Source organism: Pantherophis guttatus, chromosome 14 (assembly GCF_059756535.1).
Source record: "Pantherophis guttatus breed Tessera chromosome 14, ASM5975653v1, whole genome shotgun sequence".
Lineage (NCBI taxonomy): Eukaryota > Metazoa > Chordata > Lepidosauria > Squamata > Colubridae > Pantherophis > Pantherophis guttatus.
This window is the reverse complement of record NC_142076.1, coordinates 12637075-12709163: the sequence shown is the minus strand read 5'-3', so window position 1 is coordinate 12709163 and position 72089 is coordinate 12637075. Positions and strand designations below refer to the sequence as shown.

The 72089-nt window shown below is 42.4% G+C and overlaps 1 protein-coding gene across 6 annotated transcripts; it reads right to left on the bottom strand.

Annotated features, from left to right (window-relative positions):
- Positions 1-14784: 14784 nt before the first annotated feature.
- TBC1D24 (TBC1 domain family member 24) lies at positions 14785-42868 on the bottom strand. Of its 6 annotated transcripts, none has more exons than XM_034430296.3 (8): positions 42716-42868; positions 33594-34635; positions 31405-31422; positions 28741-28899; positions 21012-21075; positions 19097-19192; positions 18770-19004; positions 14785-16775 (listed from the first exon to the last, which is right to left on the bottom strand). In XM_034430296.3, exons 2-8 carry the CDS (start codon positions 34556-34558, stop codon positions 16621-16623), a joined length of 1692 nt encoding a protein of 563 aa, XP_034286187.1. In that variant the 5' UTR covers positions 34559-34635; positions 42716-42868; the 3' UTR covers positions 14785-16620. The 6 variants fall into 6 exon arrangements, with proteins under 6 accessions (XP_034286187.1, XP_087734499.1, XP_060548923.1 ...); XM_087878373.1 differs by having other exon boundaries at positions 31405-31419; XM_060692940.2 differs by lacking the exon at positions 42716-42868 and adding an exon at positions 42628-42670.
- Positions 42869-72089: the final 29221 nt, after the last annotated feature.

Sequence of the window (72089 nt, the reverse complement as noted above, 5' to 3'; positions counted from 1 at the left end):
ATCGGAAGTTCAGAAAGGCCGGAAATGGACCCATTTCTGGCCTCTGGAGCCTGGGGAGGCTGTTTTCGCCCTCCCGAAGGCTTGAGGACAGCCTCCGGAGCCCAGGGAGGGCAAAAACAACCCCCCCTTCGTGGTGCAGCAGGCCGACTAGGCCACGCCCATCATGGCCACGCCCACCCAGCAATCAGGCAGAGAACCCCTTGCTAAAATTTTTGAAGCCCACCCCTGAACTCTCTCCCTAGAATCCTAACAAAGGTTTTACAACAGACATAGAAATAATGGAATTCAGCCTCAGTGGGGTAGGAACAGGGGTGGGTTCTAAATTTTTTTACTACCGGTTCTGTGGGCGTGGCTTATTTTGTGGGTGTGGCTTGGAGGTCATGTGACTAGGTGGGCGTGGCTAGCTGGTCAGAGTCATTTCTGGAAGGTCCTCGCACTTACGACCAGTCCTCGCACTTACGGCCCGACTCATTTGTTTGCTTTTAACACTGATCAGCTGAAGCTCTGCGGCAAGAGTTTAAACAGTTTTTTTCCCTCTAGTCATCAGCTGGGACTCAGGAGGCAGCAATAGATTGGGGGTGGGACCAAATAAAAGGTAAGAATAACGTGGGTGGGGGGGTGAGAGGGCGGGGAGGGGGAGAACCGGTTCGGTGACCTCATATCGTCACCGCTACCGGCTCGGCCGAACCGGACCGAACCGGGAGGAATCCACCACTGGGTAGGAGGTACCTGAATATGTCTCTTTTCTAGACTTTGGCTGCGGATAGCTTTAGAATAGCCATAAGCTGTCAGTCGTTGCCATGGTTATTTGCTGATGTGAATCCAGCAGGCAATCTTCCGAATCTCTCAGAGGTGAATGTCTACCTGTTGATTATTTAACTGCTTAAAGGTGGCAAATACATTTAAACAAAAATAAAATAAAATAAAATAAAATCAGGCGCGATTCATTTAACAATCATCTTGCTTAGCAACAGAAATTCTGGTTCCCATTGTGGTCATACGTTGAGGACTATCTGGCTCCTCTTTGACGTCAAATTCAAAAGACGATGGTGGCCTGGTTTAAAATCGAAGTAGTAGTATAACCCAGGAACACTCTCGGATATTTACGACTCTTCTAAATCACATCAGATTTACTTTTTTCCGCACTAAGAACGACACTCGTCCATCCTCAACTCAAAGATTTAACCGCAAAAAACACTATAGATCCGTGATGGCGAAACTATGCCACGCGTGCCAGAGATGGCACGCAGAGCTCTCTCTGTGGGTACGTGTGCCGTCACCAGCTGTTCTTTTGGTTTCTGGCGTGCACAGGCCATTTTTCGGGCCGCTTTTCTGGCTGTTTTTCGGGCCGTTTTCGGGCTGAAAACGGCCTGAAAAATGGTGTGAAAACAGCCCCCAAAATGGCCAAATAACAGGGATGCGTGCCCCGGCCAGCTGGTCTTCGGATTTCTGATGCTCCAGTGCCCACAAAGACCAGATGGTCAGTGTGCATGTGCGTCCTAGAAATCCAAAGACCAGCTGGCTGGCGCACGCATGCGCACCAGCCAGCTGGTTTCCGGGTTTCCGGGTTTCTGGGTTTCCTCTGCTCCGGCGTCAGGGGTGAAATGCTCCCGGTTTGGACTGGATCGCCCGATCTGGTAGCAATGGCGGCGGGTGGTTCGGAGAACCGGTAGCAAAAATCCCTGCAGCCCCCACCCCCCCACATGCCCAACTGAGCTGCACGATCATCAGAGGCTTTTTTTTTTTAACTTTTAAAAGCATTTTTTCTACAACCTCTTCCAATGAAAAAATGCTTTTACAAGTAAAAAAAAAAAAGCCTCTGATGATCGCGCGGCTCAGCTTGGATCATCCGAGGCTTTTCAAAGCATTTTTTTTTTCTGCAACCTCTTGGCCAAAGAGGTGGTTGAAAAAATGCTTTGAAAAGTCTCGGACGATCCCAGTTGAGTTGCCTGATCGGCAGAGACTTTTCAAAAGCATTAGAAAAAAATGCTTTGAAAAGTTAAAAAAAAAAAAAAAGTTGGCCACGCCCACCCAGTCACATTACTCCCCACCACCACCAAGCCACGCCCAGAGAACCGGTAGTAACAAATTTTACATTTCACCCTTGTTCGGCGTGCATGCATGAATGCGCATTCTGGTTTGGGCACTCGGTGCCGAAAAGGTTTGCCATCATTGCTATAGATCAGCCAAGATTCTGCTGAAAGTCTGTTGGTCCGTACAAGTCTCGAAGAGGAAACGCTGGGTGAAAATTTCGACACAGAATCACGCTAAGGAAACCGAAAGGCAGAAGCTTCTTGCATTATGTAGGGTTTATGGTTACATTTTTCTGGTCTTCAAAAAAAGGCAGTTTGAAAGCTCCTGAGATTGCTCCCACCAAAGCCTACGATGTGGAAAGCCGTTAAGCCGAGTTTGCCGTACAGATAGTCCTCGAATGATGACCCCTAGTTGAACCTCACGTTTCGGTTGATGGGCGAGACAGTTGTTAAGTGAGTTTTGCCTCATTTTACGACTTTTCTTGCCACCGTTGTTAAGTGAATCATTGCAGTGAAGGTGAAGCTGGTTTCCCCGTTGACTTTGTCGGAAGGCCGCAAAAGGTGATCACGTGACTCCAGGACACTGCGACCGTCATAAATATGAGTCGCTTGCCAAGCATCCAGATTTTGATCATGGAGATGCTCCAATGGTCGTAAGTGTAAAAAACGGTCATAAGTCACTTCTTTCCAGTGCCGTTGCAACTTTGAATGGTCACTAAATGAACTGTTGTAAAAGTCAAGGACTACTTCTGCATTCTGCCCTTCCTACCTGCCTTCTTTTTGCAACATTCAAGGAGAAATTGGTTTCCCGCTAAGATCAGGATCCATTTATAATAGAATAAAAGAGTTGGAAGGGACCTTGGAGGTCTTCTAGTCCAACCCCCTGGTTAGGCAGCAAACCATGATAGAATGGTCAATCCGGGGTTCCCTCTCCTAATTCCACAGCTTTAAAAGGAAGCTTTGATTTAAATTAATAAAATAATAGAGTTGGAAGGGACCCTGGAGGTCTTCTAGTCCAACCCCCTGCTTAGGCAGGAAACCCTACACTTCAGACCAATGGTTATCCAATATCTTCTTAAAAACTTCCAATGTTGGAGCATTCACAACTTCTGGTGGCAGGTTGTTCCACTGATTAATTGTTCTAACTGTCAGGAAATTTCTCCTTAGGACCTATTTAATTTATATATGTCACCCATCTCACTATTACAGCGACTTTGAGTGGCTTCCAATATAATAAAAGGGTAAGCAATGCTATAGTAGTGTGAATAAGCTTTGGAAACGGCAAATAGAGCTGCATATTCCTTTCCTGCCAGTGTAAAAAACCGTGCATCATTCTTTCACCTGCCTTCCCCTCCGTCAGAGCCGACCTAGTCAAAATCACATGAAGAAGACTTGGATAGCCAGAAATGGCTCATCCTTGGTTACTAATTTCTAGAGGAGGAAGATTGAAGTTAATGATTTTTCTACACTAGGCTAACTATTTTTCAGTCCAATGTACCTTCACCTGGTTACAGGTAGTCCTTGAGTGATGACCACAATTGAGCCCAAAATTTCTGTTGCTAAGCGAGACAGTTGTTGTGAGTTTTGCCCCGTTTTATGACCTTTCTCATGATAGTTGTTCAGTGAATCACTGCAGTGAATAAGTTAGTAATACGGTTGTTAAATGAATCTGGCTTTGGGAGATGACCAGGCTGAGCCTGAGGAAGGGGTCAAATGAGTCATAAGTCACGAATCCTGTGTGCCCGCAAGAGATGTTAGTCCAGCCTACCTTGAATGCCTTTCTTATCTCCCGCTCATTTCCCTTGACCGCTAGTGGGTCAGATTCTTGTGGACAGCTCAAGCGCCCAATAAATCTTTATCCTCATTTGAATTGCCTGAATCTCCTGATTTCCACCCCCCCCCCCCCGAGTCTTGACACTGGCTTCCCCATTGATTTTGCTTGTCAGAAGGTCGCAAAAGGTGATCTCATGAGCTCAGGACACTGCAACCGTCATAAATAGGAGTCAGTTGTCCAGCATCTGAATTTTGATCACGTGACCGTGGGGATGCTGTGACGGATGTGTGAAAAATGGTCATAAACAGGGGTGCTATTCAGCAGGTTCTGGAGAACCTGTAGCGGAAATTTTGAGTAGTTTGGAGAACCGGCAAATACCACCTCTGGTTGGCCACAGAGTGGGGAGGGAATGGGGCTTTTGCAGTATCCTTCCCCTGGAATGGGGTAGGAATGGAGATTTTGCAGTATCCTTCCCCTGGAGTGGGGAGGGAATGGGGATTTTTCAGTATCCTTCCCTTGAAGTGGGGTGAGAATGGAGATTTTGCAGTATCATTCCCCCAGGAGTGGGGAGGGAATGGTGATTTTGCAGTATCCTTCCCCCAGGAGTGGGGAAGGAATGGAGATTTTGCAGTATCCTTCCCCCAGGAGTGGGGAGGGAATGGAGATTTTGCAGTATCCTTCCCCTGGAGTGAGGAGGGAATGGGGATTTTGCAGTATCCTTCCCCTGGAGTGGGGTGGGGATGGAGATTTTGCAGTATCCTTCCCCTGGAGTGAGGAGGAAATGGGGATTTTGCAGTATCCTTCCCCTGGAGTGGGGTGGGGATGGAGATTTTGCAGTATCCTTCCCCTGGAGCGAGGAGGAAATGGCGATTTTGCAGTATCCTTCCCCCAGGAGTGGGGAGGGAATGGAGATTTTGCAGTATCCTTCCCCTGGAGTGAGGAGGAAATGGGGATTTTGCAGTATCCTTTCCCTGGAGTGGGGTGGGGATGGAGATTTTGCAGTATCCTTCCCCTGGAGTGAGGAGGAAATGGGGATTTTGCAGTATCCTTCCCCTGGAGTGGGGTGGGGATGGAGATTTTGCAGTATCCTTCCCCTGGAGCGAGGAGGAAATGGCGATTTTGCAGTATCCTTCCCCCAGGAGTGGGGAGGGAATGGAGATTTTGCAGTATCCTTCCCCTGGAGTGAGGAGGAAATGGGGATTTTGCAGTATCCTTTCCCTGGAGTGGGGTGGGGATGGAGATTTTGCAGTATCCTTCCTTTGCCACGCCCACCAGGCCATGCCCACCAAGTCACACCACACCCACAGAACCGGTAGTAAAAAAAAATAGAATTCCACCCCTGGTCATAAGTCACTTTTTTCAGCTCCGTTGTAACTTCGAATGGTCACTAAACGAACTGTTGTTAAGTCGAGGATTACCTGGCTGGGCCTTTCACATGCTACATTTTAACTCCCATATTTTCTATGGGTTTGTTTTTGACTCACAAATATTCAACACTGCATGAACTGCTGAGTTTGGAGCGAGAATGCTTCATGGGTGCCTCAAGAGTTCTGTTCTTAATTTCGCATTCATCTCGAATTTGTGGACATTGTCTTCTTGCCCATAGACATTTGATTGAAGTGTCTGGAAAGAAACGAAAAGTAAAATCATCACATTAAATCCGATCCTGATGAAGTTTTCTTGGCAACAATTCAGAAGTGATTTTTTAAAAATTCCATGCTTCTGGAACGGTTGTTTAAACATCCGGCTGGAATTTTCATGCCGGTTTGTAGATGCATTTGAAAGTTTCATACAGAAGCAAATTCTTATTGAGGTCTTCAGGAGGAGAAATCAAATAAATATGGATTTTTTTTAAAAAAAGGCTGTCTCTTGATGGTGTCGGGATCAGGCCTGGGGTTGTTTTGGGTTCCTCTTCATTTGTGGACATGGAAAGCAAATACCCACCCATTGCAAGTAATTTCTGGTTGAATCTGGCTTTGACATATCAGCTGTGGTACATCATGCTCTCCTATTCTGTTTGCTTGGACGAATTTGCTGAGTGGCTTTACTGATAACAGTTTGGCCTTAATCTTGAAATGCATCCGGAAAAGAAACTGTTGAAGATGTTGGCAAAATAGTTTGCAGCCAACGTATTTTGTTGGAAAACTAAACTGGTTAGAGGCTCTTGTCAACTAGCTTTTTAAAATTAGTTCCCACTGTGCTTGTATCGTACTTTATTAAATAATTCAGTTTATTGAGTTGCCCATGCAGTATACAACTCATAGTGACATAATTGCAGTAGAAGCCATAATTACAGGTAGTCCTCAATGTATGACCACAGGTAATCTATTCAGTTTATTACAGTCATAGGCCAAAGACCAGAACAAATAAAAACACCCAGTAAACATACAATTAAAAATTATAGGATAAAATAATTGCGCCCAAAATTTCCATTGCTAAGCAAGACCATCGTTAAGTGAGTTTTGCCCTATTTTATGACCTTTCTCAGTTGAATGAGTGCAGTTGTTAAATTAGTAACACAGTCGTGAAGTAAATCCAGCTTCCCATTTGCTGGTCAAAAGGTCGCAAGAGGTGATCATGTGTTTTTGGGACCCTGCAATCGTCATAAATATAAACCAGTTGCCAAGCATCTGAATCTTGATCATGGGGATGCTGCAATGGTTATTAAGTGTGAAAAACAGCCATAAGTCACTTTTTTCATTGCCGTTGTAACTTTGAACAGTCCCTAAATGAATGGTTGCATGTCAAGGACTATCGATTGTGGAATTCAAATTTTTTTACTACCAGTTCTGTGGGCGTGGCTTGGTGGGCATGGCAGGGGAAGGATACTGCAAAATCCCCATTCCCTCCCCACTCCTGGGGGAAGGATATTGCAAAATCTCCATTCCCACCCCACTCTGGGGCCAGCCAGAGGTGGTATTTGCCGGTTCTCTGAACCAGTCAAAATTTCCGCTACCGGTTCTCCGAACTACTCATAATTTCCGCTACCGGTTCTCTGGAACCTGTCAGCACCTGTTGAATAGCACTTCTGTACCGGTATTAATATTTTGGTGATTGTCTCATTAGTTGAAATCCTGATGGACAATACCTGTTGTGTTGCTGTCCGTGGAGGACAAGATATCCTCTCCTGAAAATGTGATATTCAGCTGAGCTGAATTCATGTTGGGAGTTTTGGGTAAACACAGCTAAGGGGACAATGTCCCCCATGCAGTGGTGGGTTTCACTTACCTTTGCTACCAGTTTGCACGCGCACCACTTCTGCGCATGCTCAGAGCATATTTGATGACATCCGGGTGGGTTGATGGAGCCTCCATAGACTGTGAAGGGCTCAGCCATCAGGCCAACATAAGGGTGCAGTAGGGACTGTGACACTCCAGTTTTTCCACAGAACTTTTTGCTGAACTGCGTGGCATCTAATGCCCAAGATAGCTACCTTGCTCTGTCTTATGAGACCCCACCCATATTGCCCAGTTTGCTACTGTTGTGTGTTATATTTGCGCATGCTATATCGTGTGTCTCTAGCAATAAAGAGATGTAGTGTGGAAACCACCCACCCAATCTAAATAAACCTAAAACTCCACAAATTATGGGTTCTCCATCACTGGAGGTCTTTGAGAAGAGACCGGACAACCATTTGTCTGAAATGGTATAGGGCCGTGATGGCGAACCTATGACACGCGTGCCACAGATGGCATGTGTAGCCATCTCTGCGGGCACGTGAGCTGTTGCCCTTGGTCAGCTCCACTACGCATGTGAATGCGCCGGCCAGCTGATTTTCAGCTGGCCCCGCCTACACCGCCCGTTCCTTCCCAGGAGTCTCCACGCAGCCCGTTTTAGATGCCAGGTAAGTCCAGGGCTCGCACAGAGGCTCCGAGAGGGTGATAAACGGGTCTCTCGGAAGTCCAGAAATGAGGCATTTCCAGCCTCCAGAGGCTTCAGGGAGGCCTGCTAGGCCCAAAACAGGGCGCCTGTGCATGTGTGTGTGGAGGAAGCGTGGAGGGAGCGTGCATGCATACGCACGGGGACGGGGCAGTGGGGGGGTGTCACGCGCGCATGCGCAGTGAGGGCGGGGTGCATGGGGGCATTGCATTATGGGTGTGGGAACACGCACGCACACTATTGTGCGCACACACGAGCTTTCGGCACCCGAGGAAAAGAATATTAGCCATCACTGGTATAGGGTCTGCTGCTTGATCAGGAGATCAGACTAGAAGACCTCCAAGGTCTTAGCCGGCCTGGCCTAACTTTCCCTTTATATTGCTTTTTGATTTTATTTTAAACTGGGATGTCTTGAATTATCTAGGACCAGAGTGTTTAGTATATTTTAATTGGTTTTTTATTAACGTTTGTATTACATGTATTTTTATCGTTCGCTGTTCACCGCCCTGAGTCCCTTAGGAATAGGGCGGTATATAAATTTAATAAATAAATAATAAATTTAATAAATAAGGTCCCTTCCAAGTTTGGTATTCTGTTATTTTTCTTGTTTCCTTTTAGCAGCAGAGCTTCTCCAAGGACCCAACCTTCTCAGAATCTTTCCTTACAAGTAGCCTCTACCGTCTCTAGTCATTCCATGATTCATCACGTGAGGAGTTTCCACAGAGTCTTTTTCCTGCTTGTGGTTTTCACTTCCCCATTTTTTTTTTCTTCTTTGCCTTTCTGGCAGGGTGTTTCCAAGATAAGTCTGTGGCAATCAAGGGCACAACCTCCACCCATTTTGCTAAGGAAGAAGGCTTTACATGACTTCTTAAAAGCATGCCATTCGAACCCCAAAGCAAGAAGTGTGAGAGCCTAAATTCCTTTATCTGCTATACCCTGTTTCTCCCAAAATAAGACATCCCCTGATAATAAGCCCAATCGGGCTTTTGAGCACATGGCAATAGGGCCAAGCGCTTATTTCAGGGTTCAAAAAAAAAAATATACGACAGGGTCTTATTTTTGGGGAAACACGGTAGATCAATAGATCGATAGGATCGATAATTATAGATGATAAAGAGATAAATGATAGATATATAGACAGACAGACAGACAGGCATATTCAGGTGTGGGCAGCAGGGGGTTTGCAGGGGTTCGGGAGAACCTTTAGCTAAGATTCTGTGCAGTTTGGAGAACCCCCAAATCCCACTCCTGGCTGGCCCTGCTCACCCCACCCCTCCCCTCCCCTCCCCTCCCCTCCCAGGAGTCCCCACGCGGCCAGTTTTGGATGCAGGTAAGTGCAGGGCGCACTCAGAGGCTCGGGGAGGGCGAAAAACAGGCCTACTAGAAGTTCGGGAAAGGCCTCCAGAGCCTGGGGAGGCCATTTTTGCCCTCCCGGAGGCTCGAGGAAAACCTCTGGAGCCTGGAGAGGGCAAAAACACCCTGCCCCCGCCGTGGTGCAGGAGGTTGACTAGGCTATGCCCACCACGGCCACGCCCACCCAGAAACCAGGCAGAGAACCTCTTGCTAAAATTTTTGAAGCCCACCCCTGGGTATATTAGACAGGTATATTAGATAGATGGATGGAGAGAGAGAGAGAGAGAGAGGGAGGGAGGGAGGGAGGGAGGGAGGGAGAGAGAGAGAGAGAGAGAGAGAGATGGAGATGGAGATGGAGATAGAAACAGACAGACAAACAGGTACAGATTTGAGACCAATACTTCCATTTCTATTAATATTCCATTCTTTAAGGTGACAACATATGGAGTGTTTTTCTAAATAAAATGAACAGATTCCAATAAAGGCTCAGAAATCTTTGTAACTAGGAGCAACTTAACTATACCTTTTCTGGTTTTCCATCTATCCAAGTCTTCGGAGTGATGTGCCCTCAAGTTCTCATATCTTTCGCCTTCATTAGAGTAAGCATGCTTAAAAATAAGCACAAAGGTGATGATTAAGGATCTCCATTAATATCAATTTCAATTACAAATATTTTTCCATGAGTCATGTGAATAGTCAAGCTTCTGCATATGCTTAAACCACTGGGGGGTTTTCCCCCCTCAAACACAGAAGCAAAATAAGACAGGTGAGTACATCTTTATTTTTGAAATTGGACCAGAAATCAATATTGTCTAGATAGAAAAATCCCTTTTCATAAACACACTGCAAGTTATAAGGCTTTATATGGAAACCATGCGTTGAAAACAACAGAATAACAGAGTTGGAACGGAGCTTGGAGGTCTTCTAATCCAACCCCCTGCTCAAGGCAGGAGTCCCATACCATTCTGGACTATTCCACCTTTTCTTAACAACTTTCAGTGATGGAAAACCCAAACTTCTGGAGGCAAGATGTTGCATTGATTAATTGTTCTCACCGTCAGGAAATTTCTCCTTAATTCTAGGTTGGATCTTTGCAGAGATACATTTTTGAAGAATGCTTAGAGATCTACACCTGAGAAGTGTAGCAACATTATATTATAATATTATATTATATTATACTAGCTGAATACCTGTGCTCCGCTACGAAACTATGTGATCAGGCTTGATAACTCAACACTTACAGCTTAAAAATTAATGAGTAGTTACGATCGGCCTCTTCTCTTCCCTTCTCTCCCTCAGCCTTGCCGCACAGAAGCCTATCCTATCCTATCCTATCCCCTTCTCTCCCTCAGGCTTGCCCCACAGAAGCCTCCCCTATCCTATCCCCTGGTTGCTGCTGTGAAAGTAAAACTGAAAGTGAAACTCCTCTCCTCTGCTTGTGTTTTGCATTTGGAACAGATTTCTTTTCAGGTGGGGAGGGGGAGCAGATCTCCTTAGCATCAGCACGTGTTAATCATAATATAGGAAATACTAATGCTCTGATGGTCATTTTGAAAAATCCCTTCTTAGTGAGCACCTAGAAGCCAAGAGGAACATACGTGGCGAATTTCAAGTTTGTAGGCTTTACGGTTCTGGAGATTTTGTGATTATGGCGTGAGTGGTTTTTGCTTTTATATATATAGAATATTATGTTGTATTGTATTGTATTGTATTGTTTATATTTATATACCGCCCTTCTCCTGAAGGACTCGGTGCGGTGAACAGCCAACAGATAAAACAAAGAAATACAAAATTTAAAAACAGTATTAAAATCCAATTAAATTAATTTGGCCCACAATTAAAAACACCCCTGTATTAAGACCCATAATTAAACAATTTAAAAATTAAAACAATGTTATGTTATGTTATGTTATGTTATGTTATGTTATGTTATGTTATGTTATGTTATGTTATGTTATGTTATTTATGGTATGGTATGGTATGGTATGGTATATATTACACATACTCTAAAATTTAGAATGATGGGATTTTAAAGATCATCCAGCCCCATCTCGGCAAGGTATAGGAGAACCACATCAACCATCCTGAAGATGGTTCTACCTTTTTGCCAACTCTTTAGAGGAATTGCCGTTTTTTTAAAACTAGGGGCAATACAAAAGGCTTCTCCAATGTTGTTATTAGAATTATTTATTAGAATAACAATGTTTTTATTAGAATACTGCATTCAGTTTTGGTCACCACATTACAGGAAAGATGTTGAGACTTTGGAAAAAGTGCAAAGAAGAGCAACTAAGATGATTAAAGGGCCGGAGACAAAACATACGAAGAACAGTTGAAGGATTTGGATTTGGCTAGTCTACAGAAAAGGAGGAGGGGTGGATGGGCAGGGGACGGACATGATAGGAATATTCCAGTATTTGAGATGTTGCCCCCAAGAAGAGGGGGTCAACTTATTTTCCAAAGCACCAGAAAGCAAGACAAGAAACAATAGATGGAAACTAATCAAGGAGAAAAGCAACCTCTAATTAAGGAGAAACTTCCTAACAGTGAGGACAATTAACCAGTGGAACAGAAGTTGCCTCCAGAAGTTGTGGGTGCTTCATCCCTGGAGGTTTTTAAGAAGAGACTGGTCAGTTACTTGTCTGGAATGGTATGGGGTCTCCTGTTTGAGCAGGGGGTTGGACTAGAAGACCTCCAAGGTCCCTTCTAGCTCTATTCTGAATTAAGCTTGTATTATCACCAGTCCTGTGATGCGTTTGGCAAGTAATTGGTTCTACCGCTCAGCTAGACTGTATATGAAGTGACCACTGACATCTAGAGGACTAAGTGGGCAATGACTGTCATTCCTGTTTAAAGACATGTCCGAACGTATTGTACACTTAAAAACCATCAATTTAACCCTCCCATAATTGCAACATATGAAACGGCATTGATTGCTAGAGATCCTAGGAATCGAAGCCCTAATATGTGAAGGGTATCAGTTTTGGAAAATATTATTGACCATGCAATAATATTTTAGCAATGCAGGAAAAATGCCCCCAACTATATTTCCAAGAAAACAAGTTTGGATTTTTCACGTACAGGTAGTCCTCGACTTACCACCTTTTATTTAGTAACCCGTTCAAAGTTACAATGGCGCTGAAAGAAGGGACTTACGACTGGTCCTCACCCTTAAAACTCCCGTGGCATCTCCATAGTCACGTGTTCAAAATTTGGGAGCTTGGCAACCGGAATGCATCTGCAAAGGGTGCAGAATTCCGAGGTCATCGGATTGCTGTTTGCCACCCTTCCCAGCTGGCTTCTGAAAAGCAAAGTCCACGGGAGCATCTGGATTTGTTTAACAAGCACGTGATTCACGTAACTGCAGTGATTTGTTTAACAGCCGTAGCCCAAAAAGAAATGTCGTAAGTTGGGCATGACTCCCTTAACCAGGGGTGAAATCCAGCAGGTTCTGGAGAACCGGTAGTGGAAATTTTGAGCAGTTCGGAGAACTGGTAGCAGAAATTTTGAATAGTTCGGAGAACTGGCAAATACCACCTCTGGCTGGCCCCAGAGTGGGGGTGGGAATGGAGATTTTGCAGTATCCTTCCCCTGGAGTGGGAATGGAGATTTTGTAGTATCCTTCCCCTGCCACACCCACCAAGTCATGCCCACAGAACCAGTAATAAAAGAAATTTGGATTTCACCACTGCTCTTAACCATCACCTTACTTGGTTGCAGAAATTCTGGTCTCAGTTGTGGATGGGCTACCTGTGATCAAATGTGATTTGAAAGAAACTTTACGGTGACTTTTCCCTTAGGGCCGTGAGGGCGAACCTACAGCACACGTGCTGGAAGTGGCACACAGAGCCATCTCTCTGGGCACGCCAGACGTCACCCGTTGCTCTTCCTGGTCTTCACATACGTGGGAGCGCTGGAAAATGGTGCAGCATGCGCACGCTGGAAACCAGAAGCTCAGCTCCATGCTGAGGTGCTCCCCTGTGCACAAACGTGTGTTCCCGCTTTGGCACTTGGTGCCGAAAAGGTTGGCCAACATGCCTTAGGGTTTATCTGAATAGCAACCAATGAAAGATGCTTAAGAATCAAGCCATGAGTGAACAGGTAAAGGAAACAATGATATTATGGGCAAAGAACTTTGGATATACTATAGATTCAGATGAATGGCAAAATCTTTGGGAAAGAAATTGATAGTTGACAATGGCAACTGCATATAAGGAAAATTTATATAAAATGTTCTATAGGTGGCATTTACCACCGGCAAGATTAGCAAAGATGTTCAAAAATATGTCTGCCAAAGGTTGGAAATGTAACCCAGACACCGGGAACATGTTATCATATGTGGTGGACATGTGTAAAAGCAAAGAAATATTGGACAAAAATACATACATGGTTGGAGAAAATATTAAAACAACACATAAATTATAAGCCAGAAATATTCTTGCTAGGCAGAATACCTGAAAAGTATGTTAAAGGGAATCTATATCTAATATTACATGCCTTGACAGCAGCAACAATTGTTTATGCACAGTTCTGGAAAAACGAGGAAACGCCCACAGATGATGTAATTTAAAAAAAATTTAGATTGTGCAGAAATGGACAGATTGACACAAAAAATAAAAGAAAAAGAAGACACGGAATATTTTCGAATATGGGACTTGTTTTATAAATGGTTAGACAGTAGAGGTCGAAATTAAGAGTGGGAAGAGTAGTGCTGTTTAAAAATAAATTGATCCAGACAATATGCTGTTCACTAAACACTTATGTATGTAATGTGAAAATATATAAATAAAACTGTTAAAAGAAACAACTATCACCTTACATAGTCATGGAAATTCTGGTCTCAATTGTGGACAGGCTACCTGTGATCAAATATGATTTGAAAGAAACTTTGCAATGACCTTTCCCTTAGGGTTTATCTGAACAGCCTTGGTAGTACAGTGGTCTAAAGCACCCTGTTATTAAGACCAGCTGCCTGCAATTACTGCAGGTTCGAATCTCGCCAGGCTCAAGGTTGACTCAGCCTTCCGTCCTTTCTAAGGTAGGTAAATTGAGGACCCAGTTGTGGGGGCAATAAGCTGACTTTGTATAAATATACAAAAGGATGAAGGCTATTGCTTAGTGCATTGTAAGCCGCCCTGAGTCTCCGAAGAAGGGCGGCATATAAATCATAATAATAATAAAAAAAAACAGCAACCAATGAAATGCCCCAATTAAATCATGAGCCTCGAGCCAAGCTTCAAAAGAAATCCAGTTATTTATTAGGAGCTTCATGTTGGCACATTCCAAGTGAAGTCAACTCTGACCCCACTTAATTTACGTCCCGGCTCTGACCCTGTTTCCCCCTCCCCCCAAGGTGTGTCATCAGTCACATTCTCCAACGAAACAATTTCGAGGGTTGTAGAGATCACTCCCCTCAGGCCACTGTGGGTAACCGGGGAGATGGCCTTGACAGAGAGATGGCTGGAATGTACTTTTGTTTTGACTGAAGTGCTCCCTCGCTGCAGCTGCAAGGTTAGTTTTCCCATCCCCTTGCTTATGGCAACTCAGGAGCAGGCCAGGGATGCTTTGCGAGTTGACAAGATGGTTAAGAATCAAGCCATGAAGTTATGGGAGATCCCCCCCTCCTTGCCCAAATCTCAGGATCTCAGCACCCTTAGGGAACAACCTTGTTTCCCTAAGGAGCAACCTTAGATGCAGAAAAAACTCAACAGCAGGCCCCAAGAATTATGAAGCTGCTTTGAAAAATGAAGTCATATTCAGTTTATTTTATTTTATTTTACAATAAAATGAATTGGATTTCTGGACAGTCACAGAGTCACACACTTTATACAGACCTAGGCCAGGATAACTGGACGAAGAGGAGATATAAATTAGGAAGTGGGGAAAGGTATGGGGGGGGGGGCAAAATGTCACAAATGTCTCTGGAGGGGAAAAAAAAAAGAACCCCACCATCGGAAGTAAAACCTGCACATTCACACAAATTCAGTATACCCATCTTGAAAATCAAGATGCACAGCACCAAAACGAAGATATAGAGAGAGGCCATCATGTTACTGAAAAAAATTGCAGGCCTGGAGAACTCAACCAGTCCTAATTAATGGAGAAATTAGAGAAATGGCTGGTTTATATACCAATCAACCGTTTCAGATCAGATGGCTAATACTGCTTTGGAAATACTGTTTCTCTAAGCACAAATGCAGAGGGATAGTCTAGAGAAGGACCAAGTCATTGCTCTGGATCAAGGCTGGTGGGGATATTTCTGTGCACAATGTATATTGCATTGGACTTCAGTGGCATGAAGCTATCACCTAAAATAAGTATATTACTGATATGCGGTACCAGGAATGTAAACAGAAAAATATGAGGAGGGCTGGGGAGGTCCCTTAACGTCTACAGATCAGTGCATCACTGCAGAATGAAAATTAAGACTCCTGAAAGGTATTTTCCCCACATATTGGAATTACCAGTAAAGTTAACAGTCGGGACAGCAACAACAGACTCACATTTACACACACAAAAAGCAAGGGTTAAATAGATTTAAAAGAAGTAAGTGCCTGATAATAATCCGTTGGACCTGAAGGTGGTTTGTGTGCTATGCAATAAAATCTCTCCGTCTACTGTAGCTCTGTGAGGATCAGGGAATTCCTAGAAGGGTGTAATACACAGAGGGTGAGAATGAGGGAAAAAAACTGAAAGAAATCAGCATCATAATCCATTGATTATATACAGTCCACTTTGGATGGAAGCTCATATTTATAAGAAACGAGACTTTCTGGTTGAATCAATGCAGTGGTGAAATCCTCCGTGGTTTGCCACTAGTTCGCTGCCTGTGCATGCACGGTGTGTGCCAAATGCGCGCTCTGCGTGCACGCGCAGTGCACGCCGAATGCATGCTGCGCGCGGAAAAAGGAGGCTTAAGAAGGTAAGTAGAACAGTGAGGGGGGGGGAAACAGCTGTGCCACGCGATTTAGATTTGCTAGAAAGCAGGATTTCCTGCTTTCTAGCGAATATAAATCGCGTGGCACAGCTGATCGTCGGAAATTCTGGCTCGCCTGAATAGGTAGCTTTTTTTTTTACTACTGGTTCGCCTGAACTGGTAGCTTTTTTTAACTACTGTTTGCCCGAACCGGTGCGAACCGAACCGGTTTCGCCTGAACCGGTGCGAACCAGTAGCATTTCACCCCTGAATCAGTGGCTCATCCACATCTCTCAAGATCTGAAAAAAAAACACAATACACATTGAATTGTGATGTCAATGCTGATAGAGTTATGGATCAACTGAGGGGGGGATGTTAAAATCCCTCCTTCCCACCAAAAATATCAGGGTGTGCGTCGAACTCAACACAGCAGAAAGAGGCTAATCACTTAGACTACACGGAATCACGTACAAAAACACGGTGACTAAACAACTAGGCCCCAGATTTAGCCGAGATCTTCCAATTTTTAGCTTTTGACAAAATACAAAGAAGCTTAATTATTGAGGGGCTTCAAAGGATAGCTTGGTTCCTGGGAAATGGAAATGGGCACAGAAACTTGAGAAATACTTCATGGGCTAGTCGATGTTGAAGGAGGGCAACCTTCTCAGCTGTTCATAGTGTCCTTGAACCCCCAAACTTCCATGATAGCTATTTGGAAATTTTCGGAGCACAATGGTTGATTGTTGAAAGTGTTGCAATGACCTGTCCTTCCGTGATTCAAGTCTGCGTCAAGATAGAGGGCTTGGCCATCGCCACCACCTGCAAACAAGAGAGTTGTTGTTGTCATTTTGTCAGAATGTCTACATCTTGGTGCTATCTCACAATACGGTTGTTGTATTACAGATAGTCTGTTCTGACCTAGGCTTCCCCAAACCCCGAAGAAGACTCCTTGTCCCGACAAAAACCCCTTTTTATTAAGTTACTGTGAATTCTTCTCATTCATATCCAGCAAAGTTTTTCAAGGGAGAATTTACAGTCACAGACCTTATCTGGCTTGGGGAGCTGCCAGGCCCATATCTTCAAAATTGCAAACTTTTGCTCCTCTTTTATTCCCTCTGGGAGGGGCCCTTCATTGTCCCCCTGTGGCCTTACTCCCAAATCGACCCTTGTTCTTTAGCTGTTCCCTTCGTCTGGCAACTCTGCGCATACGCACACTGGGAACAGGCTCCAGCTGTTCATCTGCCTGACTGATGTCCGACTCCGAAGGCAGCTGACAATTGTCAGACGGCCCTGGCCCCCTCTCTGCCTCCGACGCAGAGCCCTCATCAGAGCCTTCCCCAGACTCCAGGATTGGCCCATGTTCCTCCCCAACCTCCTCACTGTCTGAATCTGCTGCCAGCTCTTCTGGCACGCCACAACATAGTCCTTGACTTATGTCTGTAACAGAACCGGAATTTTGGTCATAAATCATGACAGACACAAGTTGAGGCAGCCACATGATTGTTCCCGATTTTACGATATTTTTTGCACCACTCATTAAGCAAATGCCATGGCCACGAAGCGGAGACAGCGGTCGTTAAGCAAACTGTGTAGTTATTAAACCAATTCCTGTATTCCTGTGGGATTTTTTTATTTTTTATTTTTTGCTAGAAACTGTCTGAAGAGTTAGAAATCTGAAAAATCTTGTACATTGCAGTCACATGACTGCAGAACGCTGGAATCAGCTGCAAAGCTTTCGCCGGCTGCCAAGCACGCTAAATGCAGTCATATGATCGTGGTGTATATGTGCATGTACCATTGTTGGAACTCTGGAATCAGGTTGTTAAGTAGCTTTTTTTTTGGGGGGGGGTTCATTGTAACTTTGAACAGTTTTTAAGTGACTGGTCATTAAGCAAGGACAACCTGTACTTTTGTAGACAGAAGAGAAACACTCATGCTTTCAATATATTTCCCAATACCTGCCTCTAGTTCCTTTAACCAGGCTGCTTTGGAATTAAAAGATTGTGACTGTCCCAAGCAATAAAGGAGAATATTTGTAGCTCGGGGTTGAAATGAAGGGTTCTTGGTGAACTCTGATGATGTTACCTAATTGGGTCATGAAATGTCTGCAAGAAAACCACCAAGTTCAGAGGGCACCAAGGACGCCACAGTCTTCCTCGTACTCCTCCACTCGACAAACCCCTCTCCCTTCTAGCACTGATGATGTTACCCAATTGGGTCATGAAACGTTTCTGCTTCTGGTATTGTACATTTACTTCATGTGTTATATTATATATAAAGAGAAGTTATTGAATCCTGCTGAATCAGTTACTTGTGGGTGCTTTCTGGATGTGATTGCTGCTGCAAACTCTGACACGTCCTTGCAGCAAACAGCAAACAGCCAGGTCAGCTTCAGCACGTTATTGCAGCCTGATTCAGCATGAGCGGCTGATTGGCGGGTGGATCAGCCTCCCGGAATATCCCCCAATCAGCTGTTGGATTGCCAAAAACCATCACTGCCTCCGTGCCTCACGTTTTTGGCCTCGTGGGCGGGGCTACATTCAATGTATAAGACACAACCAAATTTTCACCCTCTTTTGGGGGGGGGGGAAAGTGTGTTTTATACTCCGAAAAATACGGTAGTCACCGCAGCATTTTGCATATTCATTTCCACCCTGACCCACATTCCCAGATAATTTTGTCTGTTCGCAAATGAACAGTGTTAAAGCAGCCACACCGCAAGCGCTAACGGAGAGCACAGAACGTAAGACTCATTTCTCTCTAGAAAATACAATCAGCCGTTTTGAGAGGAAGCTGGAAAAATGGAAACCTACCTATGATGATGCATTCAGTGCTACCGGCCATAAACATGGACGCTGCTTTGGAAGGCAGGTTGAAATGCCGGGCCGATAGGAAAGGGGAAAGGCGACTGGAAGGATCCAGGGGCAGATTGGTTGAGGAAGGGGAGTCAGAAACGACCGAAGAATTGTTTTCTTGTACAGAGCCGGTCATGGCGAGTTCTGGGTGTTTGATTATAACCCACTCGTATCGTTCCACTTCGGGCACCAGCTGGAAAAGGGCAGGAGATTAAATGAAAAAAAGCAAGTGTGAAGGCTGAAGGCTTGAAGTCATCTGGAAGAAAGTCACAATGGTTTTCTTACCCTGAATACAAAACATTCTCCTGTCCCAAAGTAACTTAGCTTGCCTCCTCCTCGTTTGCGTTCATGCCAGTCGGTCGACAAATAAGCTCCACAGACCTAAGGGGGGGCACAGTAAACAAGACACTGTTTTAGGAATCGGATATGCACCTCCATAGCTGTCTGGTTTGGTTCTGCAACCCACCAAGACAGACACAGACTTCAGAGGATAATTAGAACTGCGGAAAAAACAATGGCTACCAACCTGCCTTCCATTGAGGACCTGTATACTGCACGAGTCAAAAAGAGGGCTGGGAAAATATCTACAGATCCCTTGCATCCTGGACACAAACTGTTTCAACTCCTACCCTCAAAACGACGCTATAGGGCACTGCACACCAGAACAACTAGACCCAAGGACAGTTTTTTCCCGAATGCCGTCACTCTGCTAAACAAATAATTCCCTCAACACTGTCAAACTATTCACTAAGTTTGCACTACTATTAAACTTCTCATCGTTCCTATCACCCATCTCCTCCCACTTATGACTGCAGGACTGTAACTTCGTTGCTTGTATCCTTACGATTTATATTGATGGTTTCCTAGTATGATTTGATTGCTTATTTGTACCCTATAAATATCATTAAGTGTTGTATCTTGATTCTTGACAAATGTATCTTGTCTTTTTATGTACACTGAGAGCGTATGCACCAAAGACAAATTCCTCATGTGTCCAATCACACTTGGCCAATAAAGAATTCTAATCTAATCTTGAGAAAGTCAATATGGTTGTGGTGGAATATAGTCTAGATTCCCATTAGGGAGGGGCTGCTTTCCAGAGAGCAAAGAGTCAGCGGAGCTTGGAATGTCTGGTAGGCAGGAAGGATACCCCCCCACGCCACCCCAGCAGTTCACAAAGTAGAGCTACAGTGATACAGATAATTGCTTTAGTCTGGCAAGAGTCTGTCTAGGTGAAGAATACAGGAAACTACTTTTAAGCAGGGGTGAAATCCAGCAGGTTCTGACAGGTTCTGGAGAACCATTAGCGGAAATTTTGAGCAGTTTAGAGAACCAGCAAATACCACCTCTGGCTGGCCCCAGAGTGGGGTGGGAATGAAGATTTTGCAATATCCTTCTCCCAGGAGTGGGGAGGGAATGGGGATTTTGCAGTATCCTTCCCCTGGAGTGGGGAAGGAATGGAGATTTTGCAGTATCCTTCCCCTGCCATGCCTACCAAGCCACACCTACAGTAAAAAAATTTGGATTTTACCACTGCTTTTAAGTAATGCCGTATGTCGTTCTTGGACCTGACGATAACTGTTGTGTCAGTTGTCATCTCAACCCTGGCAGATTAAAAGCCAAGTGTGTTAAACCTCTGAGTGTGCCTCCAATGAATCTTGGGTGGTAAATGCAACAAACAGGAGCATCTAGGGGACTTTCGTTGAAAAGAAAGTGTCACTGCATTTTTGTATTTACCAGCTGAGTTCATATTTCTGGACTGTCAGACTTTCCGTAGCTTGCCAAAATTTCTTATCAGTAACTGATACTACGCATGTCCGCATTCTTTCACTTGCTTCTTCACTTTTCTTTGTTCTCTTGCCAAGAGAAGTCCGGCTGCTGAGAAGTAGCCGATAGGAACTTTGCAAAAATGTAACAATTAAATATTTAGATAGTTAGATGTTTTATTTTCTTTACAATAAATATGAGTTTATTAGAAGATGTATTCCGGTTTTATTTTTCAAAGTATACACAAGGAAAATGCCACGATCCAGGCAATTACCCCAGGAAGGTAACGGGGCTAATTGCCTCTGACAGAAAGCAACAATGGAAATTTCTGCTTTTAGTTAGGGGAAGAAAATCTTAAGACGTTGCTTTACTCAAGCTAATAAAATTCACCAAGGGAGCCTCTAACCAGGCTGTTCTTCATCCTCTCACTTACCTCTTGCATAGTTGTTTTAATCAAAAGGAGAGTCGGTTCATGTCCCTCACAATGTGGGTAAAACCTAATGTACAAACATAGGTATAAAAAGATTTCTTTATGAAACCTCAATTCAACTTCTACTGAAGCATTAATTTATCTTCTACTAATTGAATACATTCCCCTAGGATCTGGCAGAGTCACAGACATGTAGTATATTTATGAAGCAGGGATATTACGTATGGTGAAGATGCTAGCCTTCCACTTGGGAGTTGAGAGTTCAATCCTAGGTAGCGGCAGATGTTTTTCTCCTAGGGCGCAAAGAAAAAAAAATATCTGCTGCGAACTCCACATAGGCGTTAGGAAGGGCATCCGGCCAGTAAATGCTCAGCTCCATCCAGTCGCCCTGATTCTACCCCAAATTAAGGGATTTCAGGGTCGTAAAAGGAAATTATATATAACTATTTATTTATTGATAGACAGACAGACAGACAGACAGACAGTCAGACAGACAGACAGGATAAAAATATCATCAATGCAGTGCAACATCGTTTAAACCTTCCGATAAATTTAATCCAATAGGAATTAAAAAGCTCCATCCATCAAAACGAGCATTGTACTTGATGTGAGGGCAAATAAACAATTAATCGAGTTACAGTAATTGTACACCCATCGTATAGGCATCACAAAAAGAATGCAGGTTTAAACTTTATAGCCTTTAATTTTATAGTCTTTATTTTGCTTAATTTTATAGCCTTTAAAGGCATGAAAGAAGTGATAAGAGTTTTGACAACTCTCATCTTATTCTCAATCAAACTTCACAAGCTACCCTGTTTTCCCCAAAATAAGACATCCCCTGACAAGAAGCCCAAAAGGAGCCCTTATTTTAGCATGCGCTAAAATAAGCCTCCCCCCCTGAAAATAAGCCCTCCCCGAAAATATTTAAAAGCAGAGCTGGAAATCAGGTAAGACGGCAAGAGGAACCCCGTCTTGCTCCACGCGCCCCAAAATAATAAGACCTCCCTGAAAATAAGGCCAAGCGCTTATTTCAGGGTTCAAAGACATATAAGACAGTCTTATTTTCGGGGAAACATGGTAGTAGATTCAAAGAGAGACAGAAACTGGCCCAAGACACATGGTGAGTTTCAGAGTTGGGAAGAGGTTTGAATCAGGCTCTCCACACTCCTCACCCAACTTTTTAAAAATCATCCTGTTGGCAAGTGGGTAGGACCAAGTTGGGGACTGATTGTCCCAGAGAAAATACACCTGGTTGCTAAAGGTTTACACTGACTTGATGGCGCACCATCAATGCAGGGACAACATCGATAACTTTTTCCTACTACAAATCCTTTTTAAAAATAAATAAATAATGGAGCTAATTCAGAGGTGTAATGCTCCCGGTTCGGACCGGATCGCCCGATCTGGTAGCGATGGAGGCGGGTGGTTCAGAGAACCGGTAGCAAAAATCCCTGCCCCCCCCGCCCCCCAGGCCCAGCTGAGCCGCACAATCATCAGAGGCTTTTTTTAAAAAAAAATTTAAAAGCATTTTTTCTACAACCTCTTTGGCCGAAAAAATGCTTTTAAAAGTAAAAAAAAAAAAGCCTCAGATGATCATGCGCTCAGCTGGGATTGTCAAATGCTTTTAAAAGCCTCTGATGATCCCAGCTGAGTTGCCTGATGGGCAGAGGCTTTTTTTCTTTTAAATGCCTCTGTTGCAATATTTTCAGGATCAGACTCAATAAAGATAATAGAAGTTAGAGCTTTAAATATATTTCTTTTTAATTATGATAGGCATTCTATATTCACTGAATATTCAAGGTAGAAGCAGCAAGAATGGTGAGGGTGGCTCCTTATATATACAAGGGGTGGAGCTAGGAATGGGAGTGGTAGGTTATGAATACATTAAAGTCCAAAGAATAAGTTAACCTCTGATGTTCCATATATACATTATTTACACATTGGAGAATAAGGCATTTACATCTGACAAATCCCCCTCTAAATGCCGGTTCGTTACACAACACCAATTACATTCTGATTCAGGACAATACAATACATATAATTTAGAAGTTAAATATTTGTGTTGCTTAGAAGGTAAGGGTTTTGTTAATATGTCAGCTAATTGTTCAGAAGTATCGCAATGTATTGCTTTAATGAATCCGTCTTGAGACAGTTGTCTCACATGCTTAAACTTTATATCAATATGCCTGGACCTTTGTCCAATTGCATCGGATCTGGATATTTCAATGGCCGCTTTATTGTCTTCATGCATAATAAATGGTAAAGTGGGTTTCTTCCAAACATCAGTGATCAGATCATTGAACCATACAAGGTTATTTGCAGCCTTGGACAAACAAACATATTCCGCTTCTGTAGTAGAAGTGGCTACTAGTTCTTGTTTACCAGTATACCAGTAAACTGGACAATCATTCAATAGGAAAACATAACCAGAAGTACTCTTTCTGCATGATGTATCACCAGCCCAATCTGCATCAGCATAACAAGTAATTTTTGGTTCTCTGTCATTATTGGGTTCCAACATTAAACAAAAATCTAATGTACCCTTCAGATATCTTAGAATTCTTTTGACAGCTTCCCAATGATACAAGGTTGGTTTACTAACATATCTTGACAGTAGATTGAGAGGTAATGCAATATCTGGCCTAGTCCAATTAGATATATAAAGGAGTGAACCTATAACTGATCTGTAAAATGTGTTGTCTTTAAACTCAGGGGAAGATTCATCAGTGTTTCTAAGAAAATCAGTTTGCATAGGGGTGTCACAGGTTTTGGCATTATTTAAGTTACATTTGTTTAGGAGTTCGATGATTTTATCTTTCTGTGTAAGTTTGAATCCCCTTTTAGTTTTGTTAATTTGCACACCAAGGTATTTATTCACTTTACCCAGAGATTTCAGTGAGAAGTGTTCATTTAACTTATTTACAAAGATTTCCCTGCTCTCTTTATGCTTTCCAATGTATAAAATATCGTCCACGTAAATTAATACAAATTCAATATGATCATTACTCTTTTTTACAAAGAAACAGTTATCAGCAGTGGTGGCGTTGAAATCCATGGTCTTAAGTACTTTTACCAAGCAATCGTACCATCTTTTGCCGGATTGCTTTAATCCGTACAGACTCTTATTTAATAACCAAATTTCGTTCTTATTAGTGTATTGACTGTGTGGTGCTCTTACATATATTTCCTTATCTAATTTTGCATGTAAGTATGCGGTCTGTATGTCATATTGGAATACGTCCAGATTGAGTGCAGATGCTACTACAAGGGCTGTTTTGACACTCTCTGTTCTCACTGTGGGTGAATATGTATCAGTATAGTCTTCTGGGTATTTTTGTGCATAGCCTTGTGCAACTAGTCTAGCCTTGTATAAGGTATTGCCTCCTTCTAAGTTCTTAATTTTATAAATCCACCTGGTACCTATAATTGTTTTATCCTTAGGTGCGATCGCAGGTGTGAATACATTTAATCCTTGTAAACTTTCCATCTCTTTTTCCATAGCTAGTTCCCATTTTTCTCTTTCTTCATGTGGAAGTTTCAATACTTCTTCATATGTATTAGGTGTTATTTGTTCTCCATTCATATGCATTATGTAATCTTTGTATTTATTTGGTATTTGGTTTCTATTGTTTCTAATAGTTCTTTCAGGCTTGCTATGGTTATCATGCAAATATCTAGCTTCCTTTTTTGTTAATGTATCTGTCTTTATTTTATGCTGACTATTAGTCCAAGTTTTGGTTTTGTTCTTACTTTTGTTAATATTTTGATTTTCTGTTGTTCCTTCCTCGTAAGATATCGTATCTTTACATTTATTAGGAAATATTTCATTAAGGTGCAATTTTGACCAATTGGCCTGTTCATGGAACACAGCCGTTCTGGATACTATAAATTTGTTATTACTATCAATAAATCTGTACCCTTTGGTTCCAGTTTCGTATCCCATGAATCTTAATCTCCTGGATACCTTTTCTCCCTTTCTCCTCAATTGTTTAGGTATGTGTACGTCTGCAGTGACCCCAAATATGTGCATGTGTGATAATTTGGGTTTTCTATTGTACATCACCTCATATGGTGTCTTATTCACAATACTGGACCAGGTTCTATTTTGAGTGTAATTTGAATAATGTAATGCCTCTGACCAAAATTGTTTGCCTAAACCAGCATCCTCTAATGTGCACCTAATCATGGTTTGTAGTGTGGAATTTTTCCTCTCTGCAACTCCATTTTGAAATGCAGAAAAAGGATTGGACGTGAAATGTAACATTCCTCTATCCTTTAACCATTGGGAGAATTCTTTAGACATGAACTCACATCCCCTATCTGTCATAATTTGCTTTATTCTGATATTATGTTGTGTTTCTATACGTTTGTAGAATTCCTTAAATTTCTGAAATGTTTCATCCTTGTGCTTTAATGTGTAAACAAAACCATATCGGCTGTAGTCATCCACTATTGTTAGGAAGTAACGTTTTCTATAGGTAATTGAGGGACTTAATGGACCAACTAAGTCCATATGTACCAAATCAAAAATATTGTTAGTTGATCTGTTAGATTTTTTTGGTCTGGGACTGGTTTTTAGTTTGGTGGATTTACATACTGAGCATTCCAAATAATTTTCACAATTTTTTATTTTGACACCTTCTGCGTGTTCAGTCATTTTTTGTACTACAGGAAAGCTTGCATGTCCTAACTTCCTGTGTAAGATGTGAGCACACTCATCATGAATTGGTTTACCTATTTTTGGTTTCTTTTCCTTGTATGTATTTTTGTGATCATGAGTTATTCTACACTCATCATTGTCACTGTTACTGACATTTTCATCATCTGCTTCAATACAATCTTCCATATTTGAATCAATGTTATGTAAACATCTTTCTTTAGTTATCAGATAGGGTAGACCTCCTTTTATCATTACAGTACCTACATTTGTTTTGTTCTTTTCTATAGTTGCTTTCCCCTTTGAGAAAACTATATTGATATCAGATTCTCTGCTTAATTTTATGGCACTTAGTATGTTGTGAGGTATTTCTGGGATTAATAATACCCCCTCTATTTTCCCTAGACCAGGCAAGGTCACATTTCCTTTGCCTAGTACTTGAACCTTTTCTTGGTTAGCTACCTTTATCACAAACTTATCTTCTATAAATGAAGATAATATACTTTTGTTGTTGGTGGTGTGATTTGTTGCACCAGAATCAATAAGCCAATTGTTATTCTCATCCTGCTGTGTTCTGGTGCTGTCTTGTTTATTTAGCCCATTCAGTGACCCAGATTTCCTCTCTATTGAGTTTTCTCTACCCCCTCTACCTTCTTTGTAATTTGGTGGACTTCTATATTTGTGTCTATCTGTGGAAGATTGTCTGTAATTATATTTGCTCCTATATTCTGGCCTATGTCTCTCTCTTGAGACTTTGGGGCAGTCTCTTCTACTATGTTCCCTGGATCCACAATTGTAGCATCTAAAGGCCTCATTATGTTTATCTTGAAAGACTACTTTCCTAAAAGGTTTGTGGTCTGTTTGGTTACTGGATCGATTTTTTCTTGAATTGTCTTCTGCTATCAATTTGTTAGATAGACTTTCTATGGATAAATATCCCAAATTAATGGTATCTAAGTGTGACATAAAGCTATCCCATGATGGATCAAGTGAATTGATAATAACACTTTTCATTGTTTGATCTGAAATCACTTCCCCCCTCAATTGTAGCTCAGCTCTTATTTTGTTTAGATTTATCAAATGCTCACTTATAGAAACCCCTGGTTTTACTCTAGAGGAAAAGAAATCCTTAGACATTCTTGTGGTTGTAGCTACGCTATCGCTGTGAAATAGATTAAACATGCATTGAATTATTTCTGATACAGTTAGGTTTGGTTTGATGCTATGATACATTGCAGGAGACACGCTAGATATTATTATGAAAAATGCTCTATGATGTAAACAATCTATTTTTAAAGTCCAAGGTCTTCTTGGAGGGCTAGTTATAAAGAATAGTAAATTTTCTTTCATGAAAATAACCTGAAGCTGTTGATACCACTCTTGTAAATTAATGCCATCAATTCTAAGTTTTGGGAAGTCACTTGGTAAGTTACCTACGTTATTCTGTCCATTACTTACAACCTGGGGCAGTCCGTGATCTCTCAAGTGCAGGAAATTACAGAACGGCATTGGGATGCTTGCAATGAGTCTGCGCGGTTCTCTGGCCAGTTCAAGTCCTTCTGGGTTGTCTACGTAGTTTCGCACATGCGCGTTGCTCATTTCTTCTTTGGTGGCGTCGTGGAAGGTTCTCTCCCTTTCAGCTCTCTCGATCCGCTCCTCCTCAGATGAGTCGGTCTCTGGCTCGGTTTTTGGGGTTCTGGTGGTGGCGACGGTTCTTTTCTTCTTTTTGTGTGCGTTGGTATTCGATCTTGTCTGTGGTGTAGGGCGAAATCGGCATGGCTCTCTGGGCTCGGGCGTTGTCGCTTTCGAAATCAGGATGGGAGCGTGCAGGTCTTGAGTCGCCGGTTTGATTTCTTGCTTCTTCGTAGATGTCTTGGTAATTTTCAGTCTTGGCCCAAAAGCAGCAAAAAGCGTTTTCATTGCTGATTTTACTTGAGATTTTGTTAAATCGTCTTCACTTTCTGATTTTGAATCATCTGAAGAGTTTGAGACTTCTTTCTCACTTTCTTCGTCTGATAGTGTTTTTCGCGCCAGAAATTTTGAACTGAGCGTTTTGATTGGCTCTGCTCCATTCTCTTTTGAAGTTCGTTGAAACCAAGATGGCTGCCATTCAAAATTTCGCGCGGGATCACTTCTTTTCTTTTTAACAACTATTTTCTCAGTAGTCATCTCACTTACGGTTTTTTGATCTTTGGGTTTTTCTTTAATGACGTTTTTCTCTCTCGCTGCTCCGCTGTTCTTCAGCATCTCCTGGAGGTCCGCGATGAGACTTTCATCATTCTTTTGGCTTTTTAGTATCTTTAATATCTCTGACCTGAGTTCGTTATTTTCTATTTCGATTTCTTTCTGGTCATTATTTTCACTCATTAGTTCTTCTTCTTCAGTGGTGTATTCTTCGGATTCTCTCGAAATCGCATTGGTGGATTCGTTGATCATCTCTTGATCAGTTTCTATTTCTTTGCTGTAGGCCCTGGTGTTGGGCCTATCTTTCTTGGACATTTTTAATTACTTATTGAGTCAATTAACCATCCTCTGCTACCAGCTTGTTGCAATATTTTCAGGATCAGACTCAATAAAGATAATAGAAGTTAGAGCTTTAAATATATTTCTTTTTAATTATGATAGGCATTCTATATTCACTGAATATTCAAGGTAGAAGCAGCAAGAATGGTGAGGGTGGCTCCTTATATATACAAGGGGTGGAGCTAGGAATGGGAGTGGTAGGTTATGAATACATTAAAGTCCAAAGAATAAGTTAACCTCTGATGTTCCATATATACATTATTTACACATTGGAGAATAAGGCATTTACATCTGACAGCCTCTGACGATCCCAGCTGAGTTGCCTGATCGGAAGAGGCTTTTAAAAGAAAAAAAAAAAGCCTCTGCCGATCAGGCAACTCAGCTGGGATCGTCAGAGCCTTTTGAAAGCATTTTTATACAACCTCTTCACTTTTACTTTTAAAAGTAAAAAAAAAAAAGACCACGCCCACTCAGTCACATTACCCCCCCCAAGCCACGCCCACAGAACCGGTCTTAACAAATTTTAGATTTCACCACTGAGCTAACTGCTACCTGTTTAGGCTGAAGCCATGCTCCGAGGTGGTAAACAGCAGTAGAGGTTGACAAAGAGCAAAGCGCTCGGGAATCCATGACCAGATGTCTCTCATCTTCTTCACATCGACAATTTCAGACTTGAAGTTCTCAGCGTGAACAGCCAGGTGGACATTCTGCCTGGGGAACAACAACAACAACAACAACAACAAAAAATCAGGTTAAGAAAAGGCAGCTGGCTTAAGCCGATTCTACCTCTTTCAAGTCTTAAAATGGGAAGAGAATTATTACTAAAAGATAATAACAGTAGCACTAGCACTTAGATGTATATAGCAATAGCACTCAGCCTTATATACTGCTTCACAGCCCTCTCTAAGGGGTTTACAGAGCCAGCCTCTGGTCCCCCAACAATCTGGGTCCTCATTTTACCCACCTCGGAAGGATGGAAGGCTGAGTCAACCTTGAGCCAATCAGGATCGAACTGCTGACAGTGGGCAGAGTTAGCCTGCAATACTGCGTTCTAACTACTGCGCCACCAGGGCTCCTAATAGCAATAGCACTCAGACTTATATACTGCCTCACAGTGCTTTACAGCCCTCTCTAAGCGGTTTAGAGTCAGCCTCTTGCCCCCAACCATCTGGGTCCTCATTTTAATGACCTTGGAAGGATGAAAGGCTGAGTCAACCTTGAGCCTGGTGAGATTCGAAGTGCCAAATTGCAGTCAGCTGGCAGTCAGCAGAAGTAGTACTGCACTCTAACCACTGTGCCACCAAGGCTGAGTCGACCTTGAGCTGGTCAGAATCGAACTCCCCGCAGTGAGCACTGAGTTAGCCTGCAATACTGCATTCCAACCACTGCGTCACCACGGCTCTTGCTTAAAAAGCATTGCTTACCCTTTTATTCCATTGGAAGCCACTCAAAGTCGCTGTAATAGTGAGATGGGTGACATATATAAATTAAATAGGTCCTAAGGAGAAATTTCCTGACAGTGAGAACAATTAATCAGTGGAACAACCTGCCTCCAGAAGTTGTGAATGCTCTAATACTGGAAGTTTTTAAGAAGAGGTTGGCTAACCATTTGTCTGAAGTGGTGTAGGGTTTCCTGCCTAAGCAGGGGCTTGGACTAGAAGACCTCGAAGGTCCCTTCCAACACTGTTATTCTATTCTAATTGGTAACCGACAGTATCTTTGGCAGATGTGCCACAGGAGGCTCTAACGTTGTGGGGAAGGAAGAGTTAAAAGAAATCGCAAGTGTCTTGGTGACAATGAGAAATGTGAGACCAGCACATAAAGAAGAGCCTTGGTGGCGCAGCAGACTAAAGCACTGTTAAGTAACATCAGCTGCCTGCAATTACTGCAAGTTCAAATCTCATCAGGCTCAAGGTTGACTCAGCCTTCCATCCTTTCGAGGTAGGTAAAATGTGGACCCGGTTTGTGGGGGCAATAAGTTGACTTTGTATAAAAAAGAACACTGCTGGGGAGGGGGCGCAAAAGCCCTACTAAGCAGGTATATACAAAAGTATGAAGGCTATTGCTTAACACATTGTAAGCCGTCCTGAGTCTCCGGAATAGGATGGCATATAAATCGAACCAATAAATAAATTGGAGCCTGGATAGCTCTGCAGACTAAGCACTGTAATTTAACACCAGCTGTCTGCAATTAAAGTAAGTTCGAATCTCACCAGGCTCAAGGTTGACTCAGCCTTCCATCCTTTCTAAGGTAGGTAAATTGAGGACCCAATTTGTGGGGGCAATAAGCTGACTTTGTATAAAATATACAAAAGTATGAAGGCTATTGCTTAACGCACTGTATGCCGCCCTGAGTCTCCGGAGAAGGGCGGCATATAAATCAAATTAAAAATAAACAAACAAACAAATAAATAAATAAATAAGAGGACCGGGACACAGAAACATACGTAAGACAGAAACAAATCCACATAGCCATTTCTTTCTTGCAGCCAAACTAGATTAAATGCAGTTTAGGTCAGGCAAAATGCAGGAGTCGCGCAATGACAGTGAGAACAATCAAACAATGGAACAGAAGTTGCCTTTGGAAGTTGTAGGAGCTTCATCACTGGAAGCTTTCAAGAAAAGACTGGACTGCCATCGGTCAGAAATGGTGTAGGGTCTCCTGCTTAGGCGGGGGGTTGGACTAGATGACACATCACAACAGTGCTGGCGAACCTATGTCATGCATGTCCAAAGTGGCACGCAAAACCATGTCACCTGGCATGCAAGGCCTTGCCTGTTTGTCTTCTGGGTTTCTGGCGTGCATGTGCGCCCACCGATCAGTTGTCCTTTGTGCACATGGCAGTGCTGAAAACAGGAGTGCACATACGCACTGGCCAGCTGATTATTGGGTGTGCATGTGCACCAGAATCTGGAAGTTCGGCTTTTCCGGAGCACGGCTCCGACGAGCGTGCGTGCGCGCGCGATGTTTCCACATGACCCTTTCGGCACTTGGCGCTGAAAAGGTTCGCCATCACTGACCTACAAGATCCCTTCCAACTCTGTTATTCTGTTATTGATTTGACAGCAGCAAGTAAAGGCAGCCTTGAATTTTACCGCACTACCACCAACGCACATAAGCTTACTGTTACCATCCATCTTAGTGCAGCCACAGCCAAATGGAAGCCAAATCAAGTTAGAGTAGCAGAGCACGAAGATTCAAACGTTCAAACCTACCTTTTGGGGGATGTACTACTGCAAAGCAACGCAGCAGATACGGAATGGACAGAAAAGAAGGCACGAGAAGGGAGACAAAAAAAAAAAAGAAGGAGAAATCAAGAAAAGACCAGCAGTTTCACATATCCCCACCAAGTGCATGGAAAAAGCCTACAGAGAAACACAGAATAAGATTTGAGCAGACCAACAGTGAAATAAAGGACAGTTGAACACATTTTCTTTTTTTTTTTATAAAAAAGTCATTTCTTAATTCCTTCAATGGTTTTTAAATTTGCTAGGTCACATTTCTTTTCTAGGAATCTCCCTCCGCCACATTTACGACTTCTAGTTCTTTTATCTAGGGAGATTCTCAGTCGTCCAGGTCGCAGTTGTCCCAAAGGTGCTTTTTCAAAAGGCAACTGGACTTTTCTTGAAGATGTTTCACTTCTCATCTAAGAAACTTCTTCAGAATTGAAAGAAAACAAAGGAAGTCCAGTTCTTTTCTTTTTTTTTTTGTAGAAAGGACCTTTGGGTCTAATTCATTTATTTTTAACTTACTTTTCCTGACTAACTTGCCTCAAAAGTTCACTTATCCATTCAACAAATCCCTTTTATCTTCGTTTTCCCCAAACACAGGGATTTTAAAAACAAAGCATCAGCAATACCTTTGCTGATGATAGTACAGTGGTTTTGCCTTGATAGTACAGTGGTCTACAGTGGTTTTGCCTTGATAGTACAGTGGTCTACGCATCCTGTTATTAGCACAGCTGCCTGCAATTTCTGCTGGTTCGAATCTCTCCAAGGCTCAAGGTTGACTCAGCCTTCCATCCTTTCTAAGGTAGGTAAAATGAGGACCCAGTTTGTGGGGGCAATAAGCTGACTTTGTATAAATATACAAAAGTATGAAGGCTATTGCTTAGTGCATTGTAAGCCGCCCTGAGTCTCCGGAGAAGGGCGGCATATAAATCAAATTAAAAAATAAATAAATAACAGATTATGCCTTATGATTTCAGGAGCAAGAATACTGCGGGATCCATTAGAAAGGATCGTAAGTCATTTTTAGATTCTTATCACTGCTAAGTGAATCTTGAACGTGTGAATACAGCAAAGGTGTTATCTAAACCGAAGTCTCTGCTAAAAGTTCACATTCATCGTAGCATCACTTTTCACAAGCTCTTTTATCTTTTTCTTAAACCAGAAGCACGGAATATATTAACTGGAGGTTGCTGAACCCTAAGGTTTGTGGGAAACTGAATGTAAAAGCCACACCCATACTGGTTTAGCAAAGGGGAAAAAAGTCCCGATACATTATGTGATGTCGTGTTGGATATCCACGTAAAGTTTTTAGCCATAGCTCGGTGAAATCACATCCACTCTCCTAGGTTTCTTCAGACAGCAAGCCAGCATTTTGCTGCCTATTGGGAGACTAATATAGACCTATTTCGGACTGATTGGTCCTCATCAGTTAGCAACACCCTTACCATATGTTCCCTCCCCGTAGAGGCTAAGTATTTGCTTTCTCCTCTTTATCGTATGGCTAAAAACTTGGTTCACGTAGGAAAATACCCGGCTGAAGAAAAATACATACTTTTTAAACCTACGATAAGAGAAGAAAGCAAATACTTACCCTCTACGGGGAGAGAACATATGGTAAGGGTGTGGCTAACTGATGAGGACCAATCAGTCCAAAATAGATCTATATTAGTCTCCCAATAGGCAGCAAAATGCTGGCTTGCTGTCTGAAGAAGCCTAGGATAGTAGATGTGATTTCACTGAGCTATGGCTAAAAACTTGGTTTACGTAGGAAAATACCCGGCTGAAGAAAAATACATACATACATACACACAAACACACATATGGGAAGCAGTATGCTCCCTCCCACATGTTGGGGTAGACCAGGTGCTTCGATAGAAAAACACTTTATATCTATCTATCTATCTATCTATCTATCTATCTATCTATCTATCTATCTATCTATCTATCTATCTATCTATCTATCTATCTATCTATCTATCTATCTACCTACCTACGTACCTACGTACCTACCTACCTACCTACCTACTTACCTACCTCTATCTTCAATAATGGTTGAAACCGAGGATGGACGCACAGATACGCTTGGTTTTACAATAGTATTTATTCCCCATAATGCAAGAATGTAGTTCCTAGATTTAAAAAGCCTTTCAGGGAAGTCACTGAAATGCCACTACCTTTTTTGCTTCACCGTTATGCCTTTCTGCTGCAGGGCCTTCTCGTTGGCCATTTGCAAAAGCTGAATCTCTTTCCGCGAGAAGAGACGGATCGCGAACGCTTTCTCCAGCAGTTTCTCGGGAGAGACCCACTTTGCGATGTCCCTCACAAACGCTCGGATGTCCTGCTGAACGTTTTCCGACTCCTGGGTCTGCCCAACTCTGAATTTGTGAAAGAATTTGAGGAGAGCCAACGCAATCCGGTAGAGCACCTTGTAACCTTCTACCAAGAACACATCGAAGACCCGGGCGATGTAAACGAGGGGCAGTTCCCCGAAGAGCCACCGGTGCCAATCTGAATAGACTTCTAGCACGTCTTCTGAGATGGCCACCATAAGTTTATGAGCTGCCTGGCAGTACTTATTAACCAGGTCCCCGAATGTCATGCAAGACGACTCAAAAGCCAAGAAGGTCTGATCGATGAAGCGCTTGGATGGGTCATTGCAGGCCAGGATACGGCAAACTTTCTCAAAGCACTCGGCTTCATCCCTGCTGTAGTGAAGGAGGAGGGCCACCACGGAAGGCAGAGCCGGGCAGAATGAGATGTCTGGGAACTGGCTTCCGATGCAGGAGATGATCTTCCTGATAGCTCCTATGCCCTCAGCGTTCAGGCAGTACGTGGGAACCAAGCTATTATCTACGAATTCCGGAAGGGGAAGCGCGTTGCTGTTTCGCTTGCCAACGATTTTCACCACAATGTCTCGGTAGACGTGGGCATCCGGTGTCACTGTGCGGCAAGGGATAGAGCCGATCAATTTATCATATATTTTGGCTCTTAAAGAGTGGCTCTTGGCCCAGTGACCTTGGCGAGCCAGTTGTTTCAGCATTTCAGTGGGAAATTCAGTGCAGGTCAGTTCCTTCTCATCATCAGCCTGGATGGTAGCATCCATCTTGTCCCAATCTATAAATCTACTGTATTCACCCATGGTTGCCAAGGCGGTCTTAAGGAAGAGACATAAGCGATTTCTTTTTCAGTAGTCCCTTGGAAAGTTTGCCCTGCCTCCTGCAAGAGAACAAAAGATTATTGAAATTCGGAAATGTCAGGTTGCCCTTTTGTGGCTAATTGTATAAAAGGGAGGGCACATTACCTGTTGGAGACGGTCTTTTTTGTTTTAAATGGAATTATGTAGGCAACAGCTTATATTTAACGTGCACCGTGTTGGGGTTCCAAGAAAACATACCCAACGCAATGAAACCTCTGAGGTTTAGGTGTTCCTCAAAGTACAATTTTATCAGGCATGCTGTAGCAACAGCAATAGCACTTAAGACTTATATACCGCTTCACGGTGCTTTACCGCCCTCTTTAAGCGGTTTACACAGTCAGCCTATTGCCCCCCCAAAATCTGGGTCCTCCTTTTACCAACCTCGGAAGGATGGAAGGCTGAGTCAACCTTGAGCCTGGTGAGATTCGATCTGCCAAACTGCTGGCAGCTGGTGATTAGCGGAAGTAGCCTGCAGTACTGCACTCTAACCACTGCGCCACCGTGGCTAAACAAAAGTTTAAGATATTGTTTTCCAATAATAGAAATAGAATTTTCTATAAGACCACACATTCCTACCCTGTTTCCCCCAAAATAAGACATCCCCTGATAATAAGCCCAATCGGGCTTTTGAGAGCATGGCAATAAGGCCAAGCGCTTATTTCAGGGTTTAAAAAAAATATAAGACAGGGTCTTATTTTCGGGGAAACACGGTCGATCTTCCTACATGGCTTTATAACTGGCAAATTCACAGATCTAAAAAGAAGAAGATCTCACTAATTATAATCTAACAATAACGAACAGTAATTTATAACACTTTAAATTAACCAACCAAAAGCTACAGGACTCTCTTTTTTTCCCAAAAGCATACATAAAAGACCACTCAATACACGGTTTTAAGATCTCCCACAGTATTTCTCAACCTGAGCAACTTCTAGACATGCAGCTCTGAGTTCCCAAAATTTCTCCGATAGCTACGCTGGTTGGGGAATTCTCAGAATAGTTGATCTCCCCCTTATCTAGAGATTCTGCAGGTTGAGAAACATTGGTTTAGAAACTCTCTTTTAGCATTGGTTTGATTAAACTAGCTGGCCCAACCATCTTGTATTTCCTAGTTCCATGATGGCGAACCTATGGCACGCGTCCCAGAGGTGGCACACAGAGCCCTCTCTGTGGGCACGCACGCCATTGCCAGTTGCTCTTCTGGTTTCTGAAAAACAGCCAAAAATGCCCAAAAAACAGCCAGAAAAACGGCCAAAAAAACAGCCTGAAAATGGTCCCCAAAACAGCCTGAAAACATCCTGAAAAAGCCCCCCAAATAGCCTGTAAATGGCTCAAAAAACGGCCTGAAAACAGCCCAGAAAACACCTTGAAAAAGGGTCCAAAAAAGGCCCAAAATACAGCCTGAAAACGGCTTGAAAAACAACCTGAAAATGGCCAAAAAACCAGGCAGGCATGCACCGGCTAGCTGGTCTTCGGGTTTCTGGTGCTCAGGCGCACGCACATGCATGCACATGCATGTGCGTTCCGGTTTAGTCACTCAGTGCTGAAAAGGTTCGCCATCACTGCCCTAGTTGAAAAACAATACCCCCAAAATCTTCAACCACAATCAATTCTTGTTGCGTTTAGAGCAGTGGTCAGCAACCTTAAACACGCAAAGAGCCGCAAAGATCCTAACCGGAAGCCCCCCGTTCAATTCTGGAGCCAACTGGAAGTTCGGTTCTCTCACCATAGAGTCTCCTCCTAGCGTGGTGTCCTTTTTCCTCTGCTCGACTGGAAGTCCGGTTCCCCCCACCATAGAGTCTCCTCCTAGAGCGGCGTTCTTTTTCCTCTACCTGTCCTAACCGAAAGCCCTATCAGTTGTGGAGCCGACCGACGACAGGGAGCCGCAGCAGAGGGATGAAAGAGCCACATGCGGCTCCAGAGCCGCGGGTTGCTGACCCCTGGTTTAGAGAATGAATAGAATAGAATAACAGAGTTGGAAGGGACCTTGGAGGTCTTCTAGTTCAACCTCCTGCTTAGGCAGGAAACCCTACACCACTTCAGACAAATGGTTATCCAACATCTTCTTAAAAATTTCTAGTGTTGGAGCATTCAGAACTTCTGGAGGCAAGTCGTTCCGCTGATTAATTGTTCTAACTGTTAGGAAATTTCTCCTTAGTTCTAGGTTGCTTCTCTCCTTGATTAGTTTCCACCCGTTGCTTCTCGTCCTGCCCTCAGGTGCTTTGGAGAATAGCTTGACTCCCTCTTCTTTGTGGCAACTCCTGAGATATTGGAAGACATCTATCATGTCTCCCCTAGTCCTTCTTTTCATTAAACTAGACATACCCAGTTCCTGCAACCATTCTTCATATGTTTTATCCTCCAGTCCCCTAATCCTCTTTGTTGCTCTTCTCTGCACTCTTTCTAGAGCCTCAACATCTTTTTGAATAATGAATAATGCAATGTTTCCCAAACTTGGGAACTTTAAGAAGTGTGGACTTCAACTCCCAGAATTCCCCATCCAGCATGGCTGGCTGTGGGATTTTGGGAGTTGAAGTCCATACATCTTGAAGTTCCCAAGTTTGGGAAACACTGGAATAATGCTTTCCCCCATTTTTCTTTTGTACTAATTAGTACAATTAAGATTCCAATTCCACTAATAGTTTCTCTGTATTTCTTACTGTAAATCACCTTTTGTTCTTTTATCTTATGAGCCAAGTATTTTTTTTAAAAAAAAATATAGTTTCAAACATTCTGAAAAAACAATGATCAATACAATATGTGACTAGAGGAGGATTTGAGCCCCTGCCCAAACAGTAGATTTCTACAATGTACAGGCATGTGCAACTGAGTTCCTTATTTTCTTAATCGGAACTCAGTTCTTGGAACTGTGCTTTGTGCTCAGGAGAGAAGTGGAAGCGGGCTGAAAGGAAGAGATAAAGCTGTTGTCGCTACTCAACTGTCTGGCTTTGCAACTCAAGCATGTGATCCGTGGTACACAGCAAGGCCATTGGGTTCAAGGGTTGCATTTTCTTACAGTTCAGCAGTGACAATCAAGCAGAAATGCCAAGCAAGCGTTTACAGAAAGCTGGATACTTATTTCACGTTATGCAACATATGACTAATACGGGCAACTGATTGTAATTTTCTAGAAGAGCAGACTGAGCTGGAAGGCGAAGTTAAACGTGTCATTAGTTTGGAATCATTGTCTTGCCACAAGAGACCCAAGACTAGGACCCTGGTGAATTCCATTGATCCTTGTCTAGTGCCAATTTATAGTTGCGCATTGAAGCTTTGTGCATTTAAACTTCCATTTCCTACCCCAGTAAACATGGCATTATTAGTCATAACAACAGCGGCGATAAGCTTATATAGCTTCTATTAATTACCCGATTAATTCATCACCTTAAAGATATCGTTGTGGACCAAGAAAATGGACTACTTGTCACAGTCTTGTATCACGGCTGCTAATATCGTGTTTCCCTGAAAATAAGACCTCCCTGGATAATAAGCTCAATCGAGTTTTTGAGAGCTAAAATAAGCCCCCCCCTGAAAATAAACCCTCCACAAAAATATTTAAATGCATGTGCAGCTGGTCCCCGCCATTTCCTCTGCTTAGGGTTAGGGAGACAGAGCTGGAAATCAGATAAGATGGTAAGAGGAGCCCCGTCTTGCTCCATGTGCCCCAAAATAATAAGACCTCTCCGAAAATAAAGCCAAGTGCTTATTTTGGGGTTCAAAATTTTTTGGGGGAAACACGGTAGGAGCTGCTACAACAGGGGTGTCAAACTCGATTTCATTGAGGGCCTCATTAGGGTTGTGTTTGACCTCGGGAGGCCAGGATGGGCGTGGCCAGCTTGTCACTCATGTAGGGGTGCCTGTGGTGGCCTGAGCGCTTTACCAGAGAAAATGGGCTGCCGAGCTCCTTTTTCAGCCGCGACGACCTCCGGCAATTCTCTGCCAGTGAAAACGGAGCTCAGGAGAGCTGCCCATGGCCCTTCTGAGCTTCGTTTTCTCTGGCAGAGGCACCATGGGCCTGTCTTTCGCTGTTTCCAGGGCAGCCTTAAGTTTGACACCCCTGTGCTACAAGAAAGTTTTTAACTGCACATTCATTAACAGAAGGATCGGGGTGAAATGCTATCAGTTCAGGCCAATTCACCTGAACCGGTAATAAAAAATGCTACTGGTTCGCCGAACTGGTAGTAAAAAAAAGTTCCGACGATTAGCTGAGTGACGCGCAATCGTCAGAACTTTTTTTTTTTTAACTTTTTAAGCATTTTTTTTACTACCATTTCGGGCAAATAGGTAGTAAAAAAATGCTTTAAGAAACTTTAAAAAAAGGTTCCGATGATCGTGTGGCACAGCTGTGCTGATCCAAGCCTTTTTTTCACTTTTTAAAAGCATTTTTTACTACCGATTCGCCCGAACCAGTAGTAAAAAATGCTTTAAAAATGTAAAAAAAAGTTCCCAAGATCACAGCTAGACCGCGCGATCTTGGTAACCTTTTAAAAAACTTTTTAAAAACATTTTTTTACTACCGGTTCAGGCGAATAGGTAGGAAAAAAATGCTTTAAAAAAGTGAAAAAAAGGTTCCGATGATCGCGTGGCACAGCTGTGCTGGTCCAAGCCTTTTTTTTTAAAAGCATGTTTTACTACCGATTCGCCTGAATCGGAAGTAAAAAATGCTTTAAACAAGTTTTTAAAAAAAGGTTCCCAAGATTGCTCGCCACAACTGATTTCCCCCACCCCCCGCCGTTGTTCTAGTTACCTTCCCAAGCCTCCTTTTGGTGTGAACTAAACATGCACGGCCAGCGCGTTTGTTGCGAATTGTGCATGCGTGCGCGGCCACCGAACTAGTAGCAAACCGGTTCAGATTTCACCACTGAGAAGAATGTATTACTACTATTAACCACCATGCCACAGGACCTCTTAACAATTTGGAGAAACCTGGTAGATGACAGTTACAGAGAAGGGGGTAAGAGGTCTCCAAATACAATGCTGTATTCCCTACCCCGGTGATGGCTAACCTTTTTGCTGTCACATGCGAAAACCGGGGGAAGCGCGGGGAGGTCACTCATGTGTGTGCCCACACACATAATACAATGCGCCCCCCCGCTTTTAGCATGTGATGGCCCGGTAGGCCTGTTTTTCACCCTCCCCAGCTCCAGAGGCTTTCTAGGAGCCTGGGGAGGGTGAAAACAGCCTTCCCCACCCACCCGGAGGGCCTCTGGAGGCCGGAAACAGCCCATTTCCCAACTTCCGGTGGGACCAAAAGGCCCAAAAATCAGCTGGCCGGCGCACACATGAATGCTGGAGCTGAGCTATGTCAACGCTCGCGTGCCCACTGATATAGCACCGTGTGCCACCTGTGGCACCCATGCCATAGGTTCGCCATCATGGCCCAACCCCATAACTGAATAGCAGTTCTTGTCCAGAAATACAAGGTCACTATGGCCCACGTAAAATTGCCACGTTTATGTTCTCACAGTGTTTTCTAATCACAGAGTAAATGGGAGCTATACAAATATAGTCTATTATCCAAAGAGACTACCGCTAAATTATTTTTTTGTTCATTGTGTTCACAGTATAACTAGGTTATAATAACCTATAACTGAAAAATGGAAACAACTGCAGTCTAACAAAGCCTTTCTTAAAATCATATAATTATGAAACCCAAACTTTGCTCTCTTTCTTACCCATCGCTAAAAATGATCAAATGAACCTATAAACTTGAATCCTTATAATCCCCTTGAAATTACACTTTTCTCAACTATTAAGTTGAATCTATGGCATTCATTCAACTGAGAAAGGCCAATAGATCCGAACCAACCAGATTTGGTTAAAAAAATCAGTACCAATGTTTAATTTTCTTCCTCTAGAGAAGAAAAAAGAGGCTTTTAAGCATCTTGCTTGCTGAATGGTTATAAAAAAAAATTCAAGAACTTGCAACTCATCAGGGTGTTTCCTCAGTAAAAAAGGACAAATGAGAATGTAGCCAGGATGACTGAATATCTAATTCTCAGATTTAAAAATCTAAGAAAACAAATTTGGGGGTGTCTGGAAATTTAAAAACTTACCTTAAAGAATGTGAAACTTCTAGCTGCGGTTAAACTGCTGCATACGAGTTTATTTTAAATGGTTTTGATACCAATTTAGCCTTTCCCTCTCTCCAAACGGCTTTTCAACCCAAAGTCATGAGAAAATGATAAATTAATTGGTTACTCGTGGTTAAAATCAGTTCAATTATAATCTCATGAATTTCTTGAAAAAAAAATCTGGAAGAAAATATCATCCATGCTCAAGCTCTGCAGCACGTACTAATGTTTACTGCCCAAGGGTGTAATTACTTTTATGAAGCACCAATTAAAACACTATAAAAATGATAAACAAGGGCAGTTTCCTTTTGCTTATTTAACCTGTAGGAGATTGGCTGTTTCAAGTTTACCAATTTGGATGCATTTGAACTTAGTAGAAAAAATATATATATAAATATGTGTTTAACACCTAGCCTTTTGTGTTTATGCCACAACAGCTCTGTAACTATGATAGTTTAGATTGTTTGACGTATCAACAACCAATCCAGCGGGCAAGAGGTAGCAACAATCATTTTAGATAGCTCATGTTTTGAGATACATCTTCCCTTTACTACTTACAACGCTCATACTAAAAAGCATAAATCCATTCTACTTCTAATATGATCGTATTTATTATTAAATTCATAGGAGATTACAATGCTCTTTCTCGATGATGCGAAACTAATCAGGGTGCAAGGCAGGAAAACCCAAAAAGGCAACACTTTGTGTGCAATCCATTCTTACACACATTCATTCTGTAGCCCTAATAAATTTGGAGGGTGGACGACAGCGATGGGCGCGCTGTTGGAAAGACCCGAAAAACTAGATCAAGGGTCTGCAACCTTAAAATACTCAAAGAGCCATTTGGACCCATTTCCCACAGAAAAGAAAACACCGGGAGCCACAAAACCTGGGTGGGTGTGGCCAACTCAACATCATTCACTTCCACCAGTCACATGACCCCCCCTAGCCACGCCTACCTAGCCAGTCATTAGGACAGAGAACCAGTTGTTAAAAAACACCAGGAATCACAAAACCCTTTTGATCTCTCTCTCTCTCTCCCCCCTTCTTTGTATCTCTCTATGTCTGTCTCTCTTCCACTCTCTCTGTATCTCTCTGTCTCTGCCCTGGCCGCTTCTCCATCCCTCGCCATCACCTTTACCTTCTCAGGCCAGGCAAGGAATGATTGGGAGGGGAGGGCGAGGGGCAGGGCTAGCCAGTGGTGGGATCCCTTGACATGGAGCCACAGCAGAGGGCCCAAAGAGCCACATGCGGCTCCCGAGCCACAGGTTGCCAACACCTGGACTAGATCAATTAGCGATCGTGCAGAAAATCTATTTCTGCACTGGTTTAAAGTTGACACTGTATTGATGGGACACAATCATCAACCCATCAGCTGTTGCGCAAACTGTCAAGATGAGCCTTGATAGTACAGTGGTCTAAGCACCCTGTTATTAAGACCAGCTGCCTGCAATTACTGCAGGTTCGAATCTCTCCAAGGCTCAAGGTTGACTCAGCCTTCCATCCTTTCTAAGGTAGGTGAAATGAGGACCCAGTTTGTGGGGGCAATAAGCTGACTTTGTATAAAATATACAAAAGTATGAAGGCTATTGCTTAACGCATTGTAAGCCGCCCTGAGTCTCCGGAGAAGGGCGGCATATAAATCAAATTAAAAAAAAAAAAGATCATCAAAGTAGGATCCCAAACATGGGCAGGTAACTGGTTGCTGATGCAGGTAAGCAGGTATGCAACTCTGATTATGCTCAGGGGCACTCTCGTCTTGCAAGGAACCATGGGACCAGCGGGGTGGGGGAGAATAAGGAGGAGGGGGCCTGAAAAGAAAACCAGGTTCCCCCCCCCCGGCAGCACCTTGCCCCCCTCCATCCTCAACCCAAGCCCCACTTCTTTCAACAAACCCCTTCCCCACTGCCTTTCCTGCGTGAAAAGGCAGCCCCTTACCTTCGCCTCGCCTCCCTTTTCCGCAAGAAGCCCACGTGCCCGCGCCTTGCCCGCCCTTTTCCCCCCCGGGAGCGCGCTTCCGTCTCACCTGTAGCCTCCGCGATCCAGGTAACCAGGCGTGAACCCACCTGGACAGCCGGCGCAAGCGCAGTTGATACCCTCCGATCTTGCCCCCTCTACCCAGGTCCGCGCAGGCGCTGTCCTGTACTGCTGCTCCGGGTCTGTGGTGCGCATGCGCAGTGAGGACGCCAAGGCCGGTGCTCTTTTTGTGTGTGGGGTGGGGGCTGCTGTCACGCTTCTGCGCGTGCGTACTGGCGCTCCCTCGCATCTTCATTGAAGGAGGGTGGAAGTGCAAAAATGACTTTAAAAAAAAAAATTCTAGGACTCTATTCTAGCCCTAGAATAATTCTAGGGGGCTAGAATTAATCACAATTAATTAATTAATTAGGGCGGGCTAGCTTATCATTCTGTGAACGGGTCGCTGTCAAGAATCAGTAAAGTTTAGGGAGAAAAATATGAGGAACGTAACGTGGGAAAAGTAGAAACTTTGGCTGTATCTCCTGCGAATTTTCTGTTTCCAGGTGAAGGGACTGGAAACATTTGCAAGAAAGGAAGGAAAAGAAAGAAAGAAAGAAAGAAAGAAAGAAAGAAAGGAAAGGAAGGAAAAAAGAAGAAAGGAAGAAAAAAGGAAAAGAAAAGAGGAAGGAAGGAAAAGAAAAGGAAAAGAGGAAAGAGGAAAGAAAGAAAAGAGGAAGGAAGAGAGGAAAGGAAGGAAGAAAAAAGGAAAAAGAAAAAAGGAAGGAAGGAAAAAAAAGCAATAAGGAAAGAAAAGGAAGAAAGAAAAAGGAAAGAAGGAAGGAAAGAGGAAAGAGAAAAGGAAGGAAGGAAAAGAAAGGAGAAAAGGAAGGAAGAAAGAAGAAAAGGAAAGAAGAAAGAAAGAAAAAAGGAAGGAAGGGGTATTTTTTAACTGCAAGTCTCCATCTCCCCATTTACTGGGCATGAATGGCAAAAAGGAGAAATGGATTGCATGGACACCCAATGCACTGAGAAAAAAGACATTTATCTTCATATGAATGCCCTGGATTCCTTGAACCCCTAAAAAAGGCCCTTCTCAGTTCAGTCACCCAAAATGCCCTTAGAACAGAGGTGGGCTTCAGCAGGTTCTGACCAGTTCTGGAGAACCGGTAACGGAAATTTTGAATAGTTCAGAGAACCGGCAGTAAAAATTGCGAATGGTCACTAAATGAACTATTGTAAGTGAAGGACTGTCTGTATGTGGAAAGAAAAAAAAAAGGATGCAAATTAATGCCTGTTTTTTTCTGGTCATTAAAAACCTTAGGCAAGGTCTGCCTGGAGTTTCACTTGCCAAGAAATGCAACCCCTTTTCCTAAAAAAACCCTCACATTTCACCAAAAAAATTGGTATCTTAACTTTTTTGGCAACGTTATCTGAATCACCCAGCTGTAGGCAAGATGTTGGGAAGAAGCACCAGCTGGAATTGGTATTTCCCCTTTCTCTGATTTTCCCTCCGCCCCCCACCCGCCTTCTCATCTTTCCCGTAGGGGAAAGCAGCTTATCTCGCTGACATTTATTCATTGGTACGAGTTTTGCACTCGCCTCCAAAGGAAATTCCTTGCCTCTCTTGAAATCCTCCTATACCTTTGCACCAGAGGTGGGTTTCAGCAGGTTCTGATCAGTTTTAGAGAACCAGTAGCGGAAATTTTGAGTAGTTCGGAGAACCGGTAGTAAAAATTCTGACTGGCCCTGCCCCCATCTATTCTCTGCCTCCGAAGTCCCAGCTGATCGGGAGGAAATGGGGATTTTGCAGTAACCTTCCCCTGGAGTGGGGAGGAAATGGAGATTTTACAGTATCCTTCCCCTGCCACGCCAATCAAGCCACACCCACCAAACCATGCCATGCCCACCAAGCCACACCCACAGAACCAGTAGTAAAAAAAATTAAAACTCACTACTGCTTGCACCTGAAACAGTCTCTGGAAACCTGGCTCCTCCCCCTTTTTTTTTTTACAAACAAGTTTTATTAAAAATGTTCTTTCCTCATACATATTTTATGAAGAGAGTGTTGACCGGCTCACCTCTTATACATCTTATATATAATCATAATCTTCCCCTTTTTTTCAATATTCATCTCTTTTGTATAACCCTTTCTCACAAATCAATCATTTTTTCACCATATCTTGTTATTTCAACTTCCGCCATGTTATTCTCTTTCCATAATTCTTTATCATTTTCGATTTTACATATAGATAACATCACTTTACGCCAGTGGTAGGTTTCAAAATTTTTTACTACCGGTTCTGTGGGTGTGGCTTGTTGGGCGTGGCGTAGCTTCGTGGGTCTGGCTTCGGAGTGGCAGGCGAAGAATACTGTAAAATCTCCATTCCCACCCCAATCTAGGGGAAGGTTACGGCAAAATCCCCATTACCTCCCAATCAGTTGGGACTTGGGAGGCAGAGAATAGATGGGGGCGGGGCCAGTCAGAATTTTTACTACCAGTTCTCCGAACTACTCAAAATTTCCGCTACCGGTTCTCCAGAATTGGTCAGAACCTGCTGAAACCCACCTCTGCTTTATGCCTTATATTTCTCCTCAGTTACAATTACTCCAGTTAATTTATCACCTTTCTTGGTTTCCGGAAGTGTCACTCTTACTTCCTTCTCCCAATCATTAGCGTTTAAATGTTATTACATTACTTATTTTCACATTTCCATCTGCTGAGATTGGTCACAAACAACTTCTATTCATTCTTCTTTTGGAAAAAATAATCGCTTTCATGATTTCAACATTGTTATTCTCTTTACAGTTGGCGTTTTAAATGTTATCTTAGTTTACATTGTTCTCAAAATTAATAAGGTTATCAAATTACTTATTTTCACATTTCTGTCTGCTGAGATTTAGTAGAAACAAATTCTGTTCACTCATCTTTATGATATAATTGCTTATAGGCATTTTTCACCATATCTTATTATTTCAACTTTTGCCATGTTATTCTCTTTATATACTTCTTTATCATTCATATTCAATGCTTTCACTTAAATAACCTGGTACCTGGCTCCTTAAGTGCTCTCTTTTACTTCGGGAAATCTTTATGGAGGAACTGCAAAGACGATGCTAAAATCTGTCCAGAGGGGAAAATATGATAAAAGCCCTGGGGAAATACATTTGATCTCCGGCTGTTGAACATTTGGGAATTCTTCTTCTTAAAGCAATCGCTTTCCACTGAATGCGATTGGGGTAGGTTTTTCATTCCAGCTCTCTCAACATTTACAAATTGCAATCCTCCAATGGATTTTTTTTTTTTTTGCTATTTAATTATCGGTAGGCCTCAACCAGAGGTGGGTTTCAGCAGGTTCTGACCAGTTCTGGAGAACCGGTAGCGGAAATTTTGAGTAGTTCGGGGAACTGGTAAATACCACCTCTGACTGGCCCCACCCCCATCTATTCTCTGTCTCCCGAGTCTCAGCTGATCAGGAGGAAATGGGGATTTTGCAGTATCCTTCCCCTGGAGTGGGGAGGGAATGGAGCTTTTACAGTATCCTTCCCCTGCCATGCCCAGCAAGCCACGTCCACAGAACTGGTAGTAAAAATTTTTGAATCCCACCAATGGCCTCGACCTATAACAGTTCATTTAGTGACCATTCGAAGTGACAATGGCACTGAAAAAAGTGACTTAATGACCGTTTTTTTCCCCCCACACTTACGATCAATGCTGCATCCCCATGGTCACGTGATCAGACCCTTGGCGATTGACTCACATTTATGATGGCTGCTGTGTCCTAGGGTCATGTGATCATCTTTTGGGACCTTCAAAGTCAGTTGGGAAGCCAGATTCATGTAACAACCGTGTTACTAACTTAACAACTGTGGCAAGTTGTAAAATGGGGAAAATCTCACTTGCTGTCTCACTTAGCAACATAAGTTTGAGGCTCAATTGTGGTCGTAAATTGAGAACTATCTCTATGACTCCCTCCATCCCTGCCTCCCTCCATCTCTCCATCAATCCATCACTATATTCCCCATCTCTCCATCCCTCCAATAAAGGTAAAGGTAAAGGTTCCCCTCACACATATGCGCTAGTTGTTCCAAACTCTAGGGGGCAGGTGCTCATCTCTGCTTCAAATCCAAAGAGACAGCGCTGTCCGAAGACGTCTCCGTGGTCATGTGGCCGGCATGACTCAATGCCAAAGGCGCACAGAACTCTGTTCCCTTTCCACCAAAGATGGTCCCTATTTTTCTACTTGTATTTTTGACATGCTTTCAAACTGCTAGGTTGGCAGAAGCTGGGACAAGTCACAGGAGCTCACTCTGTTACACGGTGCTAGGGATTCGAACCGCTGAACTGACCTTTCGATCGACAAGCTCAGCATCTTAGCCACTGAGCCACCGCGTCCCTATCCATCCAATATCTACCATCTATTTATCTATCTGATATTTTTGTATATCATTCTGAATGAAATAAAAATGAGGACCCAGTTTGTGGGGGCAATAAGCTGACTTTGTATAAATATACAAAAGTATGAAGGCTATTGCTTAACGCACTGTAAGCCGCCCTGAGTCTCCGGAGAAGGGCGGCATATAAATCAAATTAAAAAAAAAAAAAAAAAAATGGAATACTGAATTTGTATAAAGCCACCTTGGTTAATTGCATGTTTATTACTGTATTTGTTTGCAATCTTTGGAGTTCATAAACTGCTCAAGATGGCTTTGGGCAGATTAAAAGCAATAAACTTGTAATTGCATCGTGAACAATACACCCTAAAGTGTATACATATTCTATTACTGGAGCCCTCCTCACCCTGCTATAATAAACTATTTTGCTTAAAAGAAACATTAAAAAGAGATAATTGGATGAATGGATTGGCTTCCACAAAGTAACTTTTATATCTGATTTTCTTTCCCTGTAGATATGTTACTGTCCCTCGTTGCCATTTCTCAAATCAACAGCAGAGGGCAATCTTCCCTTTCTTAAATCTCACAATTGAGATTTTTGCCAAATAGCCAAATATTGTTTTGGGTGATAAAAGGCCAAAGCAACAGTTTAAAAGGATGCCCTTTAAATGCCTATTTTAAAACAGGAAACATACTTTGAACTACAGTTGCCAAAGCCACGAATAAAAAACAGACCAGTATCTTGACCTACTTTTTGAACTTCAGAAATCGATAGACTTCTGGGAGTACGATTGTTTTGCCATGGTTAACCTAAACAGTGGGAAGTTAGCTACCTACCTGAGTGGCTATGTTCATACATCAGGTTAGGTTTGGTTATGTTGTATAGCATGTTCAGCAAATTCAGGCTGGTTAGGAATGCTGTGCGAATCTAGAAAATAGATTACTGTAATCTAATCATCGCACTACTAATTTTAGTGCATATGCTAATTTCTATCTGATTGGGTTCTAAGTAGGGGGAAGTAAATGAATATTTATCCTGCCAGTTGGAATAGGTATAATTTCTTGCTTTACCATCCTGGATCAAAGGAGAGATGGACCAAGGTATAAAACCACTCAGAGTCACCACGTGTAGTAAGTAAGTAAGCAAGCAAGCAAGCAAGCAAGGAAGTAAGTAAGTAAGTAAGTAAGTAAGTAAGTAAGTAAGTAAGTAAGTAAGTAAATAAAAAAACCAGGAGTCTGATAGCAACTTTTATGACTAAAAAGCTGATGCTTTTAATTCCATTTGCTTGGAAAAGATGCTACCAGACTCCTGATTTTATGACACTATAAACTAATGGAGCTCCTCTCTATGTCTACAAGACTTTCTATCTATCTATCTATCTATCTATCTATCTATCTATCTATCTATCTATCTATCTATCTATCTATCATCTATCTATCTATCTATCTTTCTTTCTATCTATCTATCTATCTATCTATCTATCTATCTATCTATCATTATCATTTACTATCTATCTATCTATCTATCTATCTATATCTATCTATCTATCTATCATCAACCAATCTATCTATCATTATCATTTTCTATCTATCTATCTATCTATCTATCTATCTATCTATCTATCTATCTATCTATCTATCATTATCATCTACCACCTATCTATCATCTATCATTATCATTTACTATCTGTCTGTCTATCTATCTATCTATCTATCTATCTATCTATCTATCTATCTATCTATCTATCTATCTATCATTATCACCTACCATCTATCTATCATTATCATCTACCATCTATCTATCATCTATCTATCCATTTATCTATCTATCTATCTATCTATCTATCTATCTATCTATCCTCTATTCTCTATCATATTTATAAAGCTGCCATCTCACCAGAAGTGATTCTGGGCAGCACAAAACAATCATATAAAATTACAACATCAAAACAGTCATTATAAAACAAATCATGATAAATACAAAGACATCTGGGAGTTGGTTCACAGGTTTTAAAATTGTTGAGGTTGTGAACATTGAATTAGAAGAACACAGAAAAGGAAAAAGCAAAATATGAAGAAAAATATAAAAACATAAAATAGTACAATTGTGCACCAATGATGAACTTGGAATTACTAAAATGTATATAAGCATCTGTTAAAATCTGAAACAGGAAAAACAGGTTAAAGAATGTATGAGAAAGTGGCTAAGATGATTTTTCAAATAATTCTCGGTATTCTTTCTTTTTTGTTGAGATCCAAAGATGTGTTTTCAGGCACAAGCTGCACACACTTTATATCTATTGATAGAAGCATCACTTATCATAGTTTGACATGTGGGTTAGTTAAAGGAAAATGGCCCATCAAATCACAATCACCTCATGGTAGCTTCATGAACATATTTATGGATTGGTCTTGTTACAGAAGTGGTGCACTATTGCATTCTGGATTCTTTAAAAAAAAAAAAACTTTCCAGCGTCGTCCAAATTTGTGGGATTACCTTGTGGTCTCTCATCCCATTGCTCTCTCTCTTACCCTTTCCATGTTAGGAAGCTCCGGCCATCTGCTGTGGCTAAAAACCAGGCCAAGCTCAGCTCTTGGTGACCCATGGACATCTCTGTGCGGATTTCATGGCGATGATAAAGAAATGATTTGCCCTTCTGGATGTGTTTTCAGCTCTTCATCTACAATGCTGGGTTTCCGCTTGGTCTCCCATCCAAAGAGAAATCTGCTTTGCTTTTTTTCAGGATCAGCTGCAGTCTACTACTGTATTTACTCTGATTCTTTGTCTCCTTCTCCCAGCCACTTTTAAATTCGCCGACCATTGTTTTAAACCGCCAAAATGGGCCTGTTTCTAGTTTCTTATTGTTCCACATCCCTCTACCATTGGCAGCCAGATATAACCACAGATATGGATCCTAACCAGTGTGGCCCAATTTGGCATGGAACAAAAAGAGGCATCAAGCATTTGAAAAAAGGAAGAAGCATTAGGGGCCCTGGTTTCTCTCAGCAATGATCAGAGTTATTGAAGAGAGAGAGAGAAAGAGAGACTGAGAGAGAGAGATAGACACAGAGACACAGAGAGGGAGAAAGAAAGAGAGAAAGACAGAGGTAGAAAGAAAGAAAGAGAGAGAGAGAAAAAGAGAGAGAGACAGAGAGAGAGGGGGGGAGAAAGAAAGAGAGAGAGACGGAGAAAGAGAGAGAGAGAGACAGAGAGGGAGAGGGAGAAAGAGACAAAGACAGAGAGAAAGAAAAAGAGAGAAAGAGAGAGAGAAAGTTAGAGAAAGAGAGAAAGAGAAAGAGAGAGGGAGAAAGAAAGAGAGAGAGAAAGAGAGAGAAAGAGAGAGGGAGAGAGGGAGAAAGAAAGAGAGAGAGAAAGAGAGAGTGGGAGAGTGAGAGAGAGAAAGAGAGAAAAAGAGAGAGAAAAAGAAAAAGAGAGAGAAAGAGAGAAATACAGAAAGAGAGAGGGAGAAAGAAAGAGAGAGAGAAAGAGAGTGGGAGAATGAGAGAGAGAAAGAGAGAAAAAGAGAGAGAAAAAGAAAAAGAGAGAAAGAGAGAAATACAGAAAGAGAGAGGGAGAAAGAGAGAGAGAAAGACAGAGGGAGAAAGAAAGAAAGAGAGAGAGAAAAAGAGAGAAAGAGAGAAAGAGAGAGGGAGAAAAAAGAGAGAGAGAAAGAGAGAGAGAGAGAGAGAGAAGGTGGATGAGTGCCAAGGAACAACCTCTGCTTGGAAACACCACTGGGGCATGGAAAACATGCAATGAGGATTCTCTTGGCTTTTGCACAGAAGGGGAGACGAGGCAGGCGTTTGGCTGTGGCAAATGCCATGGTTTTATGGTGACTGCGGAGAAGGCTATCTCTATTTAGGGTTCTAACCAGGGATGGGCTGCTGAGGGTTCGCAGGGGTTTGGGAGAACCTCTAGCTAAGATTCTGTGCAGTGCGGAGAACCCCCAAATCCCACTCCTGGATGGCCTTTGTTGTTGGTATCCTTACGATTTATATTGATTGTTTCCTAGTATGATTACTAGGAATTATTAGCATAACAATTTTAAATTGGGTTTTAAATTCCTGGAGTTTTAAATGGAGCCAAATTCATTTAATAATTTTAAACTGTTTTAATTGATATTGTCTTGTGTTTTTAATAGGCTGTACACCGCCCTGAGTCCTTCGGGAGAAGGGCGGTATAGAAATAAATTTATTTATTTATTTATTTATTTATTTATTTATTTATTTATTTATTTATGGATTTATGGATTTATGGATTTATGGATTTATGGATTTATTTATTTATTCGATTGCTTATTTGTACCCTATGACTATCATTAAGTGTTGTACCTTAGGATTCTTGACAAGTGTATTTTTATGTACATTGAGAGCTTATGCACCAAAGACAAATTCCTTGTGTGTCCAATCACACTTGGCCAATAAAGAATTCTCTTCTCTTCTCTTCTCTTCTCTTCTCTTCTCTTCTCTTCTCTTCTCTTCTCTTCTCTTCTCTTCTCTTCTCTTCTCTTCTCTTCTCTCCTCTCCTCTCCTCTCCTCTCCTCTCCTCTCCTCTCCTCTCCTCTTCTATTAAGGAGTGCAGAGCACATGAGATAGCATTCTGATAAAACCTGTTATCCAGATTTTTCAAGATAAGGAGGAATAGAGGAAGGAATGACCCTTGCAGAGATCAGAACACACATTAATCAGTGGTGGGGTTCAAGTAATTTAACAACCGGTTCTCTGCCCTAATAATTTCTTCCAACAATCAGTTTGCCAAACTGCTCAGAAAGTTAACAACCGGTCCTCCCGAAGTGGTGCGAACCGGCTGAATCCCATCACTGACATTTATCCATATTCTTCACAACAAAGAGGCACAGTGAAGAATCTTTGCCCTGGCTGATTTTACCTTTGTTTTGCAAGTAAAATTCTGCATTTTACCCCACACCTTCTTCTTGGCTGACAGTCCCAGTCCCAGGGCAGGTCATGGCAAAATTTAATTATCTTTGATGAATTTTTGGCACAAGCCACTCCAATAAGGCTTCAAGCAGATCAGTGCTCCGTATGGGAACGGGCAAGGGAGAAAAAAAAAATGAATTGTTGTATTGTCCTGTTTGATGCCACTGCCAGGGCGTGCCTGCTGAGCCGCCTGCCTCTGCTTGCTCTCCTCCTAGGTCATGTCAGGGATGGGACATGTTTGGCACAAAGGGGTTTTCTGAGTAGGCGACCAAGCAGAACAACTCGTGAGGATCCAAAGTAAAGCAGGATACTGTAAGGGGGTGGGGTGGGGGAAGTGGGGGAGTGGGGGTGGGGAGGAAGATTCTGGATTCAAAGCAAAATGTTACAGCTGGGAAGAGGGCTGCTTTTGAGGAATTGGACTCCTGGATCAGACGAAACATTTTGTGTGGCATTTTTGACCTTGCAAATGTTTTCAAGAAGTAACAAGTAGGGGAAGAGTAGGGGATGGGAGTTTTCCTCACTGTGATTCCTCACTGCTTGCATTTAAGACATACATTGAGAGCTTCTATACCGGAGACAAATTCCTTGTGTGTTTAATTATACTTGACCAAATAATTCTCTCCTCTCCCCCTCCCCCTCCCTCTCCCCTCTCCCCTCCCCCTTCCTTCCTTCCTTCCCTTCCCTTCCTTTCCCTTTCATCTCTTCCTTTTATTCCCTTCCCTTCCCTTCATCTTTTCTTCCTTTCCTTTCCTTTCCTTTCCTTTCCTTTCCTTTCCTTTCCTTTCCTTTCCTTTCCTTTCCTTTCCTTTCCTTCCCTTCATCTTTTCTTCCTTTCCTTTCCTTTCCTTTCCTTTCCTTTCCTTTCCTTTCCTTTCCTTTCCTTTCCTTTCCTTTCCTTTCCTTTCCTTTCCTTTCCTTCCCTTCATCTTTTCTTCCTTTCCTTTCCTTTCCTTTCCTTTCCTTTCCTTTCCTTTCCTTTCCTTTCCTTTCCTTTCCTTTCCTTTCCTTTCCTTTCCTTTCCTTTCTTCCCTTCCCTTCCCTTCCCTTCCCTTCCCTATATCTCTTCTTCCTTCCCTTTCCTCCCTCCCCCTTTCCTTTCCTTTCCTTTCCTTTCCTTTCCTTTCCTTTCCTTTCCTTTCCTTTCCTTTCCTTTCCTTTCCTTTCCTTTCCTTTATCTCTTCTTCCTTTCCTTCCGTTCTTCCTTTCCTTTCCTTTCCTTTCCTTTCCTCTCCTCTCCCCTCCCCTCCTCTCCTCTCCTCTCCTCCACACTCTATTCTTATTCTTATTCTTATTCTTATTCTTATTCTTATTCTTATTCTTATTCTTATTCTTATTCTTATTCTTATTCTTATTCTTATTCTTATTCTTATTCTTATTCTTATTCTTATTCTTATTCTTATTCTTATTCTTATTCTTATTCTTATTCTCGTGATTAGGACATAGGAGATATTGGAACAGCAGTACCCTGATTTGGGGGAAAAGATACTTTGAAATGATGCAGGAGTGCAGATATCACTTCTGCCTGCAGCTCTTGAAAGCAACCGTGTCTCTTCCTGGAGTGGCACAGCAGCACATCCATCCTGAGAAAAGATGCAGCTGCTTTCAAGAGTGCTGGTATTGTTGTATACTCCAAAGTTATGGAATGGAATCGAAATAGTACAGTCCTAGCTGAAGACACTTAAAATAGAATATAGTATTATTATCCATGAATTTGTCTTGCCTCTGTTAAAATCAGCTGTTAGCAGCCATCTTTAGACCAGATGGAAGATCCCATGATTTTACTACTTAAAAGTCCTTCTTTTAAACAATCCCAGTTGTTGTTTTTTTTTTAATAATTTTTTTATTTTCTTTTAATACAAACATTCCATCATTCATTAAACACTGTGTCGTCTGGGTACAAATTTTTTGTGTCATAACAGTTAAAGGTTACCACCATATTCATTATTTATATCTACTCTTATTTTAATACGAATTAAAATAAATTAATATTTAACATGTCTATTGTTGTAACATTTCTCTTCTTAACTTATCTGACTTTATTATACATTGCTTTCATTTTTATTCTCTAACCATTGATAAAATAAATCCCATATATTATAATAGTCAGATTCTGCCTTTCCTTTAATGCAAGTGTTAATCTATTCATTTCTGTACATTCCAATATTTTCTTAATCATATTTTCATCTGTAGGAATCTCTTCTCCCTTCCAGTTCTGTACAAATACAATTCTAGCTGCAGTTATTACATGAATGATAATCAGATATACATTTTCTTTACTATAATTTTCTGGTAAAATCCCCAACAGGAATATCTCAGGTTTTGTTGTGGCTCCGTCCTCTGAGCCTGTCTTATTGGAGGAAGAAGGCTCCGAACATGAAGGAGAGGAGACGGCCAGGCCTCCCTTTCCAGGACCCTCCTCTCTGGCAATGCCTCAGGTGTCTCCCAAAGGAGAAGAGATTGGCCAGGAGCCAGGTGTTTCCGAGCCGTCGGATAGTGACGAAGAAACATTGTGGTTGGACCCACGCCAGCGTCGGAGAGACAAGCGGACGCAGCAGAAAAGGAGGCATGCCAGAGATTAAGCTGAGTCACTGGACCACACCCCACAGGCTATAAAAGGGAGTGTGGTGGCCATTCGGACTCTGTGACGGACAAAGCTAATCTCTGGCAAGGCACTTTGCACCTTCGGACACAACACCTATTTGCTGTGGATTTAATTACAAACTGGACTATTCAAACTGTGTGTATTTTTGTCTGTGTTATCAGAGTAAAAGTTCTTGGCAGGCAGCCACGGAGTTGCTGCCAAGTTCCTTATCACTGACGTTGAGTGTTTGAAGAGTTTATTTAACCCTCGGCTGGCTGGTTGGGTGTGTGCGTGGTACGGGGACAGAACAGGTTTTAAATCAATATGCTGTTGCATCATCTTCTCCAACCACATACGAATTTTTGCCCAATATTTTTTAGCATCTGGACAGGTCCACCACATATGATAACATGATCCCGGTGTCTGATGGCATTTCCAACATTTAAACAATCCCAGTTGTTGACACCTCAAAAAAGGGAGAACCGTCTCCCTCCATATTTTCCCACTGCACAGACATCTCTCTACCTCTATCATAACCTCTCCTTATTTGACTCTGTGGTAAGCTTCCTCTGGATGTGTTCTGTCCCCAACCCCACGCACCCACACCAACAGACGTTCAGGAGTTAAAGACCAAACCAGCCGGCAAAATCCTTTTCCTTATGATAATGGAACTTGGCAACAACCTAGTGGCTGCCTGCCAAGAGTTTATTATTTACAAAGAGGAGAGATAACTTCTCCCCACTTCTGATACATCAAAGGAAAGCAGCTCAATAATTACAATCAAGTCCAGAGATAATCCAGTCTTAAAGCAAAAGTCCGGCAATGCAGAATGGCGTGGAAGCTTTCAGCTTTGTTCGTCACAAGGTTTGACTGGCCACCACGCTCCCTTTTATATCCTGTGGGGTGTGGTCCAGTGACTCAGCCTAATCTCAGGCACACCTTTTCTTCTGTTGCACGCGCTTATCTCTGCGACGCTGGCGTGGGTCCAGCCAAGACTCATTACCCTCATCACTGTCCATCTGTGGCTGCGTGGATGTGCTTGGCCTTGGCCCTATCTCTTGCCCTTCGGCGGACACCGAAGGCATTGCCAGAGAGGAGGGTCCTGGAGAGGGAGACCTTGCCAACTCCTCCCCTTCACTCTCGGAGTCCTCTCCTGACGATGACACAGGCTCTGGTAACGGAGCCACAACAGGATGAGGACCACAAATCATTCTCCTGAGCAGTTGTTAGATGATCGCTGAAGAACTTCTGAAGACACGATGACTCATAATTTGCAAAATATTCCATTTTGGAGCAATCTGGTTTTTTTTTCCAGAAATGCTGTGTGTTTTTTCCCCCCCCTTTCTCCTGGAATGTTCCATTTCTACCCCTGAACAGATGGATATGAGCATTTGGGGGCCTGGCTGGTATATTTCCAAGATATCTGGAACAGAAACTGACGCATGGTGTTCCAGACACCCTCTTCGGATAGAAGAACGGCTTCTGCCCCATTCATCATGTTGTTTGTTCTTTGTCGAAGAACCAAAGCAGATTTCACAAACAAGGACCTTGCTCTTTGCATCGTCTCATCCCAACTAGACCTGAGATAGAATAGAATAGAATTGTTGTGGTCCGCCAGCAGCCTGTGGAGCTGGCAGCAGAGTTGGACAGTGAGGAGGCTGGGGGTGGGGGAACATGGGCTAGTCCTAGAGTCTGGGGAAGGCTCGGACGAAGGGTCTGCATCGGAGGCAGAGAAAGGGCCATCTGGGAGGTACGTGCTGCCTCCGGAGCCTCCAGAGTGGACCTCAGCGAGGCAGAAGAACAGGGGGAGCCTGTTTCCAGTGCGCGCATGCGCAGAGCTGCCAAACAGCAAGAACAGTTAAAACAAAAGAGACGACTTGATGATTGGCCCCTCCCATTAGACTTAAAAGAGGAACAAAGGCGCGTGGGCCTTTGCAAGAAGTAACATTGTTAATTCTGTGCAGTTTAAAGTCTGAAGCTCTGTTTGATTCTGGACTCCGTGTGGCTTTGCCAATTAGGTCTTTGGCAGCGTATCAAGGGAGATAAAGGTGAGTGATTATCAGCCTTATCCCGAAGGACTCTTTACAACTATTGGGGACTCATCTGTGAATGAACAGAATTCACAGCTGTTAAAATAAAACAGGTTTTTGGGACTACGCGTGTGTTTTACTGACTCAGGAAGCCTAGGTCAGAACAAGAATAGAATTCTTTATTGGCCAAGTGTGATTGGACACACAAGGAATTTGTCTTTGGTGCATATGCTCTCAGGGTACATAAAGAAAAAATAAAATACATTCATCAAGAATCATAAGATGCAACACTTAGTGATAGTCATAGGTTGCTAAATAAGCAATCAAATCATAGTAGGTAACAAAACAATATAAATTGTAAAGATACAAACAACATGGTTATAGTCATAAGTGGGAGGACACAGGTAATAGGAAGGATGAGAAGAATAACAGTAATGCAGACTTAGTGAATACTTTGAATATACTCAACGTATACTCAATACAGTGTTGAGGGAATTAGTTGTTTAGTAGGAAAAAACTGTCCTTGTGTCTAGTTGTTCTGTTGTGCAGTGCTCTATTGAGGGTAGGAGGTGAAACAATGTTCAGGATGTGAGGGGTCTGTAGATCTTTTCACAGCCCTCTTTTTGACTCATGCAGATATGCCTTGTGTTGTGATGTCCGAGGACTACAAGCAACTTCCAATTTACAGAAGACTTTCCTCTCTTAGAAGGGCCATTTTTCCTTTTTTCCTGGGATAATAATATGCTGCAGCTCCTTGCTCTCTTGGCTGCTCACAAAATGCATTGATTTTGAAGAAAAAAAAAACTTTCTTCCTCTTCCATCTACATTTTAATGTTCCCTGCTATCTCTTGTTATTATCTATTATCTTATTCTCTGTTGCTTATTATTATTATCTTTTCCAAAGCCTCAGAAGGCAAGACAAGAAACAACGGATGGAAGGAATTCAAGGAGAGAAGCAATCTAGAACTAAAAGAGTGCAGAGAAGAGTAACAAAGGTGATTAGGGGACTGGAGGCTAAAACATATGAAGAAGGGTTGCTGGAATTGGGTATTTCTAGTTTAATGAAAAGAAGGACTAGGGGAGTCATGATAGCAGCGCTCCAATATCTCAGGGGCTGCCACAAAGAAGAGGGAGTCAAGCTATCCTCCAAAACACGTGAGGTTAGAACAAGAAGCAATGGGTGGAAACTCATCAAGGAGAGAAGCAACTTAGAACTAAGGATAAATTTCCTGAGAGTCAGAACAATTCATCAGTGGAACAATTTGCCTCCAGAAGTTGTGAATGCTCCAACACTGGAAGTTTTCAAGAAGATATTGGATAACCATTTGTCTGAAGTGGTGTAGGCTTTCCTGCCTAAGCAGGGGGTTGGACTAGAAGACCTCCAAGGTCCCTTACAACTCTGTTAATTCTATTCTATTCTATTCTATTCTATTCTATTCTATTCTATTCTATTCTATTCTATTCTATTCTATTCTATTCTATTCTATTCTATTCTATTCTATTCTATTCTATTCTATTCTATTCTGAAATATCCAGATAGAACAATTAACCAGTGGAACAACTTGTCTTCTGAAGTCGTAGATGCTCCATCACTGGAGGCTTTTGAAGAAGAGATTGGCCAACTATTGGTCTGGAATGCTATAGGGTCTTCTGCTTGAGAAAGGGGGTTGGACTAGAAGGCCTCCAAGGTCTACTTCCAACAGTGTTATTCTGATGAAGAGCCACAGAAGGTAATTCCGTGGCTTTTCCATGGAATTCCAGAGAGGCACCTTTTCAACCTCGCTACCTAACAAACCAAGTGCTAAACTGGAGACGTGAGCAGACGGATTCATCTTCTTTATTCATCCATTAGCAAGCCCGTCTATAATTTGCCCCCAACTTTATTGGATTGTCCGTGGCCAACAGCGGTTGACTATGCAAAGAATTTGGGATGTCGGCCTATCCCGAGCAGGCTGGAAGGGGTAAGGTTATCAGTTTATATTCCTTCCCTTGCTTCGGTCACAATCTCCTTCTTGCATCTTTATTAGAAGAGGGTCTACAAATGTCAAACATCCTCTGCAGAAATTGGAGCAGTCTTTCAAAGCTCGGCTGCATCTGGATAATGTAGGATCCCGTCAAGAAATGTTTATGGAACATGGACTGGGGGGTGGAGGGTGGGGGGAGGAGGCAGCTGAGCTGGTGGAAATCAAAGGGTTTGACAAGAGCAGGAAGAAGATGGCAACCCAGACGCAGAGCAAGCCGAACTGTCCTGTTGCCCCTCCCCGCTCCTCTCTCCCCCCCGCCCTTGGGAAACAGAACACCCAACACATAAGGACCTGTTTATTTTAAGTAAACTATAGGAATCAGGCTATGAGAAACGCATGTCAGAAATGAGAAGTTGGTTCGAATCCAACGGTTTCCAAAAGATCTTCCGCGAACATGTCTGATTGAATCTGGCAATTCCTTCACCCCCCCTCCCTCCCTCCTCCCCGGATGCCCATTGGCTCGAATTGATCAAGAGAGAAGAAGTGGAGATACATACAGTTTAATCTCTTCCAAATGTAAGGCGGATTAGATTGACAAGCTGAGATGGGAGGACCCAGCAGGAAGTTGGATGGGGAGATCAAGGAACGCATGAGGTTGAAAAGCTCAGGGCGGTTCGGCCGCCCCACAACTGGCTCTTGGGAATTCTCTACCCATGATGCTAGTGCTAGAGAGGTCCAGGACTTGCTATACATATAGTCCTTGACTTACAACCATTTGTTTTATGACTATAAGGGATAGATAGATAGATAGATAGATAGATAGATAGATAGATAGATAGATAGATAGATGGTAGATGATAGATAGATAGATAGATAGATAGATAGATAGATACTGTAGATAGATAGATGATAGATGATAGATGATAGATAGATAGATAGATAGATAGATAGATAGATAGATAGATAGATAGAGGTAAAGGTTCCCCTCGCACATATATGCTAGTCATTCCCGACTCTAGGGGGCGGTGCTCATCTCCGTTTCAAAGCCGAAGAGCCAGCACTGTCCAAAGATGTCTCCGTGGTCCTGTGGCCGGCATGACTCAATGCCAAAGGTGCATGGAACGCTGTTACCTTCCCAGCAAAGGTGGTCCCTATTAGTGAGACCACACCTAGAGGACTGCATCCACTTTTGGTCACCGCACTATAAAAAAGATGTTGAGACTCTAGAAAAAATGCAGAGAAGAGCAACCAGGATGATTAGGGGACTGGAGACTAAAACATACGATGAAGGGTTGCAAGAACTGGGCAGGGCTAGTCTAATGAAGAGAAGGACCAGGGAAGGCATGGTGGCAGTGTTCCAATATTTGAGGGGCTGCCACAAAGAGGAGGGGGTCAAGCTATTTTCCAAGGCACCCGAAGGCCAGACAAGGAATAATGGATGGAAACTGACCAAGGAGAGATTCAACCTAAAAATAAGGAGGAACTTTCTGACAGTGAGAACAATCAACCCATGGAACAGAAGTTGCCTTTGGAAGTTGTGGGAGCTTCATCACTGGAGACTTTCAAGAAAAGATTGGACTGCCATTTGTCAGAAATGGTGTAGAGTCTCCTGCTTGAGCAGGGGCTTGGATTAGATGACCTCTAAGGTCCCTTCCAAATCTGTTAATTTGTTAATTCCCCAGCCAGCATGCTTGGCTCGGAAATTCTGGGAGTTGAAGTCCACAAGTCTTAAAATTGCCAAGTTTGGAGACCCCTGTTTAGACCCGAAGGGTTCGAGCAGGCTTTCTGCTTCATGTGTGATATTTGCTGAACAACAAATTCCCAGTTCTAGTACATTCCTAAGCTCTAAGCCTTAGCAGGACTTCTGATTTTCCTCCCGAGGGTTCACTTTTATTGTGGAAGGGCCAGTGGAAAAATCCAATATTCCCCTCCATCCAATTCCATCTTTGGTTTCCAAGGCCCTCCTCTTATGAGAAAACAGTTAATTGGATCTCTGCTTGGCAGCCTTCAAGATATTTGTAAATTAGCCTGATGTCTTTCTGTTGCCTGCGTTCTCTTTTCTTCTCCTCTCTTGGAGGAGAATGTACCCAAATTCTTCAGACTTTTCTCATAGGTCACGCATTCCAAACCCTTTGTCATTTTGCCTTGTCCCCTCTCCAACTCTTTTCTGTTCTTCTTAAAAGGCATGTTGGGGAGGGAGAGTCCTGCAATAAACACTGTTACTGAAAGGAAAGGCCTCTTTAAAAAAAAAAAATCCTGGGAAGATGATAAGTCAACTCATGGAACTAGAAAAATGCATTTGTCCAGCTTGGTGAGCCCTCTAAAGCAGGGGTGAAATCGGGCAGGTTCTGACAGGTTCTGACGAACCGGCAGGGGAAATTTTGAGTAGTTTGGAGCACTGGCAAATACCACCTCTGGCTGCTGGATTTCACCCTTGGTCCCCAGGGTGCTTCCTCCTAACTGAACTGAAGTTAGATCCAAGAAGCTTCTTGGATGAGAAGCTAAATGTTTTTAGGGGAAAAAAAAACTCCCAAGAAAGTCCAGTTGCCTTTGGGACAACCATGACCTGGATGATGGAGAAGCTCCATAGACAGAAGATATATTGTTCCACAGACATAATAAGCAGAGGTTTGAGGGCCACCTCTCATGGAAGATTTAACGGCTTTCTCTCTATACACCAATGACTGCATCTCAAAAGATCCCTCTGTTAAAATACTGAAGTTTGCAGATGATACAACAGTGATTGGTCTCATTCAAGACAATGATGACTCTGCATAGAGACGGGAGGTTGAACAACTAACCTTCAGTGGTGGGTTTCAAAAACTTTTATTACCAGTTCTGTGGGTGTGGCTTGGTGGGTGTGGCATGGCTTGGTGGGCGTGGCAGGGGAAGGATACTGTAAAATCTCCATTCCCTCCCCAATCCAGGGGAAGGTTACTGCAAAATCCCCATTTCCTCCCGATCAGCTGGGACTCGGGAGGCAGAGAATAGATGGGGGCGGGGCCAGTCAGAATTTTTACTACCGGTTCTCCGAACGACTCAAAATTTCCGCTACCGGTTCTCCAGAACTGGTCAGAACCTGCTGAAACCCACCTCAGACACTCGGCCAATAAAGAAGTCTATTCTATTCCATTCTCCTGCACCTTGGAGAAGGATGGACTGGATAATCTGATAGTCCTTTCTAGCTTCACAGTTCTGCGATTCTAGGAAGACTGCACGAGAGCCATGCGGATTCGCCCAGTGGTGTCTGGGTAGACTCTAGTGAAAAGGAGACATTGGCATGAGCAGCTGTCAACCTGGAAGCATCTACTTGAGCCAGAAGTGTCTCTCTGTAGACTTTCACCAAGCATGTACATGGCGAGGGAGTGACTATTAACACATGTAGCATTGGAGCTGAGCTTTGTAGTGCTGCCTGCTCTGTATTTGTTCATTTGGGTGATTGACAACCATTGGAAGAAAAGTTGGTCTTGAAGGTTTCTGTCAGACGGTTTGACCCAGATCCCAGAACGGGATTGCTTAATTTGAACAGCTCTATTTAGCTCCAGCTATGATTTAGGGTGCAATTAAATGTTCAAGCGATTGTTTTCTTTATAAATCAAACGCTCTGCTTTCCATCAGTGGGAACTAATGCCTAAACAATGATAACCCTTCAAATGCCTTGCGATTTGGAATTCTCCCTTAAGGACCAGCCTGAGTTTTAAAATCCTGCCACCTTCTTCAATTTAACAACAAAACAGAGTTGGAAGGAAACTTGGAGGTCTTCTACTCCAATCACTGGAAGCTTTCGCAAAGAGATTGGACTGCCATTGGAAATGGTGTAGGGCCGTGACGACGAACGTATGGCACGGGTGCCACAGGTGGCACGTGGAGCTATATTGGTGGGCACATGAGTTTTGCCCTAGCTCAGCTCCAGCATGCATGCGCGCACCGGCCAACTGATTTTCAGGCCTTCCAGTCCCACTAGAAGTCGGGAAACTGGCTGTTTCTGGCCTCCGGAAGGCTTCCGGGGGGGATGGGGAAGGCTGTTTTTGCCCTCCCCAGGCTCCTAGAAAGCCTCTGGAGCCTGGGGAGGGGGAAAAACGGGCCTACCAGGCCCACCGTACCATCGCATGCCAAAAGCAGGGGGAAGTGTGTGTGTGTGTGTGGGGTGTCACGTGCGTATGCGTGGGAGGGCGGGGCGCATTGAATTATGGATGTGGGCACACGCACCCGAGACCCCCCTCGCTCCACCCAGTTTTGGCACACGACAGCAAAAAGGTTAGCCATCATTGGTGTAGGGTCTTCTCCTTGGGCGGTCCCTTCCAACTCTGTTAATCTATATAACCCCCTGCTCAAACAGGAAATTCTAAACCGCCCTGAGTCCTCAGGGAGAAGGGCGGTATAGAAATCCAATATTAAATAAATAAATAAATAAATAAATAAATCATTTCAGACAAATGGGTGTCCAATCACTTCTTAAAAACTTCCAGTGGATGGAGTACCCACAAATTCTAAAGAAAGCTGTTCCACTGATTAATTGTTCTCACTGTCAGGAAATTTCTCCTTAGTTCTAGGTTGCTTCTAATACACCGCTTCGGTGTATTATACTTAGCTCTCTCTAAGTGGTTTACAAAATCAGCATATTGTCCCCAACCATCTGGCTCCTCATTTTACCGACCTCGGAAGGATGGAAGGCTGAGTCAACCTTTGGCCGGTCAGGATCGAACTGCTGGCAGTGGGCAGAGTTTGTCTGCAATACTGCCTTCTAACCACCGTGCCACCACAGCTCATTTATTTGCTTTTTGTTTTAGTCTTCATGGTGTTGGGCAACCTGCACACCAGTCTTTCATGAGAAAGTAGGGAAGAATTTCAATAAATACATCATCATCATTAACAGCAAGAAGGCTTAAAATATCCTATGTTTTCCTCTTCCTGTTGGCTGGTTCCTTTTTCTAAAAGTTGTATCTTTACAGAACCTTTTAGTGTTTTCAAAATTGTGGCTAAGACGCTGAGCTTGTCGATCGAAAGGTCTGCGGTTCGAATCCCTAGTGCCGCGTAACGGGGTGAGCTCCCATTCCTTGTCCCAGCTTCTGCCAACCTAGCAGTTCGAAAGCAGGTAAAAAATGCAGGTAGAAAAAATAGGGACCACCTTTTGGTAGGAAGGTAACAGTGTTCCGTGTGTCTTTGGCGTTTAGTCATGCCGGCCACATGACCACAGAGACATCTTCAGACAGCGCTGGCTCTTTGACTTTGAAACGGAGATGAGCACCGCCCCCTAGAGTTGGGAACAACTAGCACATATGTGAGAGGGGAACCTTTACCTCTATCTATCTATCTATCTATCTATCTATCTATCTATCTATCTATCTATCTATCTATCTATCTATCTATCTTCTATCATCTATCTATCTACAGTATCTATCTATCTACCTATCTATCATCTATCATCTATCTATCTCTATCTATCTATCTATCTATCTATCTATCTATCTATCTATCTATCTATCTATCTATCATCTATCATCTATCTACAGTATCTATCTATCTACCTATCTATCATCTATCATCTATCTATCTATCTATCTATCTATCTATCTATCTATCTATCTATCTATCTATCTATCTATCATCTATCATCTATCTACAGTATCTATCTATCTACCTATCTATCATCTATCATCTATCTATCTATCTATCTATCTATCTATCTATCTATCTATCTATCTATCTATCATCTATCATCTATCTATCTACAGTATCTATCTATCTATCTATCTATCTATCTATCTATCTATCTATCTATCATCTATCTATCTATCTCTATTTACCTCTATCTATCTATCTATCTATCTATCTATCATCTATCATCTATCTATCTACAGTATCTATCTATCTATCTATCTATCTATCTATCTATCTATCTATCTATCTATCTATCTATCTATCTATCTATCTATCTATCATCTATCTATCTATCTCTATTTACCTCTATCTAGAAAAACTATCTATCTCTATATCTATCTATCTATCTATCTATCTATCTATCTATCTATCTATCTATCTATCCCTTATAGTCATTAAACAAATGGTTGTAAGTCACGGACTATATGTATAGCAAGTCCTGGACCTCTCTAGCACTAGCATCATGGGTAGGGAATTCCCAAGAGCCAGTTGTGGGGCGACTGTTAGTCAGGTCCTGTTGTTTTTGATTTCTTGTAGCTCTGACACTTTTGTGTCCTCGGTGGGTTAATTGAGCCGTGGGTTTTCCTCCGAAACGTCTCGTGAACAACCAGGGTGGGGCTGGGGGCAGCTTGCCAAACAGGCAGAACATAAATAAAGGCAGCCTGATGATGTTTATAGCCGTTTAATCGCACTCAGCATTAGTTAAATAAACATTTAATTGGATGCCATTTTAAAAGCCGTCTCTCCTGCCTGAATATTATCTCTGTGTTTTCACAATCGCTAGCCAAAAGTCATGGAAGGAGAAGAAGACACCCCAAAAGCTCTCTTTAAAGGAAGGAAGAGAGCCAGGTTTTTATTCTTTCACTAGATTTATATTCTTTCATTAGGTTTATGTGCTGCTTTTCTTCCAGGAGGAATGAGGTGTGTTCTGTAGAACGGAGAGGTCTTGGGGCTTTGGTCAAAAAAATGAAGATGGTGATTATAGTGTTGTGGTAAAAGTTTTACTTGGTCCTTAAGCAGATAAAACTCGGGTAATGTCAGGTGCAAAAAACCAGGAGTCAAGACAGAATAGAATAGAATAGAATAGAATAGAATAGAATAGAATAGAATAGAATAGAATAGAATAGAATAGAACAGAACAGAACAGAACAGAACAGAACAGAATAATAGAATAGGATAGGATAGGATAATAGACTAGACTAGACTAGACTGGACTGGACTGGACTAGACTAGACTAGACTAGACTAGACTGAGTTGGAAGGGACCTTGGAGGTCTTCTAGTCCAACCCCCTGCTGAGGCAGGAAACCCTACACCACCTCAGACAAATGGTTATCCAACATCTTCTTAAAAACTCCCAGTGTTGGAGCATTCACAACTTCTGCAGGCAAGTTGTTCCACTGATTCATTGTTCTCACTGTCAGGAAATTTCCCCTTAGTTCTAGGTTGCTTCTCTCCTTGGTCAGTTTCCACCCATTGCTTCTTGTCCTGCCTTCAGGAGCTTTGGAGAATAGCTTGACTCCCTCATCTTTGTGGCAGCCCCGAGATAGTGGAACACTGCCATCATGTGACTCCTAGTTCTTTTTTTCATCAAACTAGACATACCAATTCCAGCAACTGTTCCTTGTAGTATGTTTTAGCCTTAGAGTCCAAGAAGCACTGAGAGTTTATTCTCTACAACTTATACACAAGAATCTGATCTACTAACTGACAAGGTGATTTGGCAACAGGTAAAAGTCAACAGATTTCAAGATGGACTTAGGTCTCTTTTGGAGGTGTAGTTGCTTTCAAAAAAAAAATTGGCTTCAAAAAACATTTTGGTTCCTGGGCAGCATTTTCCTAAAAGCGGAGTCATGGGGTTTCTCCCCAGGGACCAAAAAGGCTCGATTTTTAAAAAGTGGAAGAAACACCATTTTTAGATATGGAATTTCATCCTGAAACTCATCCTGGGTTACGTTTTTACATTTGGTTTCAAAAAAACAATTTGGCTTCCAAAAATATTTTGGTTCCTGGGCAGCATTTTCCTGACCGCGGAGTCACCCGTTTTCTTCCTCAGGCACAAAAAAGGCTCGATTTTTGAAAAATGGAAGCAACACCATTTTTAGACATGGAATTTCATCCCAAAACTCATCCTGGTGTCCGTTTTTCATTTGCTTTCAAAAAAACAATTTGGCTTCCAAAAATATTTTGGTTCCTGGGCAGCATTTTCCTGACCGCGGAGTCACGTGTTTTCTTCCCCAGGCACCAAAAAGGCTCGATTTTTAAAAAGTGTAAGCAACACCATTTTTAAACGTGGAATTCCATGCTCAATCTTGTCCTGGTGTCTGTTTTTGCCTTTCCTTTCAAAAAAAAAAAAACAAACAAACAAACCAAATGCAAAACCGGACACCAGGATGAGTTTCGGGATGAAATTCCATGTCTAAAAATCGTGTTGCTTCCACTTTTTAAAAATCGAGCCTTTTTGGTGCCTGGGGAAGAAAACGCGTGACTCTGCGGTCAGTAAAAATGCTGCCCAGGAACCAAAAGGTTTTTTGAAGCTAAATTTTTTTTTGAAGCCAAATGCAAAAACGGACACCAGGATGAGTTTCGGGATGAAATTCCATGTCTAAAAATGGTGTTGCTTCCACTTTTTAAAAATCGAGCCTTTTTGGTGCCTGGGGAAGAAAACGCGTGACTCCGCTTTAAGGAAAATGCTGCCCAGGAACCAAAAAGTTTTTAAAGCCAAATTTCTTTCTTTAAACCAAATGCAAAAACGGACAGAAGAATGAGTTTCGGGATGAAATTCCATGTCTAAAAATGGTGTTGCTTTCACTTTTTAAAAACCGAGCCTTTTTGGTGCCTGGGGAAGAAAACGCGTGACTTCGCGGTCAGGAAAAATGCTGTCCAGGAACCAAAATATTTTTTGAAGCCAATTTTTTTTTTTGAAACCAAATGCAAAAACGGACGCCAGGATGAGTTTTGGGATGAAAGTCCATGTCTAAAAATGGACTTGCTTCCACTTTTTAAAAATCGAGCCTTTTTGGTGGCTGGGGAAGAAAACGCGTGACTCTGCGGTCAGGAAAAATGCTGCCCATGACCAAAATGTTTTTTGAAGCCAAATTTGTTTCTTTAAACCTAATGCAAAAACGGACACCAGGATGAGTTTCGGGATGAAATTCCATCTCTAAAAATGGTGTTGCTTCCACTTTTTAAAAATCGAGCCTTTTTGGTGCCTGGGGAAGGAAACGCGTGACTCCGCGGTCAGGAAAATTGCTGCCCAGGAACCAAAATGTTTTTTTCAAGCCAAATTTTTTTTTTGAAACCAAATGCAAAAACGGACGCCAGGATGAGGTTCGGGATGAAATTCCATGTCTAAAAATGGAGATGCTTCCACTTTTTAAAAATCGAGCCTTTTTGGTGGCTGGGGAAAAAAACGCGTGACTCTGCGGTCAGGAAAAATGCTGCCCAGGAACCAAAAAGTTTTTTAAGCCAAATTTCTTTCTTTAAACCAAATGCAAAAACGGACACCAGAATGAGTTTCGGGATGAAATTCCATGTCTAAAAATGGTGTTGCTTTCACTTTTTAAAAACCGAGCCTTTTTGGTGCCTGGGGAAGAAAACGCGTGACTCCGCGGTCAGAAAAAATGCTGCCCAGGAACCAAAATGTTTTTTAAAGTCAAATTTGTTTCTTTAAACCAAATGCAAAAAGGGACACCAGGAAGAATTTCGGGATGAAATTCCATGTCTAAAAATGGTGTTTCTTCCACTTTTTAAAAATCGAGCCTTTTTGGTGCCTGGTGAAGAAAACGCGTGGCTCCGCGGTCAGAAAAAATGCTGCCCAGGAACCAAAATGTTTTTTGAAGTCAAATTTGTTTCTTTAAACCAAATGCAAAAAGGGACACCAGGAAGAATTTCGGGATGAAATTCCATGTCTAAAAATGGTGTTTCTTCCACTTTTTAAAAATCGAGCCTTTTTGGTGCCTGGGGAAGAAAACACGTGACTCCGCGGTCAGTAAAAATGCTGCCCAGGAACCAAAAGGTTTTTTGAAGGTAAATTTTTTTTGAAGCCAAATTCAAAAACGGACACCAGGATGAGTTTCAGGATGAAATTCCATGCCTAAAAATGGTGTTGCTTCCACTTTTTAAAAATCGAGCCTTTTTGGTGCCTGGGGAAGAAAACGCGTGACTCCGCGGTCAGGAAAATTGTTGCCCAGGAACCAAAATGTTTTTTTAAACCAAAATTTTTTTTTTGAAGCCAAATGCAAAAACTGACACCAGAATGAGTTTCGGGATGAAATTCCATGTCTAAAAATGGTGTTGCTTCCACTTTTTAAAAATCGAGCCTTTTTGGTGCCTGAGGAAGAAAACGCGTGACTCCGCGGTCAGAAAAAATGCTGCCCAGGAACCAAAATGTTTTTTGAAGTCAAATTTGTTTCTTTAAACCAAATGCTAAAACGGACACCCAGATGAGTTTCGGGATGAAATTCCATGTCTAAAAATGGTGTTGCTGCCCCTTTTTAAAAATCGAGCCTTTTTGGTGCCTGGGGAAGGAAACGCGTGACTCCGCGGTCAGTAAAAATGCTGCCCAGGAACCAAAATGTTTTTTGAAGTCAAATTTGTTTCTTTAAACCAAATGCAAAAACGCACGCCAGGATGAGTTTCGGGATGAAATTCCATGTCTAAAAAGGGTGTTGCTTCCACTTTTTAAAAATCGAGCCTTTTTGGTGCCTGGGGAAGAAAACGCGTGACTCCGCGGTCAGTAAAAATGCTGCCCAGGAACCAAAATGTTTTTTGAAGTCAAATTTGTTTCTTTAAACCAAATGCAAAAACGGACACCAGGATGAGTTTCGGGATGAAATTCCATGTCTAAAAATGGAGATGCTTCCACTTTTTAAAAATCGAGACTTTTTGGTGCCTGGGGAAGGAAACGTGTGACTCCGCGGTCAGGAAAATTGCTGCCCAGGAACCAAAATGTTTTTTGAAGTCAAATTTGTTTCTTTAAACCAAATGCAAAAACGGACACCAGGATGAGTTTCGGGATTAAATTCCATGTCTAAAAATGGTGTTTCTTCCATTTTTTAAAAATCGAGCCTTTTTGGTGCCTGGGGAAGAAAACACGTGACTCCGCGGTCAGTAAAAATGCTGCCCAGGAACCAAAAGGTTTTTTGAAGGTAAATTTTTTTTGAAGCCAAATTCAAAAACGGACACCAGGATGAGTTTCAGGATGAAATTCCATGCCTAAAAATGGTGTTGCTTCCACTTTTTAAAAATCGAGCCTTTTTGGTGCCTGGGGAAGAAAACGCGTGACTCCGCGGTCAGTAAAAATGCTGCCCAGGAACCAAAAGGTTTTTTGAAGGTAAATTTTTTTTGAAGCCAAATGCAAAAACGGACACCAGGATGAGTTTCGGGATGAAATTCCATGTCTAAAAATGGTGTTGCTGCCCCTTTTTAAAAATCGAGCCTTTTTGGTGCCTGGGGAAGGAAACGCGTGACTCCGCGGTCAGTAAAAATGCTGCCCAGGAACCAAAATGTTTTTTGAAGTCAAATTTGTTTCTTTAAACCAAATGCAAAAACGCACGCCAGGATGAGTTTCGGGATGAAATTCCATGTCTAAAAAGGGTGTTGCTTCCACTTTTTAAAAATTGAGCCTTTTTGGTGCCTGGGGAAGAAAACGCGTGACTCCGCGGTCAGTAAAAATGCTGCCCAGGAACCAAAATGTTTTTTGAAGTCAAATTTGTTTCTTTAAACCAAATGCAAAAACGGACACCAGGATGAGTTTCGGGATTAAATTCCATGTCTAAAAATGGTGTTTCTTCCACTTTTTAAAAATCGAGCCTTTTTGGTGCCTGGGGAAGAAAACGCGTGACTCCGCGGTCAGTAAAAATGCTGCCCAGGAACCAAAAGGTTTTTTAAGCTAAATGTTTTTTTTGCAGCCAAATGCAAAAACGGACACCAGGATGAGTTTCGGGATGAAATTCCATGTCTAAAAATGGTGTTGCTTCCACTTTTTAAAAATCGAGCCTTTTTGGTGCCTGGGGAAGAAAATGCGTGACTCCGCGGTCAGAAAAAATGCTGCCCGGGAACCAAAATGTTTTTTGAAGTCAAATTTGTTTCTTTAAACCAAATGCAAAAACGGACACCAGGATGATTTTCAGGATTAAATTCCATGTCTGAAAATGGTGTTTCTTCCACTTTTTAAAAATCGAGCCTTTTTGGTGCCTGGGGAAGAAAACGCGTGACTCCACGGTCAGTAAAAATGCTGCCCAGGAACCAAAAGGTTTTTTGAAGCTAAATTTTTTTTTGAAGCCAAATGCAAAAACTGACACCAGAATGAGTTTCGGGATGAAATTCCATGTCTAAAAATGGTGTTGCTTCCACTTTTTAAAAATCGAGACTTTTTGGTGCCTGGGGAAGGAAACGTGTGACTCCGCGGTCAGGAAAATTGCTGCCCAGGAACCAAAATGTTTTTTGAAGTCAAATTTGTTTCTTTAAACCAAATGCAAAAACGGACACCAGGATGAGTTTCGGGATTAAATTCCATGTCTAAAAATGGTGTTTCTTCCATTTTTTAAAAATCGAGCCTTTTTGGTGCCTGGGGAAGAAAACACGTGACTCCGCGGTCAGTAAAAATGCTGCCCAGGAACCAAAAGGTTTTTTGAAGGTAAATTTTTTTTGAAGCCAAATTCAAAAACGGACACCAGGATGAGTTTCAGGATGAAATTCCATGCCTAAAAATGGTGTTGCTTCCACTTTTTAAAAATCGAGCCTTTTTGGTGCCTGGGGAAGAAAACGCGTGACTCCGCGGTCAGTAAAAATGCTGCCCAGGAACCAAAAGGTTTTTTGAAGGTAAATTTTTTTTGAAGCCAAATGCAAAAACGGACACCAGGATGAGTTTCGGGATGAAATTCCATGTCTAAAAATGGTGTTGCTGCCCCTTTTTAAAAATCGAGCCTTTTTGGTGCCTGGGGAAGGAAACGCGTGACTCCGCGGTCAGTAAAAATGCTGCCCAGGAACCAAAATGTTTTTTGAAGTCAAATTTGTTTCTTTAAACCAAATGCAAAAACGCACGCCAGGATGAGTTTCGGGATGAAATTCCATGTCTAAAAAGGGTGTTGCTTCCACTTTTTAAAAATTGAGCCTTTTTGGTGCCTGGGGAAGAAAACGCGTGACTCCGCGGTCAGTAAAAATGCTGCCCAGGAACCAAAATATTTTTTGAAGTCAAATTTGTTTCTTTAAACCAAATGCAAAAACGGACACCAGGATGAGTTTCGGGATTAAATTCCATGTCTAAAAATGGTGTTTCTTCCACTTTTTAAAAATCGAGCCTTTTTGGTGCCTGGGGAAGAAAACGCGTGACTCCGCGGTCAGTAAAAATGCTGCCCAGGAACCAAAAGGTTTTTTAAGCTAAATGTTTTTTTTGAAGCCAAATGCAAAAACGGACACCAGGATGAGTTTCGGGATGAAATTCCATGTCTAAAAATGGTGTTGCTTCCACTTTTTAAAAATCGAGCCTTTTTGGTGCCTGGGGAAGAAAATGCGTGACTCCGCGGTCAGAAAAAATGCTGCCCGGGAACCAAAATGTTTTTTGAAGTCAAATTTGTTTCTTTAAACCAAATGCAAAAACGGACACCAGGATGATTTTCAGGATTAAATTCCATGTCTGAAAATGGTGTTTCTTCCACTTTTTAAAAATCGAGCCTTTTTGGTGCCTGAGGAAGAAAACGCGTGACTCCGCGGTCAGAAAAAATGCTGCCCAGGAACCAAAATGTTTTTTGAAGTCAAATTTGTTTCTTTAAACCAAATGCTAAAACGGACACCAGGATGAGTTTCGGGATTAAATTCCATGTCTGAAAATGGTGTTTCTTCCACTTTTTAAAAATCGAGCCTTTTTGGTGCCTGGG

Bases quoted from the DNA above. Each gene is read 5' to 3' on its own strand.
- TBC1D24 (XM_034430296.3), bottom strand. From the start codon at position 34,558: ATGGGTGAATACAGTAGATTTATAGATTGGGACAAGATGGATGCTACC. The intron at 19,193-21,011 runs GTAAGTGAGAGG...GCCCCCCCTTAG, and splicing joins TTAAAACAACTATGCAAGAG to GTCTGTGGAGCTTATTTGTC. The intron at 16,776-18,769 runs GTAGGTTTCCAT...TCTTGTTTGCAG, and splicing joins CACTGAATGCATCATCATAG to GTGGTGGCGATGGCCAAGCC.